Below are 72,089 nucleotides of genomic sequence, written 5' to 3'. Positions count from 1 at the left end.
AAATAGAAAGGAAAAGGTTTCTTCAGAAGCTAGCTAAGCTAAGAATAGACAAGAATGAATAACAAAGATCTGTGTCTCAGACAGAGAGCAAGAGCCAGCTCTGCCATGAGTGGTCAGGAAATCCAAACACCCACAGGAGACCAATCACGGGTCTACCTGTTGCATTCCACAGCAGCAGATAACCATTGTTTACTTTTGGTTGCTGAAACTGCAGCTTCTCACAAGGAAAAATCCTAAGAAAGGATTTTTCATGAAAGATGTCTGCGACACCCTCCCCCTCTCTTCACAGCCCTGCTGTCAATGGTGTTCTTCACCCTTCCCCCGGTGCTGCCACTTCGCTGCAGGGCCGGAGCAGGGGAGAACAGCTATGGGCATGAGGACCCTGGGGGCATGCCTTGGGTCTCTTTTGCCCTCTCTCTCTCTCTTCTTCTCTCTCTTTCTCTTTCCTTCTCTCGGCCCACTTACTGGGGCCGACGCTGCCATCCTCGACTCGGGACCCCAACAGTCTGGGAGCCACACTGGCAGTTCTGCCACGGAGCTAGCCCGCTCCTGCCTGGCAAACCTGTGTCCTCTGCTGCCAGCACTGCCGCCGGGTCACCTCCATGGATCAGTCCCTGCCGCAGTCCCCAAGACCCCGCCGCTCGTAGGGAGCGGTCAGACACCTCCCAACCTTGACAACCTCAAACTTGGCGTCCTCAGGTGGTCCTGACATTCTTTTTCTTTCTCTAGTCAACTTATCCTCTTTTCTCTTCAAGGAGGGCCCGTTCTGCTAAACCCTTTCTGGACCCCAGTTCGGCATTGAATAACCTCCTAACAACCATGTGTTAAGACACTTCCCTGCCTTTCATGCAAAAAACCCACATTCACACTTCTGCTCTCTTCTAGCACCAAGATGTCATCACTCCACATTCTAACATCTCAGAGTTTGCTAACCACCTCCCTACTTCAACTTCTCTCTTTCTTTCCTTCTTATCTGGTTGTTTTTTTTTTTTTGATTCAACACACCTCAGACAATACGAGGTGAACTTAACTAATTTACTTCTAAAAGTAAGCTTAGAACTTTCTTTTACTAGGATTGCAGTAGCTATTATAACTTAAATACATACTGGCTAGCTGTGGCTTACTGGGTCTAACATCTTTTGATATATAAGCTACTAGATATTTTTCTACTCTTCTTCACTCCTGAATTAAAATTTTATGAGCTACTCCATTTTCTGTATTTATGTATAAATGATAAAGGATTTTTCAAACAAGGGTAAGCTTAAAGCTGGTACTTAGGCTAGTTTTAACTTAACTCTTTTAATTTAACAGTATCTTCCTTGGTCTGTTTTATATAATCTCCTTCTGTCAATTTTTTTCATACACAAATTTTGCTACCTGTGTGTACCCCTCAATCTATAATCTATAATATTTCAATAATCTAGGTAATTTCCTGATCTCCGTCTTTGAAGAGGGAGGGAGAAGGAATAAAATTCTTGCAATTTTCTCATGGTTGGGTTTCCAGCTACTTTTATTTATTAAGTGTCTAAGATATTTTACCACTGGGTAGTGAGTCTGAGTTCTTTTATTAACCTCCCTTAAATCTTGTACTAGTCTATAACTCCCCTCAGACTTTACTGGGGGAATAGGGATGTTATGAGGAGACATACAAGGTTCTAATGCCCCATCCTTTATTAGTCCTTCTATTACTGGCTTCAAACCTTCCTGTCCTTCTAAAGATACAGGATACTGACATACACGTATTGGACAATCTTCTCTCTCAATTGTAACCCTTATGGGGTTGATATTTAATCCTCTCCTATTTCCTTCTCCAGCCCAAACTTCTTTGTTGATTTTTTTTTCCTTCATCTTCTTGGCCTAATTTTAAAACTCTAGCTGTCATTTTCCCATTTTCTGATATAACTCCTATTCTTAATTGCACTTGTAAGACACTTCCCAATAAATTGCTACCTGCCCCTGGGACCAATAAGACATCTCCCATCCAAATTCTAGTTTCTTCTCTCAATTACCACATCTTTAATGACCAGAAATGTAAAAATTTCTCTTTTTGCCTCTGTTACTTTCACTATATGTTTGCTCACACTATAACTTTTTGGAACATATAACAGGCAGGTTCTCTCTGCCCCTGTGTCTATTACAAATTCTAATTCTTCTTCTTGGGGACCCACTTTTAAAGTTATCACTGGCTCCAGATGGTATTTGTCCCCCCCAAAAAAATTAGAGCTTATGACCTCCCTATTCCTCCTATGTGCCCATCTCTTTTAAGATTTTCAGATCTTCCACTTACTTAGGACCATTTTCTTATTTCTCTTAAGTTTGTTTATCGATTTAGTTGGAGTTTCTTCTTTCTCCTCTAAAAGCTGTCCCTCAAAAACCTTTTGTTTTTGCATTTCGCCTTTGATATGCTGTCTCATTTATTCCCTTGGTTATGTAATTACGATAATTATTCATGTGTTTTCTCCCCTCCTCAATATTTTAACTTTATTTAGGAGGTACAGTTGGCATTTTGTCTTCTCTGGGGGTCCCCGTGGATTATCTTTTTCCTAAGCTTTTATTTCAGTTGCTCTGATTAATTACCTTTCTTCTTGAGAAAAATATTATTTTCATTACAGACTGCATCTCTTCTCAAGTATAAATGTTTGGACCTAAAAATTGGTCTAATTGTTCAGCTATGCCTATGGAATCCTCTAAATATCTCTTTTATTTATTTCTTAAAATTTCAGACCTCAGACGAAGTCAAAGGAGCATTTACAAACCCTGGTCCGTCCCCTTCTATGAGAACCTCTCTTAATGGAAATAGACCAATCCCTTTATCCCATTCTTTTTGGATTTTTATCCTCTATAGCCTTTCTCCCGTATTTTTAGGAAGAATCAGGAGAGGGCTTTCTTTTAACTGAACTTTTAGTGTTTCGATAAGGTGATTCCTTTAGAGAGTTCCCCTGAGCAGCCGGAGCTGTGGTTACCAAGGGAACGGAGCTCAGGGCAGGACGGAGGACTCGGCACAGCTCAGGGTCTGGGTCCTCCAAAGGTGGGGTCTGCAGCCGGGATCGCCCGAGGGGCTGTTTCGGTGCAGACCGAGCTGGAGCGTGGATAGCCCCCACATGGCTGATCTGGCCGAGACAAAGCAGGCGACTGACCCCGGCTGCAGCGGCGGTAGCCGACCAGAGTCAGGGCAGCCGGGGATGGGACAGACGGGACCCCCCCTCGGTGCGGTCAGCGCGGTAATCACGGTCCACACGACAGGACAGACCCCCACCCCCCCGGCACGGCCAGCGGAGCGGCCGCGGGCCAGGCAGCCGGACTGGGACAGACGGACTGGGACAGACGGACTGTGCCGGAGCCGGCACAGGGGCTGGGGGCTGGTGCAGCTGCGAACGAGTGAGGGAACAGACGGGAATGGATGAGGTAATACTTTGTTCCCAGCTTTATACTTTCCCTGTTTTTCTTTTTTTGCTTTTCAAAAATGTTATTTTCTTACAACCTCTCCCCTCCTCAGCATGTGGTATACTCTTTTTCTTCTGGATTAAACGGTTTTTACAAATAAATCCAGAGCTTTACAAATCCAAACTTCTGCTTGGTTACTTTGAAATGGTCGACGAACTAACTTACGACCTTCTCATATTGTTTTTCTCATCACTTTTTTATTTATCTTTTGGCAAATTATACATCTTTCAGTTACTTGCTTTTCTACTCCAAAAATCTCAATGCACCTATAGTTCCTTAAAAAAAACGATCACACAAAGCCCGAGTATCCCACTGGGCTTTTTGATACATGTCCTCTGCTATTCCCTAGGTAAGCATTTTATTATCTAATTGTCTTTCATCAAGAGGTTTCTATTTCCCCGATTTATCTTGTTCACCACCTGTCATGTCTTAGTTCCCCTTTTTTGCTTCCCTAAACTTTGGAATTTCCAATTTTTCCTCATTTGGAGTTATTATTAACTCTTTCAGCTCCATTTTCTGCTGCGTCTTTAGCTTCTTGATCTGCCAAATTATTTCCCCTTATTTCTGGGGTCTTTACCTTTTGGTGTCCCTTAATATGTACTATAGCTATCTCTCTTAGGTAATTTTAATGCCTCTAAAACCTCTAAGATAAGTTTCTCATGTACTAATCCTTTTCCTCTTGAATTAAGTAATCTCCCTTTTAAAATTTTTCTTAAGGTATGTGCTACTCTAAAGGCATACCTTGAATCAATATATAACTCCTTTCTTTTGTGTTAAATATTCTAATGCTCTTTTTAGAGTATGTAATTCACAAGTTTGTATGTTTTTTCTCATCAACATCTACATACCCTGTATTTTGCAAGGAGTTGTATTTCTGTTTGCTAACATAATTCCCAAAGGGCTATCTTGGGGTATTTCTGTTGGTAATTTTTTCCCTCTTTTCTTTCTTGTATCTACCTTACTGGATTTCTGCCCCATTTCTCAATATTCTATCTATTCGTCCCCTGCTTCTGTTTTCCACTTTTTACTAACAACTTAAATACCACTTTTCTTTCAACTACTTACACTCAAAAAAAAACCCCACCTTTTTCTCACACTGCTTTTCAATACAATACACCTCCCTCCAAGGAGATATGGTAAGGCTTAAAATGCACAATCCACATTACCTATACTTTCATTCGTCTACATTCACTCACTTTTATTTCTCATTCACTTTCACACATTCCTTCACACCCTCAAGACACAAAGTGGATCGCTGTCACCAGAAAATCACGGGTCCCTGTGGCCCCCCTCGCCTTGGGGTTGGCCTCTAGGTCTCAGTATCTCCGGGCCTCCTGGAAGGGCCCTGACTCTGGCTGCCTCCAGTGCCCGTTCACCTGTGAGGCTGCCTACGTGTCACTCACGCTCTTCAGCTACGGCCCCCTCACACACCCGGGGAACACTAGCTTGGTTTGCAGGTCACTCACTGTCTTTGGCCCAAAAGTTCCCACCTACCCGGGAACAATTGCCTGGTGTGCGGGTCACTCACTCCTCTTTCCACTGCCTCCCCCTTCCCACCCGCCCGGGAAGTTGAGGCTGACTTTGTGTGTGTCTCACTCTCACACACCACAAAACAACAATAAGGTACCTTTTACTTTCACATCACCTATTACAAGTTTAGGTGTTACTGGCCAGTCCCGGTGCTATTGGATATCCCTCAACCCAGCTGTGTTGTCCAACCCCAGATGCTCTTGGGCATTTTCTGTCCCTCAACCCAGCGGTGTGATACAACTACAGATGCTCTTGGGCATTTAATTTGTTTTGCTGTGTTGTCCAACCCTGGATATTCTTGGGCATTTTTTTATCCCTCAATCTGGCTGTGTTGTTCAACCCTGGATCCTGTTGGGCAAAAATTTTTCCCTCAATCTAGCTGTGTTGTCCAACCCCAGATACTGTTGGGCAAAATTTTCATCCCTCAATCTAGCTGTGTTGTCCCACCCTGAGTGTTCTCGGGCATATCCTCACTCCGACAGAATTCTGCTCAACCCTGCTCTTGGATGCTCTTGGAATATAAATCCCTCAACCCAGCAGGTTTTTAGGGGCCCCTCCTGTCCTGTTTCCTAGTGGATTGGGCTAGGAAACTTTGCTCCCTACCTCCGAGGGGTCCAACCCCTCCCTGAGACCCAGTCCCAGTTACCCCGGGGGATTCTTTCACTCTCTTATTACTCGCTTCGTCTCTTTACTGGCCATTTTTCTCGCGAAAAGACAGAAACGCAGCATGGGAGACACCTCACTCACTTGGCAGGTCTGGGACAACCAGCCCGCCTCTCATTCACACACATTCATCCCCCCGTACCTGCCCCCCCGAGAAATACTTACCAATCCTTTTTCCTTCCCGGGTTCTTCGTGCGCACTACTAGTTTTAGGGGGCCAATTACCGCGGTTGTAGGGAGCCTTTTTCCCTTCTGTTTGTTTTATTGCCTCCTTTTGTCCACAGATCGTAACCTGCGTCTGTCGGTCACTTCAGGGGAGACAGAGCGAGGCTGCCAAAGAGGGCAGGGCGTGCCTTCCCCACTCTGACTCTCCTAAAGCACTGGCAGCGAGGTGTTAACTATCCTCTGCTACCAAATTGTAAAAAACGCCAATCACTTGTTTTCAAAATTTTAAAAGTTTAATAGTACTAAAACGGTTATAAAAATAGTAATACAATTGGAGTAATAATAATTTGGACAATTTGAATTAGGACAATATGAGACAATAAAGACAAAGAGTTATGGATGTCCAGGTACCTTTTTCTGGGCAGCACGAGCCCGAAAAAGGACCCCCGAAAAAGGACCCCCGTTAACAAAGGATTAACCCTTACAAATAATAGCCTGTTGCATATTCATACACCTCATACATGATGCATAAATTCCATTCAAATACAGGATTCTGTCTGGTCATCCTCAACTTCTTCCTCTTGATCCTAACAGCGCCTTCGAGGCGGGAAGAAGTTCGTTTCTTCTGATAAGAGGGCCATAAGTTCTTCTTCTCTGAAAGATTTAGGTGTCCTGTGGCTGCTATCTCGCTGCGAGTCCTTTCTTTAAAAAAAGTATCCTACATAGCATCGTTTCCATTTTAACAATTTTTATAACCTAAAACTATATTTAACACAGTACTTAAGAAAACTAATACAGCATTACTTTCTAACACAACACATATAATATTCATTTTAATATTTGCGAAAAGCCAATCGTAAAATACATGCATTTTTCACAGAAAGCTTATGAATATGCATGAATATGATCAATAAATGCCAGCAAGCCCAGCAATCAGTGTGCAGTTGGAGGGAAAAACCCCCACCACTGTACCCAGCGCTGGTTTTGCTCATATGTTAGCATATTAAATAATAAATTTAATTACTGCTTGATATAATGGCTGAGTCGTTTCTCATTTCTAACAGTGAGGGAAGGGTCCAGGTTCCTCTAGGTGGAGCGGCAACACAGAGCTCTGAGCAGCTCGCAAGACTTTCGAAAGTCCTGAGAGGAGCCTAAGGCCGCCATCAGCCGAAGGGAGGTAGGGAAACGGCACAGGACGGCTCCAGCCCTGCCCCTACAGAGTTCCTCCAACTGCAGCAGACACGGCCCCCACCGTCTGGGCGCAGCTCTCCTCGCCCCGCCTTGCACAGCCTCCGAAAGGGCAGCAAGGGCGGGGGGGGGGGCTGCTGGGGGGGTCGAGGGGGGCCTCGAACAGTCACGTCCCTCCCCCACAGTCGCAGCACTCCATCCTGGGTGCCGGCAGCCTCTCGGCGCAGGGTGGGGAGGGGGAAGGGCAGAGGCTCCTCCAGGAGATCTTATCACCGGCTTTTCCGGCGACGAAGAATACAGAGTTAATTAATCCATCCGTCTGTTCGGGAGAGAGTGGAGGGACAGACGACTCGCGGGGGAGTGGGGGGACAAACAACACCGCTTGTTCTTCAATTTGTCTCTTCTATGAATGCATTTTGGCAGAAGTAACATATTTTAACTTAGCATTCAGTTCGATTAATTGCTGTGCTAAATGTGAAAAACACCAATCACTTGTTTTTAAAATTTTAAAAGTTTAATAGTAATAAAATGGTTATAAAAATAGAAATACAATTGGAGTAATAATAATTTGGACAAATTGAATTAGGATAATATGAGACAATAAAGACAAAGAGTTACAGACGCCAGGGTACCTTTTTCTGGGCAGCATAAGCCTGAAAAAGGACACACGTTAACAGAGGATTAATCCTTACAAACAATAACCTGTTGCATATTCATACACCTCATACATGATGCATAAATTCCATTCAAACACAGGATTCTGTCTGGTCATCCTCAACTTCTTCCTCTTGATCCTGACGGCATCTTCAGGGCTGAGCAAGGTGGGAAGAGTTCGTTTCTTCTGATAAGAGAGCAATAAATTCTTTTTCTCTGAAAGATTTAGGTGTCCTGTGGCTGCTATCTCGCTGCGAGTCCTTTCTTTAAAAAAAGTATCCTACATAGCATCGTTTCCATTTTAACATTATGTTATAACCTAAAACTATATTTAACACACTACTTATGAAAATTAATACAGCATAACTTTCTAACATAACACATATAAAATTCATTTTAATATTTGTGAAAAGCCAATCATAAAATACGCATTTTTCACACCAAAGAAAGGCACATAGGCTTTCTTTCTGTGAAAAACAGAATTCACTGCTTAGAGTTTTTAAAAGTTTAATAATAATAATAGTAATAGCAGTAGTAATAGGATAAAAAAGGACAATATTTCCAGTGCTGGGGTGCTCCTGGCCAACAGCCAAAAAACACACTGGGGGTATACAGACAATGTTATCATTCTTCTGTTACATAGCTGAGATACATACATTATTCAAACATTCCTGTGAACTTTTTGATGCTTTGTTTGAGTTCATCACACTCTGGCTTATCTGCATGACATCCTGGGTGTCAGGCTGAAATAGAGATTTTTGGAGTTCACTCGAGTTAGCAATATGTATTAAGCATTTAAAGTTTAGCCTGTAGAACTATGTGTTGAATTTTAACCTTTTTACTTTAGAAACCTCTGCCATGGTACAAAGGGCATAGGAAAATGCAAATTTCTGAAGCTTTTTGCATAAAAGAACAATACCAGAGGAGACCAAGGGATGCAAAGAAACCAGATAAAGGGACTCCGTCTCCAAGGCTGACAGACGTACTGAGATAAGCACCAAGGGACCAGAAGCGCATGCGCAAAGGAGAAAAGTTCAAAAGTTCAGTCATGAGGAAGACTACAATCTTCAGCCTCAGAGACCACCGAGAGATCCCCGTGCGACCACCACAGCAAACAAGACACGCCCAGAAGGGCGTGGATCTGATTACCATGCGAGGCAAGAACAGGCAGGGCCAGGGGTTGAATATGCATGGAAAAGTTGTGCAATGTATTGCATATGGAATACCTTTGTGAATGAAGATGTAGGACAGCCCGAGGCTCGGGGCACAAGTTTTCACGAGAGCTATCTCGCTTGTGCCGGGCCTGACATACATACCCACTTCATAACTATATCTGGTTGTGGAGTTTATTTATTCCGCGTATCACTTCAAGGCAATATATTTTATTTCTTCTTGTGTCTCCATCCTGCTGTTTCACATCCTCTGATAAGGATTCAGTATGTCCTCCTTAAATTTAATATGGTATTCTCTAATTGTCCTCAGGTGCTCTGGTTTGTGTCACAGTTATCACTTGGACAGGTTGGTCAGTGGATGGCCTTACACTGTTTTTTAGTTACACAAAAGCCTTTTTTTTAATGTTTTGCTAAGGTCCCTATTACAATACATTCATCACACTATTATTTCCATAAGTGATACATAGATATTATATTTATTACACTACTATTTCTATGAGTAACACAGTGCATACTTAAGCTAAAAGATTATATTAACAAGCAGCTAAAAAGAGTTATAGTTGATGCTCTTTCTAAATACTTATAATCACTAGTAACGTGCATAAGCTAATATATAAATGTGAAAGCCAATATTATCTGGTCATTTTTCACAGCAGTTATATATTAAACCTCCTGAAGAAGCTTTTGCTGATGGGATGCTGTTGTAGTGTGTTTTTATATTTTGTAATACTTTGAAGTAGTTTTGTTTTGTATTCCCATATTCTTCCCAAATGGTTTATCCCAGACTGTACCCCCCTCCCTTTACCTGTGTAATTCCTCTCCCAGGATGAGATCATCCCCAAACCCCCACCCTGGCTCTCTGTCAATCACTCAGCATCCCATCCCCCCCATCCAGAAGTTTCGGTCCAAGTCATCGTGTGATTAGCCAGAGGCCAGGGGTCAGCCCCCCAAGCCCTGCCCCATACGCTGTTCTATATGTCTATCCCCCAGCACCCATCCCCCAGAGATACCTATTGGTTGGTAAAATGTTATCTACTTTTGGTTTCCACCTCCCTTTAAATGTGACCTTGGGACATCTCCCGGGGCTCTCGGCAGGAGGCCCCCTGAGGTGCAGGAGCTCCTTCGGGACTCCTAATAAAACCTTGGATTAACCCTTGCTAAGAGTCGGCCCTTTCTCTTCTACCGATGTCTCTGCTGTCTCTGCTGCAGCGAAGGCAACCAGCCTAAGTGCCCTCAGTACCCTCGGGGCACAGAGAGTGTCTCCCTGCTGTCGGCCGTGTCGGGGCTACCCCCCCCCCCCCCCCCCCCCCCCCCCGGTGTCTGCCGACTCGGGACTGGCCCAGGGCTTTGAGAGGCTTGAAGAGAGACCGAGACAGGATGCAAATCCCACAAACATCTTTATGTTAAAAAATTGACAGAGCTTCCATTTAACTTTGTGAAAAATGCATGTATTTTATGACTGGCTTTTCACAAATATTAAAATGAATATTATATGGGTTGTGTTAGAAAGTAATGCTGTATTAGTTTTCTTAAGTGCTGTGTTAAATATAGTTTTAAGTTATAAAAATTGTTAAAATGGAAACGATGCTATGTAGGATACTTTTTTTAAAGAAAGGACTTGCAGCGAGATAGCAGCCACAGGACACCTAAAATCTTTCAGAGAAGAAGAACTTATGGCCCTCTTATCAGAAGAAACTAACTTCTTCCCGCCTCGAAGGCGCTGTTAGGATCAAGAGGAAGAAGTTGAGGATGACCAGACAGAATCCTGTATTTGAATGGAATTTATGCATCATGTATGAGGTGTATGAATATGCAACAGGCTATTATTTGTAAGGGTTAATCCTTTGTTAACGGGGGTCCTCTTTTTCGTGCTGCCCAGAATAAAGGTACCCTGGCGTCTGTAACTCTTTGTCTTTATTGTCTCATATTATCCTAATTCAATTTGTCCAAATTATTATTACTCCAATTGTATTTCTATTTTTATAACCATTTTATTACTATTAAACTTTTAAAATTTTAAAAACAAGTGATTGGCGTTTTTCACAACTTTTAAAGGTAAATATGCATTTATAGCATTTAAGTACTTCTTTGTCTAATTTACACACATGCAACAAAACATATCTCTAGTTCATTAATATAAAATTCCACAAGATCTATTAGGGACCCCTTAATTTTGTTCATGTCTAATGTTGCTAGTTATGCTTTCACACTGAAACACGGCATTTGTGGCCAAATCTCCCTAATGTTCAGAAGTCTCTAAAATTTATAATGAATTAACAAAATTTAAAGCTGCAAAAACTACATAATTTTTTCTGACTACCTACATAAGTCCTAAATAACATTTTATGAAATAATTACTGCACCAAGTCTACTGTGAGAAATGATGTTCACTTTTAACATTTCAAAGGTTTATTAAATGTGAAAAGTGCATATTATATGGCTCTACACAGATATTTACTATATGTATTATGTTGTATTGATTAGTAGTGCTGTATTAAAATTTTAATAGTATTGTAAATGCAGTTTTGTAGTTAAAACGTAACTTTTGTAGTTAAAATAGAAACTATGTATGTGGGATATTTTTTAAAGAAAGGAATGAGGTACTCGCACCAGATAGCAGCCACAGGACACCTAAATCTTTCAGAGAAAGAGAATTTATTGCTCCCTTATCAGAAGAAACTCACTTATCTTGCCTTGCTCAGGCATGCAGATGCCGTTAGGATTAAGAGGAAGAAGCTGACACTGACCAGACAGAATCCTTTGTTTGAATGGAATTTATGCATCATGTATGAGATGTATGAATATGCAACAGGCTATTGCTTTTAAGGGTTAATCTTTTGTTAACAGGGGTCCTTTTTTGGGCTTATGCTGCCCAGAAAGAGGTACCCGGACTGTCCGTAACTCTTTGTTATTGTCTCGTATTGTCCCAATCCCAATTGTTCAAATTTTTATTACTCTAATTATATTACTATTTTTATAACCATTTTATTACGATTAAACTTTTAAAATTTTAAAAACAAGTGATTGGTGTTTTTCACATTAAGCCTTAACAAAAATACAACAAAGGACAGAATAAGTAAAAATTACAGCTCTGGAAGTCTCCATGACCAGCAGCTACATGCTCATTTACAAAATGGATGCTCTGCCTTTTATACCCTTAGTCCCTCCCAAAGTTTTGTCTGTCAACTCCTTCTCTGCTATCCATTGGTGGAGATCACTTTCTTACATCTTGATTGGACGTCAGGTGTCATCATGCCGCGCCTCCTAGTAACAAGCTGGCCCTCCCCAAATGCCCTGACTACCAAGGCTATTACAAGGGAGAGGGGAAAGAGGACCGTGGGAGGACATATTACAATAACATCACTATACATCTACAAAACTTCTCTTAATATACACATAATATCCATCTCTTAATTGTGAGAGCCAACCATCACATTACTCATCTATAACACTACTAATCTGAGAGTAGAATGGTAGCATCAGTTTTAGAAATACATCCTATCATAGTAGGGAAGGAGAGGTGGTGTGGGAGAAATTAAAAAAAATTACCTCTATCTTTACTCTTACATCCCAAGTTTAAGTCAGAATTCAAACAAAGCGAGTTTTTCCTGGAATAAATACAGAAATAATTTCTTTAATCCAATTAGCAAAACAACCATTAGAAGACTTAATTTCTCTCCACCTGTTAAATAACTATTAAAGTATATAAGATATTTTCCAAAACCTTCAAGAATGAACAGTCAAATACTAATTCTGCTCTTTGCAGTGGGCAGATATTTTTAAATAGTTTTGTTTGCCCTCACCAGTGAGATTCCTGCTGCTTGCAGGACAGCTGTACTGGAACTGTAAAATTAGAAGAACAAATTGAATTTTAAATAAGAATCTCAGGGGAATGTGGACCTTAAAAAAAAGACTAATCAAAATTATGCACAACCCATACTGAGACCTGACTTTACAGCTTAAGAATATACTGCATATCAGTACAACTACTACTGGTTTAACCATATCTTCTTCCAGTAGCCAAAGAGACTTTTATCACAACAAATACAGAAATGGTTTTCAAAACCATCATTTTACACCAGCTACCTGATAATATATGATGGATGATATAGTGCTGGAGATTCTGTTTGATATGAAAATGTTTTATGATTATTAATTTGTCCCTCACCTAAAAACAATTCATAGTAACTGATTCAGTTTCTACCACAATTGGGCAGCTGAGCTGGATGTGACACAAGTCATGCTAAACCTAGCACAATTTTATAATCTAAGTAGCTACTACCTTGGTAAAAATAATGCTTTATGGAAGGGGTGTTAAGATTACTATTACACATAAAGATTTTCTTCCTATTTCACTCTCAAACATAAATAAAAGCTGTCCAATTGCCAATGTGATGTTTCAAAAAGAAAAATTCATCTGCCTTTTAAGCCTCAAACAAATGCTTACATGTTAATTAGAAGGTCTGAATTTCTTTGTATACTGGTATATTTTGTTCTATTTCAAAGATTATACAATTATTTTGGCATCTGTACTCTTCCACAATTGGTCATTATGCATATTTTTACAACAGAGCTACCTACCTCTGCTTTAAATGTTTCCCACAGCTAGAAATCTATGTACAGCATTAAAAATACATATTGCACAGAAGGCAAAATCTGTTTTCCATGTACACCTAATTTTATATTCTACTATATATCATGATTTATATTGCCTATCTTCAAGATCTATTGCAAATGAAATTATACTTGCCAAAGTGTGCAATAGGCTTTCCACTCTAGAGAATACACTTTGAAGAAATATCATTATCATCTTTAACCATCCACTTGGACAACAGTTCATTGGCCAGGAAACAGAATTTCTTCCTTTGAATACCTTCAGTCAGTCATCAGCATGTTAAAAACATCCTGATATCCTCCATTAATCTGGTAAAATCACTGTAAATACCAGAGCCACTCAAGTTTAGTAATAATTTGCTATACTTTTCTACTAAATTTAGCAGAAAATATTAAGTATTAGAAGCTGTGCTAGTAAAGCATCAGCACAGGACTGGAGGAGAAGGAGCTGATGGTTCCTTCAGCCAGGTGAGAGTGCTGAGCAGGGCCCATTATTCCTCAGGCTGTCCATAGGCTTTTCCTGATGCAGCAGCAATGTAAAGAGAGAAAACAGTCCAAGGAGAGAACAGAAGGGGGCCTTTCCAAGATCCTGGCAATTTAAGGAGCAATAACAATTTTTCAGCCACCCCAAATGGAGCAACTTCAACATTTTTTTACTTGAGAATTGACAGTACAAAAGAACAAACAAACAACAGTGCTTGGCATGAAAGTATACAAGATAATACAAAGCCTAATAACTAAGATACAAATTCTCATTTAAACTATTTACCAGTTTTGTTAAATATTAGCTTTCAGAAGTATGAAAACAAACTAGCAAGAGTGAACAGGAACCAAAATGAGCCTGAACAGACCTGTTGTACTGCAGCAGTAACCACTGAGAACTAGAAAATCTTGTTTCACAAAAGCAGAACGGAAATTATGTCATTTTATAGTCTTTTCATTAATAATAAATGCTACTAAGAAAACAAAATGAGAAATACAGGTATGAACCCCTCTCATTCTGTATTTGAGCACATACAAAGGGACAGCAAGCACAACCTTCGAACCCTGAAAGATTCCTGGAGTCCCTGGCAGGGAGCACCCAGGTGGGGGCACAGTATGTGCCAGTGCCCCTTAAAATAGAAACTTTCTCTTCCCCTGGAGTTGCTGGATAGAGCTTAAAGACTAGTTAGCAAAAATGATAAAAGAATGTAAAGGTGTGCACACAGGATGATAAACGTTGCTGAAATTAGTGGAGAAACAGATGAGGACTATAGTGGGTTTTTTTGGCAAGTTATGTAACAAGAAGCAACAGCGCATGGCCAAAGAAAAAGTTCAAGGAAAGGTCGTCTATAATATCGAAGGATTCAGTGATTACGACGATCAGAGACCCCTTTAGATGACCCTCTAGGACCATAAAAGGACTTCCAGTAGGAGGCGGATACATGCAAATTAGTTCTAGGAAAAGTGATGTTTATGTATTAGCTAGAAGGTACATTATAATTAATACGTATGATTATGACGGAATAAATACCCCGTTCTCAAGTTTCCCCACACACATCAGATTAAAGGAGATACCCAGCGCTGATAAAGAATACCTGCTTTCTAATGCTTCAAATTGTGTTAGAAAGTTTATTGTCTGGCCGATATCAGTATCATCCCGGGAGTGGACACCCTGTAGAGCTGGCGGCACCGGAAACTCTCTGCAGCAATGGTGCTACAGCACAAGTGCAAGCCTCTGTCGTGATATGGTGCCGAGCCACGAGGTAACGGTGGCCACCAGGACAATCAGGATATTGCAGGGAGTGTAGCAACTCCCTGCACTCCCGCCCCTTTCGGAGCCGGCACTGAAGGTCAGGAACGGAGAAGAATCCCGGCGGTCCACCCGCCCACGCACCTCGGCCGCCCAGACAATCCCTGCGCTGGGGCGGACCCAGAGGTATTGCCAATACCCCGCTTACCCCGTCTGCGGCAACCGTCCGCTCGTCCTGTCGCATCTCAACGCTGAGGCGGCCAGTACCACGGCCCTAGTACCTCAGCGGGCCTGGCTAGCCGCCAAGACGGCTTCCACGGGTGCGGTTAGCCACGCCCCCGCTACAGAGCCCATTCCCCGCAACGGCCGCCGCCCACAGCCCCCGCACAGCGCAGGCGCGTCCATCCACTGCTACCACCCACTTCCAACTACTACGTCTCCAGCGCGGCCCGCTGCACATGCGCAGATGAGGCACGGAGGGTGAGGCAGCACCACCACGAGGCATGCCGGGAAGTGTGGTCTGGGGTGGGCAGGCCCAGCTGCCGCCGCTCCGCATCTCTCCGGGCATTACCTTTCCCCGGGGAGATCGTCGTCCTCCAGATGAACCCTTCTGAGGGCAGGAGGCTTTCCTCGATAACCCTGGGAAGCTCGGGGACATGGGCTTGCGGTCATAGCCATTGGTGCTGCACCTGGGTCAGGGCAATTCCAGACATGAGTACAGACTGGGAGAAAAAGTCATTGAGAGCAGCCTTGAGGAGGACTCGGGGTGTTGGTTGAGGAGAAGCTCAACATGAACTGGCAACGCCCACTCACAGCTCAGAAAGCAAATCGCGTCCTGGGCTGCATCAAAAGCAAGGTGGCCAGGAGGTCAAGGGAGGTGATTCTCCAGCTCTACTCTGCTCTGGTAAGACCCTGTCACCGAAAACTTCAGCTAGCTTTTTATCTTGGGCTTGCTATTCTGGGGTTACATTTGAAATGTTCACACATTTTGAAGGAACAACTATTAGGATGCTTTTCTCTGCTACCTCTTTAGCAATTTTATCTGCTAATCAATTTCTTACATTAGTTGGCATATTTCCAAACTGATGAGCTACACAATGCGTGAGAGCCACTTTAGTTGGTAATTGAACACTTTCTGGTAATTGTCTAATAATGTCTCCATATTTGACAGGAGATCCTTGTGCTGGAAAGGAGCCCTCTTTCTTTTCCATGGGCATGTACTACTCCAAATGCATAGTTAGAATCAGTCCATATGTTGACCTTCTTACCTTCAGACAATTCTAGGGATCACCACAGAGTGATTAACTCAGCTTTTTGTGCAGAGGTGGTAACAGATTGACTTCAGTTACCTCGGTTTGGATCATTACTGCATACCCACATTTCCACTTTCCTTCACACACAAAACTTCTCCCATCTGTGAACAGTTCCCAGTCTGAATCTTCTACTGGAGTATCCCTTAAACCTTCTCTGCTGGAGTAAACCTGCTCAATAGTTAGAAGACAGTAATGTTGTAAGGCTTCTTGGCATTGTGGTACAGATTCAAGGAACATAGCTGGATTCAAGACAGTAGTAATTTTCAGTTCCACATCATCCTGTTCTAACAGGAAAACTTGATATTTAAGCATTCGACTTGAGGATAACCAGTGACCCCCTTTTGTTCTAAAACATATAACTATGTGTGGAACATAAACAATTATTTTCTGACCCATGGTCAATGTCTGGGCTTCTTCTATTAAAAGGATAGTTGCTGCTACAGCTGTAAGGCAGGTGGGCCATCCCTTACATTGTCCAGTTGTTTGGAAAAATATCTCACAGCTCTTTTCCACGTCCCCAACCTCTGATGTAGCACACCTAATGCAAGGTATAAGCATTAATGCACAAACAGCTCAAAAGTGTGGAGAGGGCTGACAGCTGGTCTGTGAGCCAAAAGACTGAGTTAGCAGAAGAAGTGGATAAAATTTGTGTTTACCCCAGAAAGGAAGAAGACAAGGTCATTTTCATGGGAACCAAGAGAACAGAGATAAAAAAGGGATATTTGCAGTTAGAGAAACAGAACGAATATGTGCCTTAAAGATTTTTGTAAATGCTTGCCAAATATGTTCACACAAATTGCTTTGTACCAATGAACACAATGAGCAGTTTTATTGTGACCAATGATTTAATTACACGCTTTGTTAAGAAACGTGCTTTGTTAATAAATGTATAAAAAGAGAACATGCAGCAATAAAAGAGGCCTTTAATATGTTGCTCAGTGTATGTCATGTCCGTCTCTACAACAACACAAAAGGTTTTGTCAAGTCAGGTAATACCAACACAGGGACTCATATTAGAGGTCTCTTTAAGTCTCTGAAAGCTATATGGCATTCTGAGTCCACTGTAATACCTCCTTAGGGTTTCTCAGGGACTCATATAAAGGTCTTACTAACAGTCCATAATTAAGAATCCATAGCTGACACCAACCAGCCATTCCTAAAATTGTTCTTTACTCAGATAGTCTCAGGAAATGGTAAATCCTGGATATGTAACATGCTTTTTTGCAATTTAGCCCTTCTTGGATACCCTGTAAGCAGCTTGTCACAAAAAGTTTAGTAAACTTACAGTAATTTCAATGCATTCAGTGTGAGTTCCTGTAGCAATTAAAATATCATCTACATACTGCAGCAAGTGATTTCTTTGTTCTCCTTTTTCCCTATCTCCAATTCTTTTGCCAATTGGTTTCCAAGGAAAGTGGGGCTATTTTTGAATCCTCAAGGGAGAACAGTCCATGTTAATTGGGTTTTATGTCCCATTCAAAGGTAAACAAGGGTTGACTCTCAGTGTCAAGGGATATGCAGAAGAAAGCATCCTTAAGATCCAAAAGTGAACCATTTATCAGATTCCTTAATTGTAGTTAAAAGTGTATAAAGATTTGCTACCACAGGGTGTATGTCTTGCACTATTTTATTAATAGCACTGAGATCTTGCACTGGCCTGTATTCATTAGTATGTGGCTTCTTTACCGGTAGGATAGGAGTATTATATTCTGACTCACATTCCCCTAGTAATCCATGTTGCACAAATGTAGCAATTAATTCCTCTAACCCTTTTCTAGCTTCTAATTTCAAAGGATATATTTTCTGCCTTACTAGTCTGGTGTTAGGTTTAAACTGTATTCTTACTGGTTCTGCTGCTTTTGATTTCCCTAGAACTCCAGCAGCCCACACCAATGGAGTGACAGTATTTTCTACCTCCTCTGAGATTCCTTGTTGCTTTTGGTTGCTGTAGGAACATAAAAAACCTGGGCCTCCAGGGCTTTACTTACTGGAATACATACTTGTATTTGTCCATTTTCAAATATTTGTGCATTTAATCTACTTAAAATATGTCTCCCTAACAAAGGCATTGGGCATTCAGGCATATATAGAAATGGATGTGTTAACCACTGTCTACCTACCTCGAATTTTAAAGGCTGGAAAACCAGCAGATTTTTATTCTCCCCAGTGGCACCAATGGCATTTACAGTATCTTGGCTAAAAGCTCCTTTACATGTATTTAGAACAGAGTAAATTGCTCCTGTATCCACCAGAAAATCCACCAGTTCATTCCCCAGCATCAGGGTAACCAGGGATTCAGCTGGAGATTACTGCCCCAGTTCCCTTCATGCTTCATCTACTGTTAAAAGCCTTGCAGCCTGATCAAGGTTGTGCCGTTTTCTTCATAGGTAGTCACACTTCAAATTACCTTCTTTTTTACATCTTGCACACCGATTTCTACCTAGAGGCTGACTATGAGAGCCACCCCTCTCTGGGTTCCCTTGATCCCTTATTTCATATCCTCCCCCCTGGGCTTTCAGGCTCATTAAAGCTGCTATGAATTTCCTATCCCTGCTTTCCTTGACATTCTCTCAGTTATTATATACTTTGCAGGTGGTTTCCAATAATCTGTTTATGTTTCTAGAATCTTCCCCCTCCAGTCTCTGAAGTTTCTTTTTAATATCTGGAGCCAATTGTCCCATGAATAAAGCTGCTAACTGTAACGCATCTCCCTCCCTTTCTGGCTCCAAGTTAGTGTACTTTCTGGCCACATCCATTAATCACTGGTGAAAATCAGAAGAGGATTAATCTTTTCTTTGGACCACTTGATATGACTGACATATTTATAGCTTTTGGAATAGCGTGTTTCATCCCAAATATAACTAGTCTTTGATATTGAATCAATAATTCCCTTTGACTCAGGTTTTTAGGATCCCACCAGGGATCTGCAAGAGGGAAATGCCAATCCACCATTCCCTGCTGAATATTCTGAGCATGCATTCTCTCAATCTCTTCCCTTGCTTTTGCTATTACTATAATTCTTTCACCCGGAGTTAGCAGTGTACCTAAAACTACCTGTATGTCATTCCCATCCAGATCCTGAGTCTTGATGATGGTTTCAAAGATTTTAGCCACCTTCTCAGGATTTTCCCCAAATGTTCCTGCCAATTCTTTTCAAGATCTTAAATCTGTCATTGAGAAAGGTACCTTAACTGTAATCAGTCCTTCTGTCCCCATTGCCTGCTGGAGAGGGGCTTGGATCACTGCCTTTTCCTCATTCCTTCTCTTTCCTCCTTCATGTGTTCTCCCTGCCACCTGACTAAAACCTTCATTGTTTTCCAAACCCTAAATCCTTTCTTCCACTCCTCTGTCAGCTTGACCACTTGTGCTTCCTTCACCTGCAGCTGGAGGAACCTCCTCAGCTGCAGCCTCAGCTCCTCTCTACCTCCTTCCAGGGCCTACCAACAGTTCCATTTCTTTCCCTGCACAACCATGCTTCATACATCACTTCCCAGTATTACATGACAACCATGTTCAGGAGATTTCTGCCCATTGTCCTTCTCCAAAACTAACACCATAGAATCAGTCAGTTCCCTTGGTATCAAACCACACATCCTTCTCAAATCTTGACTGTTTCTCAATTCAAAGAACAGATCTACATAAGGCACTTTGTTCCACCTCTCTTTTCTCTGGCAATATTACATTAACTGTAAAACCATATAATAATCCACACTACCATTAACAGGCCACTTCTCTTGATCATCTAATGGATACTCTGGCCATCAACAATTACAGCATTCTATTAACTGTTTCCAAGTTAAAGGGCTGCCTTTAAACTTTTTTCAATGTTGTAAAATACAACTTTAAGGTGAACATCTTGGTATTCCCCCTTCCCGGGTTTGTGAAGACAAGCTTAATCCCATTATGATACCAAATCTCTAATTCCCTGACAACCACTTTAGTGTCAGAGCCACAATTAATGCAAATCCAGACCCTGCATTTACTAAAAAATAACTGAAGATTAAACACACTCTCAATAATTAACACTAAAGCAGTAAGTCTCGCTGTGCCAACATTTGAGAGCACTCTGAACACACAAGCCTAGCTTAGGAGATGCTTTGACAATTTATGTTCTAACATTCACAATAAACAAACATTTAATACACATCAAATACCTTAAAACTTACACAATAAACAAACACTTGCATTTAACACTCTTACAGCGAATGAATTTTTCTTTTTTAAATATATATACACTACGGGCATCCCCAAGTCAGGCAGGCTCAATAATACTGTAACACACATTTACAAAATAATTTACATTTCAGGCATTAACGCTTATCATAGGATTTTAATAGGTGCAGAACACCTGGCAAACCTCTCTACAAGGTGGCTCATGTGCATGCAGCACTGTGTCCGACTAATGCAAAGGCAAGTAGGACTTGAACCCATGCGTGCACCTTCTGATTCTTGCTCATATAGTTTTCCAACTAGACAGTAGGACTCAAACCCACACCCTTTGACACTCACAGTTTTACAATTATATTTAATAGAAAATAGCCAATTATATCATCACTAGTGATTCCTTTTTATAACCCAAATATCGCACTCATTTTTTACTGTTGTATCACCACTTTTATAACCCAATTGTATTATAGAGCTCAATTTCTGCGGCGATTTTCAACTGCAGCTTATGGTTAGGTATACCTTTTATGCCTTCAGTAATGCTACAATAAAAGCCATGGGGCCTTGCCCTGAACTCACAAGATCAGGAGATTAGAGGACCTCCCTGAAAAACCTTTGGTGCATGCTAAAGCCTCTCTCAATCCCATGAATCCGTGGCACGTCAGAAGCAGTTGTCCTGTCTGGGTCACCAAAAATTCTCACCAAAAACATTGGGATAAATTAAACTCTCTAACATTCTTTTTTAATATTAGGGAGTAGGCATTACTTTATTCTGGCCAGGGTGCATAGGGATGGCTCCACCTACATGCACACGACTTTCAAAACTTTTCATTTATTTATACATTTTTAGCAAACAAATAAATTAATGTTCAGTGGTTCTAAATTACATAATTCTCTTCATTAATTAGTATTCTGTCTTCTATAGGTTATTGATTTCTCACTTCTCGTGCTAATTAGTCCACATTTTTCGCTCTTTTTATTATCTTTTTCCCAGACAGGGAGGCTCCAGCAGATAATGAATTGTCTTTGTTAGTCTCTTCTTTATCTTCTGGTTACTTCAACATATCCTTGGAGGGCTATATATTCTGGATTCCAGGTGTTCAGACTTTAGCTCTCCCAGGCTTTGTTCACTGAAGCTTGTCAGGGTTAGTTTAGCAAAACCTAAAGTTTCAGTAATCTAATAACCACACTCTAGCACTCTGTGGGAAAAGCTTAGCTACGTGCTGGCTAAAGTGGAAAATTACACTGCTTAAGACTAATACACTGATAGTGATTAAAACAATTAATTTAAAAGTTAATTAAACAATTAATTAGAAAAATTAATTAGGACGGTTATATAATTTCAAACAACCTCACCTGGAAGCATAGAGGCATTTAAGTTGGGCCCCCAACGAAACTAGCTGATTTTCAGTTGGGAGTGGCTGGAAGAATGAGAAAACTGCACAAGGAAGATGATCCCTACTTTCATGTCTTAGGTAGATTAATGCAACAGAATTACTTCTCACTGAATGCAGATTTAGTTAATCTAAGTGTAAATTAATTTTTTCTTAATTTCCTTTACCTGCAGCCTCTGAAACAACTGTTCTTTCAGCAATAAAATTCTGCATTGTACAGAGATCAAGAAGGAATGACTCCAAGGACTGAACCGTAGCGGCATGCCCAAAAGCTCCCAGAAGGCTGGGGTGTGATTGCTATATTTCAGTAATAACAACAAATTGTACTACTGTCTGTCCTGGATTGCCAAGCAAATTGTATTCTATTTGCCATCTGTATGGCAGTTGTCTTCTTTTAAGTGGGCAGATTTCCTTATTTCTTCCACAACTAATCCTCCCTCGGGAGAGACATCTGCTAATAGGCTATTGAATGTCACTGCATGACTGATAAGAACTATAGCATCCCATTGTGAGATGCTCCACCCAGAGGGAGGAGCCAAGCATTCCTACCCAGATATAATCTTGAGATTCTGGAACACCAGAACAGCTTCTCCAATGGATTTCTCAGTGGAACAGCTGCCTCTTCCACTGGATCTTCAGAGGAAGTCTACACCCTTTCTACAGGATCCCTGCTCCAACAGAACCACATCTGACACTCCAGGAGGACTGCAGCCACCATTTCAATTGGACTGCTACCAACACCCTGACCAACAGGGTGTCAGGTTGTGTTCTGACTCTCTCAGTGTTGTTTTGGCTTACTGCATTGTTTATTTTATCTTTTTTATTTTCTCCCCTAATAAAGAACTGTTATTGCTGCTCCCATATTTTTTGCCTGAGAGCCTCCTAATTTAAAATTTATAGCAATTCTGAGGGAGGGGGCTTATATTTTCCATTTCAGGGGAGGCTCCTGCCTTCCTTAGCAGACACCTGTCTTTCTAAACTAAGATATTGTCATTAGATCAGCTTTGTGGGGAGAATTTAAATGTGTTCTATGAACACATCTGAATAAAGATAATTTTGTGCAGAATTCATTATTAGTTTAGACATCCTTAGGGGCTGATCATATTCAATTCCTTGCTTTCAGAATCAGGCCTATGACAATAATCAGCAACATAAAACTTTCTCAACTTTTAAGATTTTTTTGCATATACTTGCAGTTTCTAAAACATGTATTTAAATTAGGTCCTTGGCATCCAGCTACCTTTGCAAACCAACACATGGAAGGTACCATGACATTTAGACCTGCCCATAAAAATATATTCAAAATTAGTTGATTTGAATTATTTTTCAACTATTTTCAAGTACTGATTTTTTTGATCCTTCCTCAATAGTATTTAAACAAAACCAGACAGCTTTAGTGCTGAAGATCTTAGGACTAGATTTGCAGAAGTACTTTGAGCCCTAAAGATGCCTACTCTGCAATTTTCTAAAAGTCTTTGGTATAAATGAAGCTGCTACATCATTATGTGCCTAAGCCCTTTTGTAAATCTTGGTTTTAGTGAGTAACAAAAATATGGGAATTTTCTCAGTTAAATTCAATTTATTTGATATATATTATTTGTCCTGGTTTAGGGCAAATTTGGGAGAAAACCTCCAAAAGGCCCCCCCCCAGAAAGCAAACCCACACGGCCCCTCCCCCCAACTGGTTCGGGAAAAAATTTCCTTGGGGAGAAGTGGAAAATTGTCACCCTAGGACAATTATTCTCTCATGTAATTATTTCTTTAATTTCTGTCTACTTATTTTTCTTAAACAAGGCTTTGACCACTTCTTTGCATCCCAGCAGATGATCAGGCTCAGGCAGTTCCTTTGCTTTCACCTGATTGTTTTACTATTCACAACACAATAGGATTATTGAGCTATTTTTGGAAAATAATAGGAACAGAAGAGTTGCAACACCAATCTGCCGGAACTTCCAATTATCTTATTCAAGAAAGTTGCATGATGCAGAATACTCAAGGTAGAATTTAACTGCAGCTGATAAAAGTACTGAAACCTCATTCCAGAAAGCACAAAATGGTATAATTTTACTCACATTATCTGCCTGGTTTGTTTTGCAGTCTTTTTAGTAGGCCTGGTGTTTACAGTGCTGGCTGGCACACTGCTAGAAGCCTAGTTCACCCTACAGTCTAATTTACTATACACTTCATTTTCCCATGTTAGTCTGTTGTACTTCCTTGTATAATAATATCCTAAATAACTCAATGAATTATGTACACTTTCTAAATTGACTGCATACATTTACAAATTGAAGGAGCCCTGGTACAGCTCTTGCTCTACTTTTTGTTGTGCTCACATCTGTTAGGGGTGAACATACTCTAAAATTTTGGCCTGTTTATGAGATGCCCAACATTTTAAAACAGTGGCTGAGGTTACCTGCCCAGAGACAGGAAGCACAGCAGAAGGGACAATCTTTTCAGATATCCTCACAATGTCAGAACACGTATTTCTGTCCAGCTGCACACTTGCCATCAATCTCGATTTCTACAGCCATTTGAAATACATGGGAGTGACTTTCTCAGGCAGTTTACTCCTTTCTCATTGCAAGGTGATTCCAGACCCTTAGAAAGTTCCCAGTTTTCAGATTTAGAGCATGAACTGTGAGAGTAGTGGTAGCAGAGGAACTTATTGTTTAGGGTGAGATGGGGGTTGATTGGTTTAGAAAACCCAATCCACCCCAGCAAAGATTACACCTACCTTTTACCAGGTGAAGTTCTCATTGGTAAAGGTACAATTTGTTGCAACAATGTGGGCAAAATATCCAACAATACAGAGATCAAAAACAATGGGAAAATAGCATAGCCTTTTAAGACATATCTTAGGTAGGATTTTAGGGAAAATAAATCTTAAATAACAATCCAAAACTGCTGAAATTGTTTTGGTTTTGAATCTTTTAAAGAGTACTCTGTTTTGGCAGAGAGGACAAAGCAGGAATTAATTTTTATTCCTTACTAAACACAGGGACATCTAAAACGTTTCACAATTGTAATGTAGGTCAGTAGCAGAATGCATCTTCTCAGGAGGAGGCAAAGCTGGTCTTTATTATTAGGAAGTCAGTAGTTTTATGGTCTCCTTCTGCCTGGGGCCTGTCTCCAGGTTTTCAAAAACTTTGTTACCACTTTATATATTTATAGCTCAGAAGCCTAAGGACAATTTTATGAAGCAACTTATTTTTAAATAAAATCCTGGTTTATTATAATTCAAATTCCTCAAGCATGTTTAAGAGATTTTAGTTGGAGGGTGGGGTTTTTATGAAAGACAGGTCTGCAACATTCTAAACCACTGCAACACAATATAAAGCAACAATTCTCTTCCATCATGCCTCTGCTGCTTTGCTTCAGGAAAGAAAGGCACAATATTTCCAGGAAAATTATTAATGGAAGTATGATATCAAGACTTTCTGCTTTTAGTAAGTTAATTTTACATATAGCGTAACTCCTTTAGCTCATCTCCAGATTTGACATGAAAAATCTAAACTCTTCATAATTTAAATGTGACACTTCTGTCACCACAATGCAATCCATAATTCTTAAGCAAGGTCAAGAACTGCCATAGCTTTTAAGGTGAAAGCCTGAAAGATTACACTAGCAGTTAATTAAATTAAGATGCTAAGATACATTTACCTTTTCAAAGCTAGATTTATTCATAAGTTATTAAACATAAACTCCAATCACGCCAAATAGATCATAGATGAAAAGCAGTTCCAGTGAGGAAAATAGAAGAACTTGATTTTTCAAACATTTTAAATTAATGTGCTAGCCGCCGTTTTTGTGGCAAAAGAAACTCTCTCCTGTAAGTGATAAGGGGTTTTATTCAGCTAAAACACACAAAGAAGAAAAGTCTCAGCATGAGAGGAGAAATACCACCAGTTCATATTGGACACAAGGGAATAAAATCCTTCGGACTGAATTCCTTTAATCCATTTTCTTGTCACAAACTTTTGTGTACCTCTTTGTGGCAATTCCAATTGCAACACCATTGCTTTCAAACTGCAAATAAAAGACAGCATGATAAATGGGATGTTAAAAAAGGACTTCACACCCAGAACAGTAACAGCTGGTGATGAAAATGACTTTTAGAAGCAGGGCCAGTGATCTATGAAATCTGCAGCAAAAACCAAAGTGTTGGTGTCCCTTTAGCTTTACAAATAGTTATTACTTCAGGAGGGGAACAAGGGCAGAGTCAAGATATATAAATCTCTGCATTTTGATAGAAGAGATAAATAATAAATGCACGATTTAGATGCACTAAACATTTTCCTCCATTACAAGAGGCAGAAGTGGCTAAAGAGTGTATTTTGGGTTTTTTTTAATTCTGCTTTATGTATCTGGTGTAATGTACCAATTATTAAACTTTTTTCTTCTCTTTTTTATTCTCTGAAAGAATGGCCAGTCATTAAAAAAAATTAACTAAGCTGTTTCAGAAAACAGGTGCAATTCCTATCTTTCCAAGACCTACCAGAAGCAGTCTTGAAGTAAATATTTCTAGTTGGCTCAGTACCAGCAATTCCCTTTCATAATAGCCACAAAAATGTCTAAAAACATGCAATGATTTACTCTTTTGCTGTGCTCCCACTTAACTATGGCTGGGTACTTTATCTGTAGTTTCCCTGGTTAGCTAAATGCATTAATCTTACTTTATAAATTCCAGATTCATCTTCCTGATCTCTTTTCATGGCTGAAGGTGCCTGTGGATTTCCATTGCTGCCTCCTTGACCTTGTTTTGTGGCTATTGTTTCTTGCACAGCTTTCTTGGGCCACACATGCTTAATTAAAGGTGCGATAATGGGATAGATATAGGGTTCCAGGAATTTCTTGTAGAGCCAGAGGAGGACCGGAATGACAATGCAAGGAATGCACACCATAGCTTCCTCTTGTTCTGTGACAAAGCTGGTGAGGAAAAAAACCAAAATAACTTAGGATGACTGTTTGTATGCCATGAGCTAAAAAAAGTGTCTTTAAATAATGAAGAAAGATTTTAGTTGATATTCAAACATAAAAGATTCTTAAATTATAGACTAGCTGTTAATGTTTCAAAAATGCTGTGTGTTTCAATTTTATAAAGTTCTCAACAAGGAAAACATTCTTGATATTTTAACAAAAAAAGCTTGCTATTAATTCATCAGTTCTACAGCTGCAACTCTGAAAAACAAATTCAGAAAATAAAGGTTTTTGCTTAAACCACACAAAAACAGTTTAAGCAGCAAGCTGCAGATATTAGCCCAGTTCTTACTATATTATAACAGTGGGTCCAAAAGGTTTGCTTTTCATATTCCCTTTTTATTTAAGGTGAAATTAGACAGCAGGACTCCAATCTACCCAATGGCTGGCTATCACTGAAGGGCAAGTCAGTGGGAGGGGAAGAGAATCCCAGTCAAGATTTGAGAGAAGCAAAATATGGGTTACTTCCTCCTGTGCAAGAGGAATCACTTGATCCCACACCAATCCCATACAACTGGCCAAACGATTAGAAAATTAATCCTTCCCTCTCTCCCCAAACCAGGAGGAACTCTTCAAAAACAGGAGCCTGAAGTCTGTGATGAAAAAAAGGGGAAAACCAAAGCACAGGAGCAGAAAAGTTCAACTGGGAGAGAAAGCAGTTAAGTAGGATTAGAGCTGTCCCTCTCAGTGCTGATGAGCAATATATATTGTATTATATTATATATATCACTGCTGAGCAATATATACACTCTGCTGCACAGCAGCAACTTGGCCCTTTACATTCCACCTTTCTAGGCTGCTATCTGAATTCTTACATTAAGAAGCAAAACAAAAGCTTTCCAAGATGGAGAATGAAGACAGATGTGCACACTTCATCTGGGATCAGTTTAACTTTTTTTGAGCTTTCCTAAAGATTTTTAGCCCTGTAGAAGAACAAAATATCAATTTTCAGATGATTACTTCAGAGCGTAGCTTTGGCTGCTTCAAATATAGTTTTACAGGATCTACTTTATGAAGTCAGAGAGAAATCTTCAGTCAAAAGAACACAAATGAGTTAATCCTTTAAAACCATTCAAAAAGATAATTCAGATACTTTCTCTGCCAGAACTTCCTACATACAAAATTTACAGCAATATCTTGTGAATTCATCCACCAGCTAAAGAACGTGGCTGGAGGGAACACCCCAGGCTGGCCTTCTGAGCCAACTGTACGTGTCTCTGCAGCCAGTTTCTGTGAAGATTTCAGACCAAAAAATAAGTCGTACCTCTGCCAGATGTAAAAGCAAGCCATTGGAAGTATAACACCTGTCCTATTGGAGTGAAATACCGTTTACAAGTTTCTTCTGTGATTCGGTGATGCTCTGTTCCTTGGTCAGCAAGGAAAAAAAACAAAAACGCACCAACAAAAAAACCCCAAAAAACCAAACAAACAAAACAAACAAACAAACAAACCCCCTGCGGTGGCGTTTCCCTCTCCCGCTGAATTAAAGCCGGGAGCACAAATATTTTTCCGAATCGGTGAAGTTCCAGTCAAACACGAGTTGAAACCTAAGGGCTCCACACCTTAACATAGGCTGACACATTTCGGGGTTCGTCAGCTCCCGGTTAACGGAGCCGCTCTGGGCCCATAGAAGGGCAGCCCCCAGCCGAGATAGAGAAGCGGCAGATCATGAAAGGATCCTGGGGGAGGTCGCCCCACACTCACCTCCGTCGGCACCTATCCAGCGCTTCTACCAACAGTCGCAGCTTCCTCTACCACACCGGAAGTAATCCCACGCTTCCGACTCGCTCGCGGCCAATAGGAGAAGGCGACGTCGCGTCATGTGGCCGACGCCCCGCCCCCAGGAGCCGCATTAGCGCCCGGCGGTGGCCGCCAGCCACCGCGTTCCGGCCGCAGCCACCATCAGGCGCCCCGAACGGGCCAGGACAGTGGGGCAAGGAAAGTGAATGCCTGCGTGTGTTCCAAATTATCTCGCTTTATATATGAATAATAGTGGTAAGTCAACAACATCCCCAGCGTTGCAACAACAAGCATCCCGGCTACTGTGCTCACTTGCCTGTGGCTGTCCCACAGCAGCACCCTGCTGAAGCCAAAGCAGAGAAACACACAGGATAAATCTCAACTTTCTCATTTTATTTATGTACATCTGGCAGAGCAGATTTAATCCCGGGCCATTAGCTTTTGCTTCTTCAGCTTCTTCTGGGATATCTGAAAAACAAACACAGAAATGAGAAAATGGCAAAATGAGAAAACACTTTCTCAAAACATGTTACAAATAAATTTAGTTATCTTTTGAAGGTACTGAGAACTGTTAGAAATTTGTTTACATGTTTACAAAATTATTCACTGATCATATTTGTATGCACATAAGTGTCCCTACAAGTACTACATTGCTTACAGGCTTGCAATTTAAATTTTATTGCAGCACATCCCAGTTTCACACACATGGACTGAGGAAGGGAAGAACAAACTCCCTGTACTATATAAACCCCTGAAAATCATTTTCTGCAGTTATCTATGTGGTGTTCACAATAAATATTGAGGTTGCTCAGAAAGAACTTATTAGGTTTTTTCATAGGTATTCCAAAAGTGTTCTAAGATAGTCATCACAGCAACCCTTCTGCCTGAAAAATGCCAAGTATGAACACTCAGCTCTCCTGCTGCTGACATTAAAGAGGACTTAAGGGTATGATGCTCTGCCTTTTTCTTTTGAGCAACTTCCTCCTCTGGCTTGGGAACGATCTGCTCCTTCTCAGTGAGGATCATCTCGATGTGGCAGGGGGAGCTCATGTAGGGGTTGATCCTACCATGTGCTCTGTAGGTGCGTCGGCGCATTTTGGGAGCCTTGTTGACCTGGATGTGCTCAATGACCAGAGAATCCACATCAAGACCCTAGCAGGGAGAGGAATAAAACTTGTGACTTGTTTTTTGTCTTCAAATAAATAGTCTCCACAGCAAAATTCTGAATAATCACGCCCCCTCCCCAGACACATACCACTGCTGGCAAATAAAACACCTGAATTTTACAGTGTCACAGAACTGAGCAAGCTCCAAAGTCAGAAAAACAGAGACCTCCCATCACAATTTATTTAAAATTATGCCAATGGCTCAGAAAGAGACAATTATTTCACAGTTACTCCAAAGGACACCTTTGGAGTAACTGTGAACAGTCACCACTGCCATCAAAATTACTAAATTAAGCACTAAGTATATTACAAAGATACAAACTGACCAAGAATTCACGTTTTGCTTTGTTTTGTAGTTTTTAGGAGACCTAAACACCACTTAAACAGTTGATAACCACATGCAAACTATCTCCCAGTGAAAAATTATTACTCCCATTTTAACTTGAAAAACACACACAGCCTAATTCAAACAAAGAGTATATCAACACCTTGATACAATTCAGTTTCATTGACAAAGCAGGCATTACCTGGCTTTCCATGTCAGAGACACCCAGTTCAGGAGTGCTGACACACAGCACAACATGAACACTTTGCATTCACTAATACTGACACAGCCTACCTTGAGCTCAGCATTGCTCTCTGCATTTTTGAGCATGTGCAGCAAGAACTCTGCACTCTTCTTGGGCCAGCGTCCCTGCGTCCAGCCCCACTGCTTGGCCTGGAAGAAGACAACAATTAATCCATTTTTGTCCCAGTACAATACAATTTACCCTTCAGGCACCATTAACTTGCCATTACATCCCCTTCTATAAAGATTGCATACCAAAACAATTAAATTTGATCAATTACTTGACACTGCAAGTAGATGCAATGCTGTACTGGAATTAAAAGCAACTCTTTTCTCCCTCTTGAGCAACCTGGTCTAGTGGAAGGTGCTCCTGCCCATGGCAGGGGGGCTGGAATTAGATGATCTTTAAGGTCCCTTCCAACCCAAAACATCCTATGATTCTATATTTTAATACAAAGTTATAATCAACAGTGACACACTATTCTCCATACCATCTCAAATTCATCTTTTCCTCTTAACCAGACACAGCATCCTTCTCACATTTTTATCTTGAGCCTCACCTGGGCGCATCTACCGACTCCCCCGTTGTAGCGCTGGAAGGGAACACATTGCTTCTTCAATGTGATGTCCTTTAAGTACTTGGTGGCCTTGCGGATGTGCATGCCCTTGATGGCCTGGGCAGTTTCTCGAGTGTTCTAGCAATATAGAGTACAGTGAAGTTGTTAACACATCTGTACAAGTTACAATGTGAGCAAAACCACTCCTCTGTCCTGGATCCTATTATTTTTGCTACAAACTCAATTTAAAGGAAGCACTCACACATATAAAAAAGCTCCACGCCTAAATTAAGAATGAAGAATAATTAAGAACACTTTTTTTTTTTGCTACCTACTTTTCTAACCCTTGGTGTGACTGCCATTACTGAATTTGCAGCTCTAACACATCTTGATTGTTTTTTACCTAATGCCTAGATCTTTCCAACCAACAAAAAAATTTGAGTAGTTATACTTTTCATAGCTCCTCCTTGGTCACTAATCCAAAGAAGCAGGAGTCTGAAGGATAAATTCCTACTAAAATGTCAGATATGGCACCTCAGAGGAAGTGATGAGAACACAAGATAGAAACAATCTAAATATCTCTGTAAGTGAATTATAAAGGGGAGAAAAGAAAGAAAAAAATAAAGGTAAAGTATTAGTGCTTAAGACATTAAATGCAGGTCAGAGAGTAACTATAATCCTACCTGATCATAGTAAAAAAGCAAATCAAGACAACTGAAATATCTTTTCACATGAATTATGTACCACTACGGAGCAGAAAAGCATCTGCTCAGGCTTGGTTTCATGGTTAACTCAAACGTGTCCTGGATTTACTGCCACACCTAAACTTTTTCCAGAGGGACCTATGCCCTCATGCCAAACATCGCATGCCTCCCCTGCCATACTTCTTGAGCAGCAGCATAAGCAGGTGAACCCAATGTTCCTTCCAAACAACCAGAAAGGCAGAGTAAGACAAATGAAACAAATGTCACATCTCACTCTAGCCCCATTCCTCCTGGTAAATTCACTGTAACTGTTTTCCTAGTGTATTTTATTATTTGTATTGGAGGGAAAACGCTTTAGGACATGTTATCTTATTTTTGATCCTGTGGATGAAAACCATTACAAGCAGCTAAAGCAAACATAGGCCATAACCTACACTACCACCCTTAAGTAACCATGTAATGACACAGAATAAGAGACACTTCCTCCAAAAAATGCCCAACAAAATATAACAAAACCAAACCAAAACCAAATGAAATTGCATTTCTTACTATGCACACACTGCCTACCTTGAAATGCACTCGCAGGTTGGATCCCCGTGATTTGCATGCTGCAGGAGAAAAAAAAGATGAACTTCTAGATTTAAAACCTCAATTACTTTGGTCAAGTTCTACTCGAATATTCACGAAAACAACTCACATTTCGTGGGATTGTCTGGATCCAGAGAGTAGCGCACCATTTTTGGATCTCAGCTGCAAAAAAAAGCAATTAACCCCCCCCCCCCCCATAATAAAGCTTCTAACACTGATAAGCAGAACCTGGTTTGTTTACCTTACTGCCGATAACTAACTACAGGAACTGCTCAGGAATTACACTGTCGTGTCACAATTTAATCCAAAGGTGTCCTAAAAAAGTCATCACCATTGCCATAGCCTCTCCCTAGGGCCTGCTTCCACTTCACACCAGACAGCTACCCCCAAGCTCGCTATCTCCAACCCCTACCCGTCCTCCCCCGCGCCAGCCCTGCAAATAACAAGGGGCAAATATATTGAGGCAGACCGAGACTTCAAGCCCTCGCCCCCTCATCGCCTCTCCAGGGCACCCTGAGCAGGATGGAGGCGGATTGAGACGGCTCACTGACGGCCGTAAGTCCTCACCTCCAGACAGCGCCAGGGAAGAGGAAATGTAGGAGGCGTCGGGAGCATCTAGAGCCGCCTGCTCTCGCGAGAATCCTGGCGAAATTTCGGCCAGGGAGCGCCGCGGAGGTGCCGCGCTGCGCCGCGCAGAGCGAAGAGAGTCGGAGAGACCGTTGGTAAAGGCGCGGCGACGGGAGGGGTGAGGGACCGGTCAGGACGGCATACGCCCATGTGCGAGCCCGAGGTGTGGAAGTAAAACATGCGTGCGCATCAGCCAGCGTCCTCGTGTCTGTGCGCGGTTCACACGGTCTGTTCACTCTCAGCTCAAGGTCACTGTTGTTTGCAGACTAGAAATCAGACTCAGGAGCAAGCCCAAGGGCTGCAGCTAGATGGCAGCTTAGGATGAAAATAGAGAAGAACATCGTTTAACAGATTTGCAGGAGACGAAACCGAAGAGATTCATGTTTATAAATCAAAACTGATATTTATTGCACCATTATAAAAAAATTTAAATTACTTGTTAAAGTAAAAAGTTTTGGGGTTTTTTTTTCCCATTTTAGGCAGCGTTTGCAATTAGAACTGCCTGGGAAATCTGACAAAGCAGTGGTTCAATAAAACCACAACGTTTCCTGAAAGTGGAACCCAGCTCCAGCAAAAGGCTCATAAAGAAAAAATTGACAGAGTGGGAAGAAAAAGGGAAATTACTTCCCAAGCAGCCAGTAGTCCAGGCACCTCCCTGGCACGAGAGTCTGGGTTTAACTCTGTGTTTAGAAATATGCCTTACTGTCTGTATAAATGCTTTGAGCAGGAGGCTATTTTTGAATCTCTTGTTTAGGGCCAAAATCTCCCATAGCTCTGAAGCTAGAATTTCACCCAAATGGAAAAAAGAAAATATATGAACTATGGCAAATATTTACATGGCTGGAAACTGTAGAGCTCTAATTGTGGCTGCAGCTCTCTTATTTATCTGCCTTAAAATGTGCCTTTGCTTTCAAGGGAAAGCTTTCTACAAATTATATGTACTGCCAGTGGAGGAAACGGGCCTTTTCATGGGAAGCACCTTCACATGCAGCTTCTTGTTAGCAGCAGATCACAGAAACAACAAAACATTCAGAGAAAGCTGGAATAGAGGTGTGAAACATAAGTAGTTGACAGATGGTGGGAATTATTACCTGGTCATTGTGTTCATCAAATAAGTCCAAAGCAAATGGCACATTTTTGGTTACTTAATTCTGCTTCCCCAACACATGGAACTGTTTACACTCAGCTGCTGAGGGCTTGCAGTGGTGGAAGCATAAAGGTGGGAGCTTCTGCTGATGGTATCAGGAAATAAGATGCATGTTTTCAGCTTTGTTGGGAGGTTAACAACTGCTCTCAGAGGCAGCCTAGCACATATCTGGTGCTGAGATGAGGATTGAGGCAGCTGAGCATTCGCCCTTCTTGAGATTTACCCAGATTATTCCCCTAGTGCACCAGTTGCCTTGGATATTTAGCTTGTATGAGCCGACTAGAAAAGAACTTTTGTATCCTAAGCAGAAAATATAGGCATGTAAGTCCAAAATCATGTTCCTGAAAACTGTGTAGGAGGCAGCCACCTCCTAATTCCACTGGAATTTCAATTCCACAGGCTGTGCTGTGCATGCCCAGGAAGACCTCAGTCTTTTAGCAGGCATTGAATGCAAAGATCCAACGCTGTTCAGACCTGAACTGTTCCTCTACTTTGTGTTCTTGAAGCTTCTGCCTGTAGCACCCTTCTGTGAAGGGCTCATCACAAGGGTGGTGCCGTCTTGAGTTTTGCCTTTTTTTTTCTTTCTATATTCTCTGTATTCTTTACACATATATTTCTCTCTCTGTAGCCTATTATTGTAACTTAGTTTCAGTATTTTCCTAGGCAGAAAGACAAAACTAATTCCAGGATCCCTATGCTATTTGATTTCTCATTAGAAACCAAGGTTGAGAGCAGCTCTTCAGACATATTTTTTAATAAACAGAGTTTAGTCCTCATCTGAGGGGGGAGGATTTAGAAGGTGCTAGAGCTGGGGGGCATGACTTCACCGAGTGTGCTTCTAATTGGAGATTCTTTTCAGATGCTAATTTGCAAAATCTATAAAAATTGTACATGTATCATGCGGGGTATGCATCTTCAGCATTTTCCACCTGACAAATTGTGCACCTAAGGATCCTTATATAAAGCTAACCCCTTTTTATCACCCTGTGTCTGGCTCATATTTCTAGAACCAGAGAAAAAGGCATCAAGGGCAGTAAAGGTTTCTACCATCTCCTCATGGTAAAAAGGGACAGTGCTGATCTTAACCCAACAGCATGGTAGCCACAGCACACTACCAAGACACAGGAGACCCATTTTCAATTTTCTTCCCTTGAGAGGTTTCAAAGCTTCTCCTTAACCACAAGGCTGGAAACTATTCTATGGCAAAGATGTTCCCACCCTGCCTGCTGCAGGTTTTCTACAAAGCAGCCCGCAATGTGTCTGCTTCAAATCTCTTCTCTGGATGTGCTCCTGGGGCTAGAAGGGGGCTGCATCCCTTAACCTGCCCTGGAAGAGCCCAGCAGGCAGCAGGGAATATACAGATACAGGATTGTTGTCTCATATTAAGTCTTTTTGTGGCTTTAGTTGTAAATAAACAAGTGGCCTTATCAGTCCTATTGGAATTGCCGAGCCCAATGTCATCCTAAGTGACAATCAACCACCATCCCTCCTGTCCAGAGTGAGAAGTGAGCTCCTAGACTGACCAGGGTTATGTTTTCATGGCAGGTCTGGAACCAAAAAGAAAACTCAGTTCCAGCCTGTTTTGGTTTGAAAGACAGCTGTCTGCTAAGGTAGGCCGGAACCTCCCTTGGAATAGAAAATATAACCCCCTTGCCTCCAAATTATTATAGCTTTTAAATTACGGGCTTTCAGTCAAATATATGGGAAAAGGAATAACAGTTCTTGAGTAGAATGTGTATGTATAACAAGGCAAACAAACAACAGCAACAACAAACAGAAAAAAACAGAAACCAAATAACAGCCTTCTGTTGGCTGTCAAGCACTTTCCCCTTTGGTGTAGTTATGGCCACAGCTGGCAGGGATGCTGTTGGCTCACAGCCAGGCAGGGAAGGTATGAGAGACTGAGGCACAGATTCAGACTGGCAGGGAATCTGAATCATTTATTCAAAGAAACAAGCTGGTTTTATACACTTTTTCAGTGCACAGTATTTCCTTACATGGTAATTCTCACTATGTGACCTATCCCATTTTACCACATCAGCAACACATGTTCTAATTGTCCTTCTATGGGGTGATCATGTGCTGTTCACCTGTCAGTCACCTTCCAGCAGGCTTCTCTCTGTAGGGGTCTGCCGCGTGACACCTCCTTCCCCCTCAATGTCAGACGGAGACAAGCCTCTCTGTGTCGCCATGTGCTTCTGCAGATGCATCCCACAGCCTTCAGCTCAATTCCATCCCACCTCTTCCTACAACTCCCTCTTTTATGTTTTATACAAACAGGAATCATAAAACTAAACAATTCTAACATTAGAATATGTTTGGCCCACTGTCTAAACCAAACAAGCTCCATTCCTCACAAAAGCAGTATCTTTCCTATGAATAAGGGGATAAATGAAAACACCCAATAACTGGTAACCACACAGATCTCCTTCCCATGAATGGAGACAGCGATTAAACAGATAGAACCTTGAGAAACAACTTAAAATTGTCTAAAAACTTTACCATCACCCAGACTCTGCAATTGCTGGAGAGTCCCATTTCACAGCGAAGACTCAGAGAGCCTTTCCCAGGGAGAACTTCCAAGTTTACCTTGAAAGGGGGTCTGTGGGAACTCAGCACATCACTTCGGATGTCCAGAGTTACCGAGAGAACTGTTGGGGGGCTCAGAAATCCTGGAATGTTGCCAGGAGTGTCTGGTGGCTTGACTTCGATCCCTCTAGGGATGTGCCACCTGTTTGAGGACATGAGAGTCACTTGGGAGTGAATGGTGCAGGAATGATGTATTTACAGGGTGAAATATAGATTTTAGGGTTTTGGTACAGGGGGGTTATGGAGACAAGATGGAGGGATCAGGGCGTGTCTTGTCCTTCTTCTTTCTTCTTCTTGTCATCCATTTTCTGTGGTGATGTTGGCACTTGGGGATTGGTCCATGGTGAAGGTGCACTTGCTAATATGGGTGAAAGATATTGGGAAATAAAGGTAAATATGATGTACGTAGTTTTTAGTATAAAAAGACACAACCGCCCCGTGGGTGGTCAGAGTGCCCTTGGCTGCCTTGCAGGTCAGACCTCTGCTGGGCAGAAAGAAAATTCTGTAGATAAGAAATAATAAACAATCTGAAGACCCAAAAACTGAAGAGTCCAGACTCATCCTTTGAAGCGCGGGCTGCCCCAGAACCATCCTACGCATGTCTGGGCAGAGACAGACAGCCGACCGGACAGGGGTCCAGCTTTTATAAGATCAGATTAGCAAGTCAAAGTGACTTGATTACACTTTTAGGGCAGAAACACCTGGGTCTGATGGTATAATCCCCAGTCAGCCAGGGCTAGGGCTTGGCCAGAGCCTCAAGCCTTCACTGAGACGGTTTCCCTAAAATACCTACAAAATTGCCTAAAAACTTTATTATCAGTTAGAAACATGACTTCAGAAGATTTTATCTTCCCCACAAGATGATTATGAAGCTGGGGTATCCAAGGCTGGTCGGACCACTCTTGCAGGTACCCATCTTGGTCTGGAATGTGTGAAAACACAAGCATATCCTCACCCCAAGGTTATCAGTGGGAAGGGGCCTTCCCATTTTTCACTTTCAAGATTCCTAACAAGTACCTTAGCTTTTTCTAAGTGAGCCTGTGATTCACCAAAACGTCGTTGGATGGGATTTTGGTTGTTCTGAATGCAATTCAAAAAATTGACAACATATAGGGCTTTCTGCAGTCTTTTGTGGGAGGTATATCCCATTCCCACACTCCCTCTTTTTTGTTTTACCATCACGGACTTGAGAGTGCTATGAGCCCATTCCACAATGGCTTGACCTGTAGGGGAATGTGGAATACCCGTGACATGACACATCCTCCACAAATGAAAAAAGTCAGCCATCCATTTGTATGTATAGGCTGGCCCATTGTCGGTCTTTATGGAGACAGGTATTCCAAGGGCTGTAATAGCAGACACAAAATTATGCTGACTGTTGCATTAGCATTAATCAAGTTATAATAAGCAGCCCAGCTCAGCTCCATGAACCAGCCTCTGGGCTGACTGACAGAAGCTCACAGCCAATGGGAGCTCTCCTAGGATGCAGGCATCTTATTGGATCAGGGTCTGGGGGCACGTGGATAGACCAATGACCTGTCTCGACCTGGGAGTTTTGAATGGGCTATAAAAGAAAGCCCTGGACAATAAATCGTGCTGTTTGCTGATGACCAACAGGATTTTGTCGTGTGTCATGTCTCAGACATATGAACATCGCAGGAATTATTAATGTAATACGTGGTGACCCCCTGATGTGAGGACAAGCAGTCCAAGGACCCAAGGAAATTGCGGAGAGAGACGGAGTGAAAAGCTGAAAAATAAAGAGGCCAGAAAGACCCCGGAAATAGGCAGCAAAGGCTGCAGGAGCTAACTCTTGTGACAAAGATTGCAGAAAATCACAGCTTAAGAGCTGTGTGGAAGAGAAACCAGAAAATCTGGAAAAGGAAGAGGCTTGAAAGAGCCCAGAAGCTGCAGCAAAGACTGCAGGAATTAAGCTTTGCAACAGGTTGCAGAAAATCACAGCCAAAGGGCAGCGTGGAAAGGAAACTGGAGAAGTTGAAAATAGAAGAAAAACCCCATGGGAGACATGGAAAATCTCATCTTTAAGCAGGAAACCCCCATTTTGAAGGTATGGAAGGCTTCTTTTATGGCATGGGATATAGATTTTGATGAAAAAGCATTATCGGCATTAATTAACTGGTCGGAATGCTACGGATTTAAATTAACTAAAGACACTGCTTTTGACTTTAATATCTGGAAACATACGGGTAAAATTATCCTGCCAGCAGCATCCAAAGGTGATGAAAATGCAATAAGAGTTATAAAACCGTGGAGGCTCTTGGGATTTAATAAGACTATTAAATACTGAATTATATGGGGAGGAAAACACACCGGATGTGTTTTCAGGGGGAATGCATACTGTGAGAAATAGCTACTCACTTTTCATCGTTTAGGAAGGCTTATTAAACCTTATCAAAAATGCAACAGAAGACTGAATAGAGAAAAAGGTTACGGCACCGGGAGCAAAGGATTTTTCCCGCCATGTGCTCAGCCCCCTCATAATGGAGGTTTTCCCTTTTTAACACTTTAACCCCTCCCAAAGTTCTGTCCATTAACCTGTTATAAATGATCAGCCAGAAATCCAAATTAATAAATGTGAAAGATTTTATTTTCGCGACCAAAATACAGTCCTCAAAAACCACAGTCAAAGAGACAGTGTCGAGCCTGGGATTGGCGCTGGGTGAACCTAGATCCGGCCTCTATCGCACCGTGGAGCAGTGGCCGGTGAAAAGTGAAACGCCCAGGCTAGATAAGTGTCCAGCCAACCTCCAGCCAGTAAGGCACTTCCCCAACCCGGAGTCAGGGGCTTGTGCCTAAGGTGATGTCAAGCCTTGCGGACGTGTGGCCGCAGTAGAGAGCTCCGAAGTCGCAGGATGAAATGAAGAGGCGACCCTCAGTTTCTTCGGGGGGCGGTTTTATTGGTAGGGAAACGTGGAGTTTTTCAGTGGAAGAAGCTGAGAGCCCCGAGGCAGGGAAAAGCCTCGGTTTTACAGAGGGTGGGAGGGGTGAAAGATAGCAAATCAGAGAGGGATACATTAAGGATTGGCATGATCAGAGAACCCATCAAACACAGTTGCAGGAGGGACCCTGGCCCCTAACCCAATCACTCGACACCCTGGCCCGAACTCTCTAGAAAAAGAGGCAGGGGTGTTGAGTGACAGGCAGGCTGCCAGGGGTGGGGAACAAGAAGGATACATTTGGTAACCAAGACAACTGGAGAGGGGTTTGGGGATTGACACAAACTGGTAACAGGGCAGGACTTTCTGAGAGAACAATGGAGGGAAAACTGAACAAGCATAAAACACACCACAACAGCACCGGATCTCCCTCTGTTCATGAATGCTGTTTCCAGCAGGGCTGTTTTATACAGTTTTTTATGCCTGAGGCAGAGATGCCCCAATTTCTTTTGTAACCCTGCATATGTATGAAGGTTTCTTTCACTGTGCAGGGCTGGACAATTGCTGTTTCCTGAGTAGTGGCAGGTGCTTATCATGTCGGGGAAGTAGTGTATTCAGATGTATGTTCCTTGGTGACTTCGGTTATCTTGATTGATGATATCTACCGAGCGATGATCACCCTTGGGTATTCCCTGATGGCTCCTGAGGAAGCCCATCTCCGTGCCAGCCATGTCTTTTATTAGTAAACGAGGCATTGTTCTCCTGCTGCCAGCAGGAGTTTCATAATTCCAATGTAGTAATCTGTCTCCAGGTTGCTCATGGTCAGAGGCTTATTGGATATTAGAGTCTTTTTACAATTTTTATTTTATACATTCTTCCCTTAAGCATGAATTACTTTATAACATATATTAGAGTCCCTCTCCTTCTATATAAACACATTAATTAATGCTTCCCACTACAACCCTTATATCTATTATCTACATTTTAGCTCTCCCCTTCTACATAAACACATTAATTAATGCTTCCCACTACAACCCTTATATCTATTATCTACATTTTAGCTAAATCTACCCTTCACCTCTTGGGGCTTCCTACAAGAAGAGGGGGGACTTTTCAGACTCTTTCTGTGTCCTGTTCTCCTTGTGGGTCCCCTTGGTATAATTTGTAAATGTTTCCATCACCTTTGATTTTTTTTTTCAAATTTCGCTAAGACTTCAGTGGCCTTACTTTCCTGTTCACCTTCCCCCATGTTGATGATTTTGGATATCTTGCTATTTTCGGAAGCCAGCTCTGGGTCCATTGGCATAGCCGCTATTTGCATGCCCTGTACCATGGAGTGTATCAGCCTAATAAAGCAAGGTATTAGGCACGGTAGGAATTTGACCCCGGTTACCGAACACATCACAAAGAATATTATCTTTTTCCACCAGGCCCCATCGAATAGTCGGTCCCACCAAGTTGCCTGCAAGATGGAATTCCATATTTGGACTGGGATATGAGCCACCTTTTTGATCTCTGCTGCTAAACCTCTGATGGTTTCTCCATAATCCTCAATCTCAATGCAGCACTCGGACTCATTAAATTTTCCACACACTCCCCCTTCTTTGGCCAACAAATAGTCTAATGCTAATCTGTTTTGGTACACGAAAGCCCGCACTTGAGAATGCTGCTGGCTTAACAACTCAAGGGCTACTGAGGTGTGGTTTGAGACTATTTCTACCACTGCCTGTAGCCTAATTAGTCTGTTCAGTAGGTAATTTGGGGTCCTATATCCCCAGCTCTCATCTTGTGTCCATGTGGCCGGCCCATAATATTCTATTATCCTCTCAGCCAGCCATTCTTCCTCTCCCCATGTCTGACTGCCTCCTACGGCAGGGAATTTCTTTTTCAAACTTCTCTTCTCCCTGTTCAGAGTCTCATACAAGGGAGCCCCTAACAGGTCGCTTTTTGATCGGGGGAGAGTGAAGAACACAGGTTGTATCATACCTAAAGTGCACAACCCTCTGCACTTTGGGAGTAATTCACTATACTCTTTCTTCCCACAGATCCAGTAAATTCCGTCAGGGACTTTCCACCTGATATTTGTTCTTCCTGGTTCCTTCCAATATTCTCTTAATTCCTCCAAGGATTGGTAAGGGTTAACTCCGGAGCCTTTGACCCAACAAAGTCCAATCTTATTGTTCCATTCACAATTTGCTTCTCTTTTCTGACTCCAATATCCCATAGGAGGCTCTGGTTGCCAGATTTTGCTCCTACTACTTGAATTTACCGCCAACATGGATATACACAGGGTATACCCAACCACCTCGGTATATTCTTTTCCTTCCCTGCTGATACAAATCATTCCAATCACTCTCTGATCCAGCACCCAACCCTCAGGTCTCTGTGTCATCCTAGAGACCCAGGTGTTATCCCATTTCAACAGCTCTTCTGGGGTTAAACTCTCACCTTTCCAAGGCCACTTCTCAGCAGATTTCAGCCCCCCACAAATCCAACAATTTGACAATCCTAGTTCCATGGCAATTTCCTGGACAAGGTCAATGAATAAGTTTCGATCTGGGGCAGGTAGTCCCCAGTCAGCATATTGTCTCTCAAGTTGCTCATATTGCTCACTCAGAGTTTTCAGCCTTTCTTGCTCCACCCTCCTTTTCCTCAACTCTGACTCCTGTCTCTTCAACTCCTGAGCTATCTGCTTCATTTTGTTTTCAGGATCTATCCCTTCCTTGTTTTTTGAGAAGCAGAAAGCCCTATCATATTGCAGACAGACCCTGTCATCATTTGCCTCAAGGAGGTCCAAGATGACAGGCTCACTGTTCAGAGAGAGCTTATTTTCATATTTCAAATTCTTTCCAACGCAGTACATTTTCCCATTCATTAAACACATTTCAAGTCAGGTATTATCATAATACAATGTGTTAACTTGATAATACGCTACAAAAACCAGTTCAGTTTTTCACCCGACCGACACAGTCCGATTGCATTGGTTACAAACAGGGACTGATGTCTTTCCCGCACCCCTCTTTTGTATTTTGTGATTGAACCCTTCTGACAGCCCGCCCTTAACTCTTGCCTTTTGATTGAAACATAATGTTTCTTCGCCCAATCTGCATAATTTCGATTGAGTGCCATTCATGATGCAGTACCTGCCTTGCTCCATGATGCAATCTTCCAGGGCCTGGTATGCTGAGACTCTCTCTCCTTCTTGTCCCTCTTGGACAATCCGAGTGCATTGTCTGCACTCTTCAACAGGATTCTGCCCTCCTGTCTGAGACAGGATCTCAGTGTGCAAACTGGCTGTTCTGCACACGACTAGACTCAGGCCCATTAGGATTCCCCATAGGCATACTCCTCTGCCTTTGCCTGCGCCCCCTGGGGTGCCACCAGCGGTGAGGAAGACCATCTTCTCGGCAGCAAGAGTATTCTTCCAGGATCTCACTCTCGGACTGAGCCGCATACCTCCTCTTAAAGGCGCCCCACCTTGATACCTTGACTGCATCTGTGCTGCAAGGAACTCTGATCAATTTTCGGCACTCGACCTCTACGATCTCAGCCTTAGAATCTAGTTTCCCTCTTATACCGTTCTTGAATATGTGATACCACTCTTGAGAATCCAATTCTATTATTCCTAAATTTGTGGCGAGAGTTAAAATGCGGTCAGTCAGTTCAAGTTCTTCCTCCAAACACCAGGTACACAACCCCTTCAGCCACTGTCCCCTTCTACAATGTATAACAAAGACTTCCAGACAGTACTTGCACTTGAAGTACATGAAGAGATAACATACACAATTTGGCAGTATACAACTTATCCGCTCTCCGTCAGTCATTTACTTGGACGGCGTAGCTTTATCTTTAGGTCTCCAGGGGAAGAGGCGATCCTCCACTCAGGAGCTTCCTCCTGATGCTTGACCTTTTTCACCCACGATGTGTGTGTCCAGCCTTTTTCCGACGTCCGAATGGCCGTGTCTGTTATCAGAAGGACAAGAAAGGGACCTTTCCAGTGAGGGGAGAGGGGAACTTCTTTCCAAAGTTTCACAAGCACTTTGTCTCCCGGTCATATTTTGTGGATAGCAAACCCCAGAGGAGCACTCTGGGATACTATCCCATGTTTCATTAGTTCCTGTAAATTCTTATTTATCACTATCAAGTAAGGTTGAATTTGACTATTCTCCAACCTGGGGTGTCCCACTGGCATTCCATGTTCATATGGCATTCCATATAACATTTCAGACGGTGAGAGCCCCATCTCTGAGTGAGGCATAGTCCTGATACTAAGCAAGGCAAGGGGGAGGTGCTTCAGCCAGGACATCCGGGTTTCTAACATTAATTTTGATAATTGCGCTTTCAATGTCTGATTCATTTTCTACCTGTCCCAAACTCTGGGGATGCCACAGATTGGGGGGTTCCCACCGGATGCCTAGAGGCTCAGCCAACTGCTTAATAATCTTTGAAGTGAAATGAGTTCCCTGGTCCAAATCTATGTAGTTCACTACCCCATATCAGGGTACAATTTCCTCCAAAAGTATCTTGGATACTGTTTGAGCTGTTGCCCTTGAGCTCGGAAAGGCTTCCACCCAATGAGTCAGTTTATCTACTATTACTAACAAGAATTTGTACCTTCCCACCTTGGGCAGTTCAGTGAAATCAACTTGAATTCTTTCAAACGGTTGGTACGCTATGGGTCTGCTTCCCAGCATTGCCTGTCGTGCCTTAGCCCGGTTAATTTTCTGTCAGATCAAGCATCCTTGTACCTCCTGCTTGGCCGATTCCTAAAGTCCTCTGCACCCGAAAAATTTGAAGAACTGTTCTGCAAGGGCCTGTGCCCCCCAGTGAGTTTGTTGGTGCAACCTCCTTAAGATTCTTCTGGTATAACCCTTTGACACTAATTCTCTCCCGTCCGGTAATTTCCACTTACCTTCCTCCAATCTTCCCCCAATTTTCTCGTAACCTTCAATTTCTTTTTGGGAGGGCTGTGGAAGATATTCTGGGGCCTCGGTTCCTTCGATCTCCGGGGTACTTACCATCAGTAACGCTGCGTTTTTGGCCTCTTTGTCTGCCAGGTTGTTTCCCCGGATTCAAAACTGCATTCCTGCCTGATTCCCTTTTACGTGTACTATTGAAATTTCCTCTGGATCCCTTACTGCCACCAAAATTTGCCTTATTAATTCTCCATGCACCAGTCCCCATCCTCGAGTGTCGATCAGCCCTCTCTCTTCCCAGATCTTCCTGAATGTGTGGACCACCCCAAAAGCATATTTGGAGTCTGTAAAAATGGTCTCCTTTCTCCCTTTCAGCCTTTTCAAAGCTCTCAAGATTGCGTACAGTTCACATGCTTGAGCCAACCATCCCGCATTCAGAGGACCTGCTGCTATCACTTCTCCTGTCCTGCCATCCATGACTGCATATCCTGATTTCCTTTTTCCTTCTATCACTCTCACTGATCCATCCACAAACCATTTTTCTCCCTCTTCTAATTCCTCCTCCTCCAAATCCAGTCTAATCTTGGTCTGCAGCTCCACCACTTCCATGCAGTTATGTATGAACTTCTCTGAGACCTCCCCGAACAAAAATTGGGCTGGATTTTGTGCAGTCATTGTTCGTAGCTCCAAGTCAGGTGAGTGAATCGAAATGGCTTCATACTTTAGCAACCTAGCGTCTGTGAGCCATTTGTCTGCCTTTTGTTGCAGTATACTCCACACATTATGTGGTGCGTATACTACCAACGGAGCCCCAAAGGCTACCTTCTTAGCTTCTTCCACCAACAATGCCACAGTTACAATTGCCTGCAAACAAGTGGGCCAACCCCTGCTTACAGGGTCCAGAAGCTTAGATACGTAACCTACCGGTTTCCTGGCCCCTGCCCAGTCCTGCGTCAACACACCATGGGTGGTATGACTGCTGACATCCACGAACAACTGGAATGGCCGTTTCACGTTGGGGAGGCTCAGCACTGGTGCTGCCACGAGTGCTTCTTTTAATTCCTTAAATCTCTCCTCGTCATTTTCTGCCCATTTTAATTTGTTAGTGGTTAGCTTTTCATATAAAAACTTTACCTTCTCACTGTCCCCTTCAATCCATTGCCGGCAATATCCCAAAAGTCCCAATAATTGTCTCATTTCTCTCTTTTTCTGTGGAGGAGGCAGGGCAATGATCCCTGCCACCCTCTCGGAGTCTAATTTCTTCTTACCTTTTGTTAACCAATGTCCCAAATACCTGATTTCGGGCTCTGTGAACTGCAGTTTCAACTTAGACACTTTCAATCCTTTGTCCCCTAAGAAATTCAAGAGCGCTATAGTGCTCATTCTTACATCCTCTTCCCTTGGACCAGCAATCAGTAAATCGTCCACATACTGTAATAATTTTGTTCCTTCCACTGGTACAAAGTGACTCAGCACTTGCTCGAGTGCTTGCCAAAACAAATTTGGCGAGTCCACAAACCCCTGAGGCAAAGATGTCCACCTGAATTGCTGTTTTCGGTTGGTTTATGGGTCTTCCCATTGAAACGCAAAATAGTCTCTGCTGTTCTTAGCTAAAGGACAGGTCCAAAAGGCATCTTTCAGATCAATCACGCTGTACCACGTGTCCTCGGAAGAGACATTATTCAACAAAGTGTAAGGATTTGAAACCGTGGGGAACTGTTGCAGTGTGTCGCCATTTCCTGTCTCACCTATCCCATCCCCCTCAGGTACGCCAACCTTTCCCCCTCCCCCTTTGCCCTCCTGCCTGGGACCTGTCCATTAATCTTCACCTTCCAGCAAGGCGCCGTGTGATTGGCAGATGCCCCCCAGGCCTGGGCTCATTGGTTTGTCCTAGTGTCCACATCCCTTGCCCCCTCCCCTCCTCACTCCTCGTTGGCCCTCACCTGTCCCTCCCCTCCCCCTGTCCCCGGGGCTTAAAAAGGACACGAGACCATGCGGCCGCTGTCTGTCTGGGAGCTGTTACCACATTTGGAGGTCTATCATGCTACAATAAAACTCTGGATCTAAGCTCTACGGTAGAACCCGCTTCTTTTCTCTTCACCGTTGCCTGAACCTTTTCCACCAAAGGTAAACTGAGTTCCTATTTTGCCTGGATTTGTTCTGGGTGCCCAGCTGCAGCACCCAGCCAACCAAAGGTATCTCTGCGGTGAAAACACCACAGCTGCAGCCTTTGGTCCAGCAGCGAGGCCAGACGAAGCCAGGCAGGACACACCCGGAAACATTCAGGGCTTAATATTTAATATAGTGGCGCCCAACGTCAGGCAGCTCGGACCTGCAGCCTCAGAAAGAATCTCAGAACCTTGGAAAAGCATTACAGCAGCTTTGCTTCCACTGGAAAGAGCTGTAGCTGCACAGCTCTCCAGAGAGACTTGGGACTGAACCCACAAAAAGCCTCGAGGAACGCATTGCACCTCTGGAAAGTGAAGCTCCTTTCTGGTGAGCGAATTTTCCAGGGGAGAATAGGGGAACCCCTTCCTGCCCAAGGGGTCCTATTCAGTGAAGAGACCAGCCTGCCTGACCTTGCCAGCAACAGCTTCGATTTCGGTGAGTATTTCTGCTCCTTCGGGGGGTAGTAGCTCAAAAATCCATCTTTGCTGTGAGACGAGTTCCTTTTTGCTCTTTGCATTTTAGGTTGCGCAGCCCTGCGAAGCTAAGGTGGTTCCCTGTGTAAAGCTTTAACTCTGCGGCGTGTTCTCGCCGCTTTTGGAATTGGCGCCAGCTCGGAGGAGCAGGACGGCCCTGCCTGCCCCTCCCCCCAGCTCGGCAGCGCCGCGTGCTCTCTCTCGGTTCAGGGGGGCTGCGTTCCCAGGCAGGAGAGGCTTTGTCTGTCTCCATGCGGCGCGGGGCGGCCCCGGTTTCTGCTCGCCACGTGGCGCGGGGGTGGGGGGCTCTCTCTCTCGGTGCGGGAGGGGCCGCATTCTCCCGCGGGGGAGGCTTTGTCTGTCTCCACACGGCCAGGGTGGGTCCCGACTCCCTGCTGCTACTGCCGCGGCAATTTTAAAATCGTATCGTTATCGCCTTTTAACCGTGTTTTTTTTTTTTTTTTTTGAAATCGGTAGCTGATTTTGGTTTTGTATTCAGTCGGCGGGACTTGTTCTGTGCCATTTACATCTAAGATGGGCTCGAAATTAAGCACAGCAGAAAAAGGAGCGTATTATCATATTACTGGAATTTTAGTTAATGCAAACGTAAAGTTCTCTAAAGGAAAATTGAAACAGTTTACAAGGTGGCTTTTTCTGCACTTCCCACAAACTTCTCCTGAGGAAGTCCACAATATTCAATTTTGGGATAAAGTAGGGCATGAATTGATAACCTTGGGACAGTCTGGGAATACATCCTCAGCTAAATTTGTGTTCTGGAGCTTTCAAATTCGGACCGCTTTACTCAAACAAAGGGAATTGGAGAAAAAGCCAAATGTTAAGCCATGTACCTCTGCTCTCCCTGTGTCCCCCCCTTCCAGCCCTGAACCTCTTACCCCAAAACTTGGTATTTTAAAGAGAGCAAATCCTGCTCATGCACTGGGAAGTCGACTCCCAGTGCAGGTTAAAATGCCTGAGTCCCCTTGTCCACAAGGCCCTGGCCAGGTCTCGTGGAAAACTCCCCAAAACCCTGTTTCCCCCGCTCTAAATCCCAGAGCACGTGTTAGCTTTTCAGAGAGCAGTGATTCCCAAAATGGCCCCCAGTGCCTAGGGGGTACCCAAGATGGAGCATGCCACATGGCACCCTCCCAGACCTGGTCATCTTCTTCCCAAGATCCCCCTGAGGATCCCAAAATTCCTTTCCCATCCCCCTCTCCTGCTGTTTATCATAACACCTTCCCTCCCCCTCCCTCACCTGCTGTACCCTCAGCTCCGCCCCTCTACTCCTCCCAGGGGGCGTCTGCCAAAGTGACGTCACCAAGTGCCCCCGCCCCCTGTTCCCACGGTATCCCCGCCCCCTGCCTTCCCCCTGTCTCCGCCCCCTGTTCCCATTGCGTCCCCGCCCCCTCCCCGGGTTCCCTCTGTGGGGGCACAGCCACTGCATGTCCCCAAACCTGCTTCTGTGATCCCGTTGCTTCTAATGCAAGGGATACAGGGCAGGAAGCTGCAGACCCAATACAGGGTCCCACTTTGTCATTTGCCCCTGTTTCGTATCAGCCTGCAGCCCAAGGAGGAGTAGCCCAAACTGCTAATTGGAGCTCTTTTGGACAACAATTGATTAAAGAGATCTGTAAATTTCACAAGGAGTATGGTCCACACAGTCCATACTTCAATGGTCTTTTAAATGCTGAATTGAGTAGGACTGTAGTCGTCCTGCATGATTTAAAACAGCTTTTCTCATGCCTCATGACCTCTACAGAATTCAAATTATGGGAATTAGCATGGAAACAACTGTTAAAAGAGGCTCTCCCAGGCTTGCATGCTGATCCAAACACAGCAAAAGATGCTAATGGCATGCCAATTACCATTGAGCATCTCTTCAGTGAAGGGCAGTGGTCTTCACACTCAATCCAAGCAACTGTAATTCCTGCAGTAGCACTCGAGAAGGTAAAAGAAGCAGCTGAAAAAGCATTTTTTTCCCTCCAACCTGAGGGGCCTTTTGAGCCCTACAGTAAGATCAAGCAGCTGCAATCTGAGCCTTTTCTGAAATTTGTAGAAAGGTTGACCAGAGCCATTGAAATCCAAGTTAAAAAAGAGAATGCAAGGGAAGAGGTTTTAGAGGAAATGGCATTTACAAATGCAAATGAACAGTGTCGAGCGGCAATTTTGAGCCTTCCTCTAGAACCCCCCCTACACTAAAAGATATGCTTCTAGTCTGTAACAGAAAAGTGCCTCTGATGAGTGTTGCTGAAGACACCAGACCAAGGCTGCTGCCAAGACCACCTCAGCGTGTTGCCGTTGCCAGCCCTGCGCCCATTCCCTCAGCACAGCAGTACCCTGGGCAGCAGCGACGACCAGCAAGGGTTGACCCCACAAAGCCATGCCTGCTTTGCCATAACCTTGGGCATTGGAGTAACCAGTGCCCCCTGAAAGGGCAATTTGATGAATTTAGAAATAGCACAGGAGGGGAATTACAAACACTCCCAGGGGGTCAACAACAGCAAAAAAACTGAATGGGGAGCACCGGCCTGCTAGGCGTGCAGACATAAAAAGAGCAGGCCAAGGGAATAAGAGAACCAAAACAAACCAAACGCAAGGTAATATTACTATTTCTGTAAGTGAAGCAGATGCTTCAAAGACCACGTCTGCTGGTCCACTGTTAAAAATGCAACAAAATAACCTTTGTTATGGTTTAAATGAACCTATGTTAACCATGTCTTCTGTCAATGAGCCTTACAGGTTGCAGCTGACAGAATCACTCCACCTGAAAGACACTGACTGGCATTTTGTCTCCGTCAACCCAGAACAGAAGGGTACTTGGCACCGTATTCGCTGTAAGTACACCGTCATTGGGGACACCAAACACACACCACATGAGATCGAAATTGCTCCAGGAATGACAACATCAGATCCTGAGCAATTCGTTCTTGGGCTGCACTGTTTCCACCCACCCCTGTTTCTTCCCAAAGGTCAAATTGTTGCACAAGCTATCCCTGTGCCGTTTTTGCCTGAAGGCACCGAAAAACAAGGGCCCACAGTCGCCTGGGTCCAAGTTATTGGGAGAGATAAACCCAAATTATGGTGTAATGTCAGTGGGGGTGGGGAGTCAAAACGCATTGAGATGCTTGTAGACACGGGTGCAGACTGCACAGTGATCCCAGTACAAGACTGGCCTGCACATTGGCCTTTGCAAAATGTGGCTGGTCACGTTCAAGGTGTAGGAGGCCTTCAATTGGCAAGACAATCCAAAAGCATCATCAAAATAGAGGGACCAAATGGACAGTTGGCAAATATCCGTCCATTTGTGTTAGATTATTCGGAACCTTTGTTAGGGAGAGATTTAATGGCCCAGTGGGGTGTCACAATTGATATTCCAGACTCCCCACAGGATTTTTGTACAGCGGTCATTGAACAACAGCGCCTCACCCAAAAACTAAAGTGGAAAACAGACAAACCAGTTCAGGTGAAACAGTGGCGGCTCAGTAAACAAAAAATAAAGGCGCTTGAGGAGCTAGTGGAAGAGCAACTGAAAAAGGGTCACATTGTGGAGACCACGTCCCCGTGGAACTCTCCAGTGTTTGTCATTCAGAAAGCTGACAAAAAGAGATGGCGACTCCTCCAAGACCTCCGACAAATTAATAATGTCATTGAAGATATGGGCTCTCCCCAACCTGGTATGCCATCCCCAACAATGCTTCCCCAAGATTGGAAATTAGCTGTTATTGATTTAAAAGATTGTTTTTTCCATATTCCCCTACACCCTGATGATTCACCGCGTTTTGCATTCTCGGTCCCCACCATCAACATGGAAGCCCCTATGAAAAGGTACCATTGGACAGTTCTCCCTCAGGGCCTTAAGGTCTCGCCAGCAATATGCCAGTGGTATGTCTCTTCCCTGCTTTCCCCAGTGCGTGCAGCTGCAGAAAAGGCCATCATCTATCATTATATGGATGATATCCTTGTGTGTGCCCCCAATGATTTACTCACACATGTGCTTGACCTAACAATCCATGCATTGATTGTTGCAGGTTTCGAGCTCCAGGAAAAGAAAATTCAAAAGATGCCACCTTGGAAATATTTGGGCCTAGAAATTGGAAATAGGACCATTGTTCCTCAAAAACTAGAAATCAATCCAAAGATCAAGACCCTTGCGGATGTCCACAAGTTGTGTGGGTCTTTGAATTGGGTAAGGCCATGGCTCGGTCTGACTAACGAAGACCTTGCCCCTCTTTTCAATTTATTGAAAGGGGGAGAGGACCCAGGTGCTCCTAGGTCTATTACCTCAGAGGCACAGAAAGCTCTAGAAAAGGTTCAGATTGCAATGTCCACAAGACAGGCCCACCGATGTCGGCCTGACCTGCCATTCAAATTTATCATCTTAGGTAAGTTGCCACACCTCCATGGAATCATTTTCCAGTGGGAGGAAAAACAAACTCCTAAGGTAAAGGGCACATCTAAAAAGGGCTAGGACAAGAGGGACCCTCTCTTGATCATAGAATGGGTTTTCCTCAGTCACAAAAGGTCCAAGAGAATGACAAAGCCTCAGGAGCTGGTAGCAGAACTGATCCGGAAAGCAAGAACCCGGATCAGAGAGTTAGCAGGATGTGACTTTGAGTGCATTCACATTCCCATTGAGTTAAAATCGGGTCAAAATACTATGCAAATATTGGAACAATTGTTTCGAGAAAATGAAGTGTTGCAGTTTGCTCTGGATTCCTACTCAGGACAAATTTCTGTCCACCGGCCTGCCCACAAAATGCTCAAACAAGATGTTCAATTTATTCTGAAATTGAGAAGTGCTCTGAGTAGGAGACCTTTAAAAAAGGCTCTGTCTTTACATATGCGTCCGGGAGGTCGCACAAGTCTGTTATGACTTGGAAGGATCCTCAAACCCAGCAGTGGGAGACGGACATTGCTGAGGTGGAAGGTTCACCTCAAGTTGCTGAATTGGCTGCTGTTGTTAGGGCTTTTGAAAGGTTCTCAGAACCATTCAATCTGATAACGGATTTTGCATATGTGGCAGGAGTAGTGTCCAGGGCAGATCAAGCAATACTGCAAGAAGTGTCTAACATCACACTTTTTGAATTGTTCTCAAAACTTGTAAAGTTAGTCACCCACCAAGAGCAACCATTTTATGTGATGCATGTCAGGTCACACACTGACTTGCCAGGGTTTATCGCTGAAGGCAACAGAAGGGCAGATGCTCTTGCTGCACCTGCAGTGATGGCCACTCTCCCAAATGTTTTTGAACAGGCAAAAATCAGCCACCAGCTTTTCCACCAAAATGCACCTGGCCTGGTTCATCAGTTTCACATCACTCGAGAACAGGCCAAAGCGATTGTGGACACATGCCCAAATTGCCAACAACATGCACTCCCTACAGTGAGTATGGGAGCAAACCATAGGGGGTTGTGTCTCAGTCTCTCTGCAGGCCTCTCAATGTCCCTGGGCCTTACCCGGGTCGGCAGAGAATGGGGGGAGCAGCCCCAACACGGCCGACTGCGGGGAGACACTCTCTGTGCCCCGAGGGTGCTGAGGGCACTCAGGCTGGTTGCCTTTGCTGCAGCAGAGACGACAGAGACATCGGTGGAAGAGAAAGGGGCCGACTCCCAGCAGGGGATATTCCAAGGTTTTTATTAAGGAGTCCCGAGGGAGCTCCTGTACCTCAGGGGGCCTCCTGCCGAGAGCCCCGGGGGATGTCCGGAGTTCACATTTAAAGGGGGGAGGAAACCAACATAGATAACATCCTACTGACCAATAGGTATCTCTGGGGGATGGGTGCTGGGGGGACAGACATACAAAACAGCGTATGGGGCAGGACTTGGGGGGCTGACCCCTAGCCTCTGGATAATCACTCGACAACTTGGACCGAAACTTCTGGATAGGGGGCTGGGATGCCGAGGTGACTGACAGAGAGCCAGGGTGTGGGTTTTGGAGATCTCATCCCAGGAAAGGGATAACACAAGTAGAAGGAAAGGGGGGGGGGGGGGGGTACAGTCTGGGATAAACCATTTGGGAAAAATATGGGAATACAAAACAAACTACTTCAAAGTATTACAAAATATAAGAACGCACTACAACATCTCCCTCTTTTCGTTTAAATAAAAAGGAAGAGGCACCTAAACATTAAATTTCAGCTCGGAGTGATATCAAGCATCAGCAAACCAAGGCTGTTTTGTAAATTCTGCAGAGGTTTCTGTCTCTTCCTCAGAAGAGGTGGGAACAGTCACCTGATTGACCTCTAAAGGGGAAATAGCTTTCGAGATCAGTTTGGTCACAATGCTCTTGATGATCCCAAAACTGATCAAAATAACAAGAAGAACAAACAAAACTAAAAATACAGATTTCAAAATGGATCTGACCCAGCCCGAGAGCCCCCATCCTTGAAAGAGTCCATCCATCCAGTCTGCTGTTTCTTGCTTGATGTCTTGGACCATTTGTTGCATCTTTCCGATGATTTTGTGGACATTTTCAGCCTTGGATGACAGATTCAGGCAACAGAGACCTTCAAACTCCTCACAACGATGATTATGTAGCAAGAGGAGAAAATCAATTGCAGCACGATTTTGTAGGGTGGCTTGCCTTGTTGTTTCATCTTCTGCCAGGAGGTCTGAAAGTGCAGCTGATGTAATATTGGCCTGTTTAGCAACCCAACACTCTAGATGTGATAATTCACCTAGAGCTTTAGCTGCAGACACCCATGGCAAAAACACGGTGATCGCAACTCCTTTTGGTTTGGACCAATGTACAATTTCAGAATCGCAATTTGGGTCCAGATTCCTTAAATCTCTCTTTTTGCGGGCCGAATTGCGGGTGCTGGTTTTGGTTCGCCAATCCATGATTTGGGTTTTGTTGGGTGTAAACAGGCTCAGCTTTCCAATGGTGCATGGACCTCCGATTAGACGAGAGGGGATGCCTGCCCATGCCCTGTCACCACAAATGAGGAAAAACCCCTTAGGAAGGGCACGGGGCTTATTATCAGGGGTAGAAGGTATTCCTACTTGGGAAATTTTCTTACACCAAATTTTTGCTGTATAATTCACTTTAAACTGTTTGACTTTATGGTACAAATCTACTTGATCTTTTGGTGTAAACGTAAACTGAACACAATAGAATGCCTTGGCAGAACCAAGGAGTTCAAATTCTTGGGGTTCTTTTTCTGCTACTGCTTGTCTATCAATTAATTTTGTCCAAGGGGATAACGGATTATATACTGGGGGAAGGGGAGCAGCTAATGTTGGCGGAAATTCATCATATTTAGATGGGATCCCCACAAGGCAAGTGGACATCGGGTCAGACACAGAAGAGGCTGACAGACAAATGTGGTCTTGGTTGAGGACTCTGGCGAGGGTGGTCCACACATTTGCCTGAGGCTGTGGAACGATCCACATCTGACCTGGATGGACAGCTGTCAACAGTAGCAACGGAAGGATGGGGCTCATTCTGATGACACCAGGGCTGAGTTCAGATCAAAGGAAAACACTAAAACTGAAAATAAAAAATGTTAGGGATAAGGTCCAGGTAACAACAATTTAAAGAGTCTGACGGCGCTTCCTCCTCCAGCAGGCACTGGCTACCTGTGTTGCAGCTTTGTCCTTTGACACCTTAGGAATGTATGGTCTCACCCACCTGGAGGGGATCCATCTCAAGCCTGAGGGAGTGGATACGCACGCATATCCCCTACCCCAGACTACGAGTTCATGGGGCCCCTCTATTTTCCAAGTTTCAGGGTCCTTTATGAGGACTGGTGGACGGACTTTTAGTTTGTGCTGACTGTTCTCGTTAAAATGTCTTATAATAGGTGGGTTAAGGTTTTCATAGGTACAGTTCAAAAAATTCAGTGTGAACAGCGCTTTGGACAGCTGGATTTGAGGGGTCTCCGTTTTCATAACTTCACGTTGTTGGTGAAGAACCTTTTTTAGGTTCTGATGGGCTCTCTCCACCACAGCTTGGCCTGTCGGGGAATAGGGGATGCCTGTTTTGTGTTCTATTCCCCATTGCTGCAGGAAGCTCTGAAGGTCTTTGGACTTGTACGCTGGGCCATTGTCTGTTTTGATGACCTTAGGGATTCCTAATGTGGAAAAGGCTTGCATGAAATGCTTCTTTACCTCACTGGCTTTCTCCCTTGTGTGGGCAGAAGCATAGATGGCACCAGAAAAGGTATCCACGGAGACGTGGACATATTTAAATCTGCCAAATGATGGGATGTGGCTTACATCTGTCTGCCACACTTCACAGCTCTGCAAGCCCCTAGGGTTTGCTCCTGCACTTAAGGTAGGTAGTGACTGATTTTGACAAGAAGGGCATGTGGCTACGATGGCTTGGGCTTGTTTGTGCTTCAGGTGGAATTGCCGAACTAAGGCAGGTGCATTCTGATGAAAAAATTGATGACTGATCTTTGCTTGTTGGAATACCTCTGGGAGCGGGGCCATCTTGGCTGTAGCCGCAAGGGCATCAGCTTTCCGGTTTCCCTCTGCAATGAACCCCGGCAGGTCTGTGTGTGACCTAACATGCATCACATAAAATGGGTGTTCTCGGCAAGAAATTATTCTTACTAACTTAGAAAGTAATTCATATAAAGGAATGTTGGAAACTTCTTGCAACACAGCATTCTCTGCCCTAGACACTACACCTGCAACATAAGCTGAATCAGTAACTACATTTAAAGGCTCGGGAAACTTCTCAAAAGCTCTGACTACAGCGGCCAACTCAGCAATTTGGGGTGATCCTTCCACCTTGGCAATATCTGCTTCCCACTGTTGAGTTTGGGGATCTTTCCAAGTTACCACTGACTTGTGAGATGCACCAGACGCGTCAGTGAAAACTGTCAGTGCTTTTAGAGGTGTCCTGCTCTGAATACTTGTCAGTGATAATGAAAACTGAACATCTGAATTGAAAATTTTGTGGGCCGGTCTGTGAATCGAAATTTGGCCTGTGTAGCTATCTAGCGCTAATTGCAAGGCTTCATTCTCTTGATAAAATTGCTCTAGCATTGCTTGAGACAGATGGCCTGATTTCAGGTTTAAGGAAATGTAAATGCAGTCAAAGTCACACCCTGCCAATTCTCTGATCCGAATCCTTGCTTTCCGGATCAATTCTGCCATCAGCTCTTGTGGCATTGTCATCCTTTTTGACCTGTTGTGACTGAGAAAGACCCATTCTATAATTAAGAGGGGATCTTTCTTGACCTGGTCACCTTTCCTTGCCTGGACAGTTTCCCACTGAAAAATCATCCCATGGAGGTGTGGCAACTTGCCTAAGATGATAAATTTGAAGGGGAGACCCTGCTGGCACCTGTGGGCCTGTCTAGTAGACATGATTTCCTGAACTTTCTCCAGTGCGGTTCTCGCTTCCTGGGTGAGGGTCCTAGGAGCACTAAGGTCATCTCCCCCTTTTAACAAATTGAAAAGGGGGGCTAGGTCTTCGGTGGAAATGCCTAGCCAAGGTCTCACCCAATTTAAGGATCCACAGAGTTGATGGAGATCCGCTAAGGTTTTGATATCATGTTTGATAGTCAATTTTTGCGGCACAATGGTCCGCTTTCCAATTTCGAGGCCCAGGTACTTCCAAGGTGGCATCTTTTGAATCTTTTCTTCTTGGAGCTCGAACCCTGCAGCAACCAATGCATTGATTGTCAGGTCAAGTGTGTGAGTAAGCATGTCATCACTTGGGGCACACACCAGGATGTCATCCATGTAGTGCAGGATGATGGAATCTCCTGCAGCTTCACGGACTGGAGACAACAAGGAAGAAACATACCTCTGGCAAATCACAGGACTGACTTTAAGACCCTGTGGGAGGACTGTCCAGTGGTATCTCTTCATTGGGGCCTCCAGGTTAATGGTGGGAACCGAAAAGGCAAAACGCGGAGCATCGTCAGGATGTAGGGGAATGTGAAAAAAACAATCTTTGATGTCAATTACAGCTAAAGACCAATTTTATGGAAGCATGCTTGGTGAGGGCATCCCTGGTTGTAGGAAGCCCATGTCCTCAATAACGTTGTTGATTTGACGGAGATCATGGAGAAGCCGCCACTTGTCTTTGTTGGGTTTTTTAATGACAAAGACAGGCGAATTCCACGGCGACGTGGTCTCCACAATGTGACCTTTTTCTAACTGCTCTTGTACAAGCTCTTCAAGCGCCTTTAATTTGGTTTTATTGAGCGGCCACTGAACTACCCTTATTGGAGTATCAGTTTTCCAAATCAATTTTTGGGCATGGCGCACTTCAGCGACCGCTCCCCGAAAAACCTGCGGGTTTTCTGGGATGTCAATTGTGGTTCCCCATTGAACCATTAAATCTCTGCCCCAGAGGGGCTCTGTGTAGTCTAAAACAAACGGGCGAATGGAAGCTATTTTGCCATTGGGTCCTTCAATTTGAACAACGTTTTTTGACTGTCTTGCCAATTGAATTCCCCCTACACCTTGCACATGTCCTGCTACGTTTTGCAATTCCCAGTGTGATGGCCACTCTTTAGATGGAATGATCGTGACATCTGCTCCGGTATCTAAAAGTCCTTGTATAGATTTGTACTCACCACCGCGGTGCAACCCACATGATAGCTTGGGTTTTTCTATTCCCAATACCTGAGTCCAGCAGACATTGGGATGGGGTTTACCTCTGAGGGTGTCTGCTTGCTCCTGGTCCCATGGAGGCTCAGGCACTGGGATGGCTTGGGCTATGATTTGGCCTTTGGGCAAGTACACGGGTGGGTGAGTACAGTGGAGCCAAATGACAAATTGTTTCGGGTCTGATGATATGAGACCCGGGGGAATATTAATTTCTTGGGGTGTGTGTTTTGTGTCCCCAAGGACGACATACTTACTGTGACGTTTCTGGCAACGCTGTGTCCAAGTACCTGGCTGTTCAGGGTTAACAGATATGAAATGCCAGTTAGTGTCTTTGAGATGGAGAGCCTCTGTCAACGCCAACCTGTAAGGGTTATGGGGAGAGTCGGTAGTTAGAATTGGTCTGGGATTGTTCCAATGAAATTAATGTTCTGTTTTGTTCAAAGCCAGTGCCTCGCTTGGCACAAATACATCTTTTACACTAGATTTCTTTTCCCTCCCCTGTACTTGAATTGAGCCCACCCTATTTTTGTCATAGCGCTGGGGAAAGGAGCGCTCTTTACTCAGTTTTTTGAGAGGTGGTCCTTTGGGGAATTTTGGTTTTTAAGCTTATTGTATTTAAAATCTAAAAACTGCTTTTTCAGAGGGCAGTCAGGCATCCAATGCCCTAACTTCCCACAAAGATGACACGGTCGATTAGAGTTGGAGATTCTCTCTTGTGGCATCGTGACGTGCTGGAGCTGGCTGGTAAATGGTGGCTCAGGGGCTTCCACTGCAGCAATCCTTCTCTGTGGTTTTGGTCTCTCGTCCTGGTCAGCGAGGGTGATGGTAACTTTCTTCTCACACACTTCAAGCATTGCCTGGAGCGTAGGCGTTGGGTCAAGAGGCAGGCTGAGAATAGCAGCTTTGCACTTCTCATTGGCATTTTCTTTAGCAATCTCGGTGAGGATTTCCATCCTGGCTCCTTCATTCTGAACTTGCAATTCAACAGCTTTTCTCAACCTTTCCACAAAACTCAAAAAGGACTCGGAGATTGTGTTATTTTCAAATAATTCTCAATTGGAATACCAGGACGGAGCCCAAAGAAAGCTTTCTCAGCTGCTCTAGCACATTCTCTGAAAGCCCTTGTGGGAATGCCCTCTGCCTGACTCGCTCCATCTTCCCAACCCCCCTGTCCACAGAGATGGTCGAGAGATAGCATGTTACCATAAACATCACGGGCAGTAGCTTCATCAGCCCACAGAGCTGGTAAAATTGCTCTCAATCCTTTTTTCCATGCTGCATCCCACAAGAGATATTCAGAAGAGGATAATAGGCAGGAAAAAAGGTGTTTGATGTCAGCAGGGGTTAAAATATGAGCGAATAATGTAGCTTTAAGGAGTCCTCTAAAATATTCACTTGATCTCCCAAAATCTTTTTGGGCTTTGGCCAGTTCTTTAACAGAATCAACAGAAAGGGGGCTATAATTTGGCTGGAACGCCCCGTTTAAATCAGGGATAAATGACACAGGGGCAGCAGAAAGGAACTGTGCTGTTTCCGGCTTCTGGCTGCCAGCGTCAGCGTCTCTGGTTACACTGCCCTGGGAGCCGGAGGGCGGGCCGTGGGAGGGGCGGAGGGAGCCCGCGGCGGGCGGGCAGAGCTCTGAGGGGGCGGGGGGGGCCGGGGCCGGAGCAGGAGGGGCGGCCGGGGCCGGAGCGGGAGGGACCGGAGGAGGGGCCGGGGGAAGGGCACAGGGAGGGCGGGTTTCGGGGGCGGGGTGTTCCGAGCAGAATGGGTTGTTGGGAGAGCGAAAAGGGTTATGGGAAGGAGAAAGAACCGACATGGCCACGTGGTGTCCACCATTATGGTCCGGAGAAATTACCTGACGCGTCTCGGGGGTACAAAGGCGGGCACTAAGGTTGTGAGACACGGTATTATAACTTGGGGAAGCAGGGGAAGGGGTAGGGTTCCAGGAAGTCAGGCCAGAAGTGTCCGGGTTGGAGACAGGGAGCTTCTGGGGGGGCTAGGGACTTGTGCCGGAGCTGGGGGTGGGGAAAAGGGGTTTGGAGAGGGACAACAGAACTTGGAGGGGGGTAGATCGGGTTTTTGGGAAACAGAGGTGTTGAAACTGTTGCCGGATGGCTTTTCATGCATCTTTAAATTAAATTTTACAACATTTCTTATCTGCAGGGCTAAAAAAGCAAATTTTGTCGGAGTGGTGTCTCCTGATTTCCCTGCCTTCAATAACTCACTACCAATTTTGTCCCAAAAAGCCAAATCACTAATATTTTCAGTTGATACATCGGGAAAATGAAGAAAAAGCCATCTAACAAATTGTTTAACATCTGTTTTTGAAAATCGGGTTTTTTCACTCTTAAGAATGTTCAAAAGATAATAATAGACACCCTTGTGAGATACAGAAAGCCTAGCACCCATTTTTGGCTATGATTTTAAATTTTGTATCTCAAATTTCACCAACCCAGGTGGGGGGGGGAGGAAAAAAAAGCCTACAGCTGGCAGCCTGCCAACAATAGAGAAAAAAAAAACTTCGGCCCTCCGCGGCGGGCCTGAGAACAAAAGTCAGGGAAACACCCCCCTCCCAAAGAGGGGAGAAACAAGAGAAAGGTAAAACTTACCAATCCAGCTGCAGGACAGGGAAACGGAAAATCCTGGGATGGTGTGTTCCACCTGAAACTGACTTCTGAGGGTACTTCAGAAGCTCCCAGCTTCGTCCACAGGAGAGCAACTCACTAAAACGGAGTGTGTTCTTCTGAGGTAGCTTGTCGGCCAGAGGCTTTATGAACAGACTGGAAGAAAGTCCGAGCCCCTTTCCGTGGGCTCCGGGAGTGGTCTCAGAGCCCCACGGCTGGGCGCCAAGCTGTCTCAGTCTCTCTGCAGGCCTCTCAATGTCCCTGGGCCTTACCCGGGTCGGCAGAGAATGGGGGGAGCAGCCCCAACACGGCCGACTGCGGGGAGACACTCTCTGTGCCCCGAGGGTGCTGAGGGCACTCAGGCTGGTTGCCTTTGCTGCAGCAGAGACGACAGAGACATCGGTGGAAGAGAAAGGGGCCGACTCCCAGCAGGGGATATTCCAAGGTTTTTATTAAGGAGTCCCGAGGGAGCTCCTGTACCTCAGGGGGCCTCCTGCCGAGAGCCCCGGGGGATGTCCGGAGTTCACATTTAAAGGGGGGAGGAAACCAACATAGATAACATCCTACTGACCAATAGGTATCTCTGGGGGATGGGTGCTGGGGGGACAGACATACAAAACAGCGTATGGGGCAGGACTTGGGGGGCTGACCCCTAGCCTCTGGATAATCACTCGACAACTTGGACCGAAACTTCTGGATAGGGGGCTGGGATGCCGAGGTGACTGACAGAGAGCCAGGGTGTGGGTTTTGGAGATCTCATCCCAGGAAAGGGATAACACAAGTAGAAGGAAAGGGGGGGGGGGGGGGTACAGTCTGGGATAAACCATTTGGGAAAAATATGGGAATACAAAACAAACTACTTCAAAGTATTACAAAATATAAGAACGCACTACAACAGGGTTGAACTGTACTGTTGTGAACTGTGGCAAACAGATGTTACACACATACAGTCATTTGGACGGCAGAAATACATTCATGTTAGTGTAGGTACCTTTTCTGGAGCAGTCTTTGCCTCTGCCCACACAGGAGAGTCATCTAATGATGCCATTAAGCACCTCTTACAGGCTTTTTCTTTCATGGGCATCCCCAAGGAGTTGAAAACTGATAATGGGCCTGCCTATAAATCTAAGGATTTCGGGAGCTTCCTGCAGCAATGGGGAGTAGGGCACAAAACTGGCATCCCCTACTCCCCTACAGGTCAAGCCATTGTAGAAAGGACTCACTGTGATATTAAAAGAGTCCTGGACCAGCAGCAACAGGTTCTGAAGGTGGAACCCCCCCACATCCGGTTGTCCAGGGCGCTGTTCACAATAAATTTTCTGAATTGTTCCTTTGACAGCCTGAACCCGCCCATCCTGTGCCACTTTGGGGGGAGCAGTCATACGATGTTGAGAGAAAAGCCTCTGGTTTTAGTAAAGGACCCTGAGACTTGGAAAACGGTGGGACCTTACAAATTGGTTACTTGGGGACGTGGATACACCTGTGTGTCCACCCCCTCTGGGTTAAAGTGGGTTCCTTCCAAATGGGTAAGGCCCTATGTTCCCAAGGTCTCAGAGAAATTGACAGAAGCGCCCCAGGTTGCCAATGCTGCCTGGAGAAGGAAATGCCGCATGCGTTCTCTGGAGGAAATTCTATTTAAGCCTCCTTTCTGGAACAGTTTGTAATATGTTTTTCTTAAGTTTCCTTGTACCAGTTTAGATCCCACAGTTCGTGTGTAGCCTCAAGATGCCATGAGACCAAGCCTGCTCCCCGTCCTACTCATGATCTTCCCACCAGCGATCTCCTGGATAGTCCCTCAGCCCAAAGCACGTATGGACCACCTTGGCAAAAGACTTTGGACATCAAGAGAGAAACTGACGACTGGCTGAGTGGACTGTTCAAAGGCTGGGGAATCTCGGGCTGGTTGGGATCTATTCTGAAAACTGTAATTTTAGTACTGTTTATATTAGTTTTTGTTGTTGTAGTTGTTAGCATTGTTTTTGGACTAGTCGACCGCATGGTTCTCAAGTTGATTTCAAGCTCATCTCCCCCTCCTGAAGTTTACCATTTGGAAGCCCTTAGTGCTCCAATGAATAACATGGAACCCTCAGTGGAAAGCACTGAACCTCCTGTAGAGGGGGAACCGATTTACCAACCATGGATTGGCAAGCACTCTGCACCACAAACCCAGTCCTCTTCTTTTTAAACAAAACTAGGGGGAGATGTTGCAGTGTGTCACCATTTCCTGTCTCACCTATCCCATCCCCCTCAGGTACGCCAACCTTTCCCCCTCCCCCTTTGCCCTCCTGCCTGGGACCTGTCCATTAATCTTCACCTTCCAGCAAGGCGCCGTGTGATTGGCAGATGCCCCCCAGGCCTGGGCTCATTGGTTTGTCCTAGTGTCCACATCCCTTGCCCCCTCCCCTCCTCACTCCTCGTTGGCCCTCACCTGTCCCTCCCCTCCCCCTGTCCCCGGGGCTTAAAAAGGACACGAGACCATGCGGCCGCTGTCTGTCTGGGAGCTGTAACCACATTCAGAAGTCTACCATGCTACAATAAAACTCTGGATCTAAGCTCTACGGTAGAACCCACTTCTTTTCACCGTCGTCTGAACCTTTTCCACCAAAGGTAAACTGAGTTCCTATTTTGCCTGGATTTGTTCTGAGCGCCCAGCTGCAGCACCCAGCCGGCCAAAGGTATCTCTGCGGTGAAAACACCACAGCTGCAGCCTTTGGTCCAGCAGCGAGGCCAGACGAAGCCAGGCAGGACACACCCCGAAACATTCGGGGCTTAATATTTAATAGGGAACAGTGTCTTAGTCCTTTGATTCACAGCCCTTAAATCTTGCACTAACCTATACCTACCATCTGTTTTCTGCACTGCCAATATTGGGGTATTATGTCTGGACATGCACGGCTCCAACGTTCCTTTCTTCACTAATTCTTCGATCACTGGTTTCAGCCCCCTCCTCCCTTCCATGGGAATGGGGTACTGCTTTACCCTAATAGGGTCTTCTGGCCTCTCAATTTCAATGTGAATTGGTTCGATGTCCAGCCTCCCAGCCTCCCCTTGAGTGTACCAAACTCCCTTCATCCTCAGCAGTGAGTTGGTACAACCTCATCTTGAGCTGGGAATTCTGCACCACTGGGCTGATTTCTAGTGTCACAATCAGATTCCTTCCCAGCAGATTGTATTCTGCTTCCTTGACCAGTAACATATTTCCAATGTAACACTTATTCTCTGATTCTATTTCCACGTTTTTAATAATTGGAACCTTAAAGGGTTCCCCTTTTGCCCTGATTACCATCATAGTATCATGGCTTATAGAGCATCCGAGTGGTAATCGCTGTACAGTGGTCCGCTCAGCTCCAGAATCAACTAAAAACACTACCTCCTGCTTGTGGGGTCCCAGTCTCAACTTTATCAACGGCTCCTTGGATGTCTCGGACCCCAAATTAAAAAGCCCCTGACACCTTGTCCTGGTTTAGGGCAAATTTGGAGGAGAATTTCCAAAGGAGGGCCCCTCCAGTAAGCAAACCCCCATGGCCCCTCCCCCCAACCGGTTCGGGAAGGATTCCTCGGAGAGAAGTGGAAAGAACCTGTTTATTTAATAGGCACAGCACCCCCCAGCACACAAAATGAACAATACCGGATGACACCGCTCTGAAAAAAGATGACAAATTCAGAAAGTCTCTCTTGGGGGTGGTCACTCTGTTCTCAGTCCCTCCAGCGCTAGGGCAGCTGCTGCAGGCCACAAGGTGCAAACTCTCGGTGTTCCCAGGTCCCAGTCCGGAGCAGGTTCGAAATGGTCAGAAAAAGGAAAGGAGAAACAGTCCAGGAAGAAATTTGGACAGTTTAGCTAAACTAGCTAATGATCAAAAGCAAGCAGAAGCGAAGCAAGCAAGAGTGAGAGAGAGCAAACCAAAAAACAAAAGCAGAAAAAGCAAAAGCTGCAGTCTCTGTGTCCCACCAGGCTGATAAGAAAACCAAAACAAAACTTTCCCTCTTCAGAGCCAGTCTTAAAGGTACAGAACATAATATCCAACATTAACAGAACACATGAATGGGGATACAAGCATAATAACCTCACCCTAGGACACACCTCTAGTCTTCCTGAAACATTTTCTTGTTCTTAACTTTCTTCGGACAATTCCTTCAAATGTGGCCCTTTTGTTTGCAGTAAAAGCTCTCAATATCCTTTTTCTGGCTGAGTCCTTACCTTGGGAAGAGTTCTGCTTCCTCGGGGGCGCTGACTTTGCCAAACCCCGGACTTGTTCTTGTTTCTGTGTTTCCCTTACTGCAGTCACTAGTACTTTTGCCTGGATTTTCTGTTTCTCCTCATCCCTTCTCATGTAGACTTTCTGGGCCTCCCGAAGCAAATCCTGTAATTCTCTATCTTGCCATCCCTCTATCTTTTCTAGTTTCTTCCTTATATCTTCCCACGATTTCGCCACAAATTGAGTTTTCAACAGGACCGCCCCGATTGGGGACTCAGGGTCCGTTCCTGAATACATTCGGAGGCTCTTTCTCAGCCTTTCCAGCCATTCAGTGGGTGTCTCATCCTTTCCCTGGCGCTCTCTGAGTACTTTGCTCATGTTTTGTCCTTTCAGCACCACCTCCCGTATACCTTGTATTACCATGTTTCTGAGATTTATCATCCTCTGTCTACCTTCCTCTGTCTGGGTGCTCCAAGACGGTTTCTGGTCCGGCCATCTCTGGTCCCCTCGTTCCCCTTGTGGGTTCCTGTGTTCCCAGTCCCTGACTGAGGCTTGCCTGATCATTTCTCTTTCCTTGTTGTTAAACAACGACCTTAATATTGCATTAAGGTCATAATAGGTGTAAATGCTGGTTCCGAGGAACTTATCCAGTCTTTCTGCAACCCCCAACGGATCATCCATCAATTTCCTCATCTCCTATTTGAAAGCCCTGATGTCCCCTGGATTGATCGGCACATTCATGAAGCCGATAATTCCCGGAGCGGTCAGCACTTCCCATAAAGGGAAGAGGTTGGGCTTTTCTTCCTCGTCTTCGCTACTGTCATGTTTACCTTCCTAGTTCTTCGTCTTGTTCGACAGGCTGGGGGAGAGCTGGCTCCTCCCAGGAGGAGGACTTGCTTCTCTTCCGATTTGGGTGGTGGCGGGGGCTGGGGCCGCTCCTGTGGGAGTGAAGGCGTCGAAGCCTGTTCTTGTGGGAGCAGAGGCACTGAAGCCTGCTCCTGTGGGAGTGAGGCTTCTGGAGGTGACATGTGCACCGGAGGTACCTGGACTTGCAAAGGTCCTGCAACTGCGGGCACGGGGACTTAGGCTTGTACAGGCTGGGGCAGAGGGACCAGATAGGGAGGTGGGAGGTTATCCAGCGGCTCCCATTCCCTGCCCCGAGTTGCCGTGCGCCTGTGGGCCCGTATCAGGAATAATCCCGAACAAGCATTTTTCCACATTCCAGCATATTCTAATTCTTCCAAGTCTTGTGGGTACTGGTCGGCCACATGATCATATAAAGTTTGGCATGTCCACATTTCGAACGTGCCGAAAACAGGCCAGACCACGTACCTCCTGATCTCTTTTCCTCCCCATTTCTCGATGCAAAAATGGATCATTCTCTCCTTGGATTTTCCCTCCCTCCTAGGGTTGTCTTCTCAATGTTCTAACATCCATCCCAACGGACTATCTCTTGGGATTTCAGGTAGAACCTTTTCTGGGGCTTTTGAAGGCTTTTCCTGGGGTTTTCTCTGAGCCTTGCTTTTTCTCTGTCCCATCTTTGAAAACGACTTCCCCCGACCTTTCTTACCTTGAGTTTTTTCCGGCTAGGATTCTCAAAGAGAATCCCGGGTCTCTACCTGGTACCGGTTTTTGACATCTGCTGAAAAAAATCTACCAGTTTAGCCTCACGGAGAACCATTCCGTGGGCTTTTCGGCTGGTAACGAGCTCTCTTACCTGAATTTCCAGACCAGAAGGTTTATCAGCTCCCAAACACTTCTATGCCGCCTCACATGGCCGAGCTGCACTGAATAACCCCCCACATCGGCATTGTTCCTGGGAGAACCGTCCCCCGCAGCCCCCCTGCACAGAGAGACACCACCGCACAGCGAGATGGAGGGGAGCGGCGGGGTCCTGACCGGCAGCGGGGATGCGCCCATACCAAAGTGCCATGCGGAGCTGGCGTGTCCGATACCAGCATCCCGAAAATGCCACCCAGTGTCTGCCCTGCGCAGCTGCTGCAGGGGCTCGGACAGTACCGCCATTTCGGCTGGGCAGCCAGTGAGCATGACGCAGCTCCAGCTCCGTGCTGGCCCTGGGACCGCACCCCTGCCACCGGGGCCGACCATGCCCCTCATCCCCTCACCCGGACCGCCCCTGCCCGGAGCTGGTTGGCTCAGCCCACAAACTGCGCCCACAGCCCCGCTTCCGCAAACCACGCCTGTCTGCCACTGCAACACAGGGGTGGAACCTGAGACGACATCGCTACAAATGCCCGGATGTTACCACGTCGTCACACACGGAAGCACACCAGAACCAGGAAGCTCCAACACCATGATACAGAGCCTCTTTCCCAGCACCAGCCCCGGACATGCAGCTGTCACTGCCGCAGCACCATGGCAGCTACAGTCAAGGTCTCAACAAGGCGAGGAAGCCCCTACAACGCTGCTGACGCCAGCTCTAGCCCCTTTGATGTTCCGAGCAGGAAACATTCCCACCCGAGACCCGGTAATCTTCTGGACAGAGGTAAAACAAAAGGCTATAGACTGTGGAGATATAGAAGAGGCTGAACTAATTTCTGTACCCATGAGCTCACCATCATCCAAGAACTGGCAACAGGGTGAGGGAACAGTTACAGCATTCCCAGTAGTGCAAGGTAATGGGACAACACCTGTCAAATACATACCCTTTAATTGGCAAATCCGCTCAGAGCTATGCCAGCTAGCTGCTAAACATGGGTTAGGATCACCTGCTGTTGCAAATATGCTTTGATTTATAACACCTAGTGAATTAACTCCCTATGATATGAAGCAGCTTGCAAAACTGCTTGGTAGTCCAGTGCAATATATGTTTGAATTGAGCTGGCAAGCATAGACAAGATCAGGGACTAAAAAGCTCAAGAGCTTTGCAGCAGAACCCATGTTTTGTGGCAGGGATCTCTCAGCTTATAGGACTGTCTCCCATGGAAGACCCACAAAGCAAAGCACGTTTAAACCCCTTTATTCTAGCCCAAGCAGAGGATTTAGCAATGAAGAAGCAAACAAAAAAATCCTAACAGCTCCAGCCCAGACAGGAAGCTTCTACCAATCAAACCCCAACAAAACTTCACAGACACCCTGCCTTCTGGTATTTTGACAAATGGAAAGGTTCCATATTCCAAAAACGATAATAAAGTGATAACATATGGTGAAAGTAAAAATATTGAAAAGGTACCACAAAAGAATTACAAAATTGTACAACCGTTTGTTAAATATTCCTTAGAGTTCATAGTACAATATCTGTCATTACTGTTTACATTTATTAAAATCAAAATCATTAAGCCTATGGTAGCTGATTTTACTAAAGTTATTAAGAAAGCATTACATTCCTATCTCGGGCATGGGCTGCTGTGTATCAAAGAGATCATAGGATATATATTAATAATTAGTCTCTTAGAATTCCTAATAGCCCTGCTTGCATTATTTCTAGATCAAACCTGAAGATTCAAAGAATGTAATCATCTTAACATTCTAGGTCCATTGACACATACACAGAATATTAATTTACTAACATCATAGGCAAATTTCAGCTACAAAGTCTCTAACCAAGAATTTACCACCTATCATCATTTTAAAACCTAGTCACCTGTTAAAGTCAATAACAAAATTTCTAACTCCTAAAAAAGGGGAAAAAGTAGATTGCTTGCACTGTTTTCATATTAACAAAATTTTCTTACACTAGAATAGTGTTCAAAACCAATATTTTGTTCCTATTCTTATTTAGTATACAAAGAAAAAAGGGGAAAAAAGGTTGGGGTGAATACATACTCCCTTTTTAGTCTTAAGTAATATCATGTTCTCATGTTTTACAATGAATCATGTAACAGTACAATGATCCTATGATAATTCAGCTGCCTAAAAAACCAAGGTAAATGCATTACAATGAACACTGAAAACCACAGACACCAGCCCGATGTCCCTCCAACAGACATTACAGAGCCATGTAACCAAAACAACTGATAACTGCCTCATAGAAATCTGTGACTTTTGAAATAACAGTTCATGTAAGGACTCTATTCATTTACGAATTGCCTTATCTGTTAAGCTTGTTTTTGTTACAGTACTAAAGTTGAATGTTTTGAGGTTTTCTAAATTCAGTTCAGAGTTAAGATATAACTTACAGCTTTGTTTACAAACTAGTTTTCATGTTTACAGACTGTTTTCTGTTTACAAATTGTTTTGCTAGGTTTCTGTTTCCAAATTGTTTTCTCTAGTAGTTAGACTTTCTTCAACAGTTTTAGGAGTTAAGTAGCTTGTTGCTGTTAAAATAAGCTATGATTTGTAACCTAAACACTAAGAAATTCTTACCTACAGACTCTAAACCAATATAATGCATCTTCACTAATACATAAGTCATGCAAATTAAAACCATGCTGTTTGTGTCACCCTGTTTGCTAGGGACTCCTACAAATAGATGACAGAGCACAGATCACAATTTTTAGTAAAGACAAACGGTGAGATGTTGTATTAGCATTAATCAAGTTATAATAAGCAGCCCAGCTCAGCTCCATGAACCAGCCTCTGGGCTGACTGACAGAAGCTCACAGCCAATGGGAGCTCTCCTAGGATGCAGGCATCTTATTGGTTCAGGGTCTGGGGGCACATGGATAGACCAATGACCTGTCTCAATCTGGGAGTTTTGAATGGGCTATAAAAGAAAGCCCTGGACAATAAATCGTGCTGTTTGCTGATGACCAACGGGATTTTGTCGTGTGTCATGTCTCAGACATATGAACATCACGGGAATTATTAATGTAATACTGGACATCTTTTGCGTGTTCACCTGTATGTGCGGAGGCAAAAATACATGTCGAAAAGGTATCAATGTAACATGAATGTGTTTCAACTTAGCAAACGCAGGGATATGTGTAACATCAGTCTGCCAGATTTCTAGAGCTTGGAGTACCCGGGGATTAACTCTGAGGGCAGGTAAGGGTGCCACCTATTGACAGTTGGCAAAGGCTTGCACAATTTGCCGTGCTTATTCGTGTGTAAGCTGAAATTGTTTTTGAAGAGCTGCTGCACTCTGGTGAAAAAAAACCCATGTGACAGACATGCCTGAGAAAAAGCATCTGGCACAACAACGGCCCCTGCTAACTTGTCTGCACGGGCATTACCTTCAGAGATGAGACCAGGAAGACCAGTATGGGAACATATGTGGAGGATATAATACCTCTTAGTATGTAACTGCACTGCAAAACACAAACACAGTAATAAAGAAAAGAGCAATGGGTTAGTTACTTCCTTGATAGAAGCTTCTTCTATTCTTGTCACTCTACCTGTAACATAAGCAGAGTCAGTAACAATATTAAGTTCATCTTGAAATTTTTCAAAAGCCCTAACCACAGCTGCTAATTCTACCAGTTGAGAAGAACCATGAACTACTTTTATATCTTGTAGCCACTGCCTGTTACTTTGCCACACTATCACAGACTGCCCGGTCTTTCCAGAGCCATCTGTAAACACTGTGTAGGCATTGGCAATAGGAATTGGGGAACAGTAAGATTTTTCAATAAAATTTAGATAAAAAATGACAGGCATACCATCAAATTTTCTGCGAACCCATCAAGCACTTAACACCTGTGTGATCTGTTCTAAGGCTCCTGTTGCTCTGGGTGTCAGGGTGTGAGGGGAAGTAAGTTCAGGGTTCCCTTTCAATAACTGGAAAAGGGGGCAGAACTGTTCAGTTGTAATACCCAATTAATTGTTCTCAAGAGCTTTTGCAAATCATTGTGCATGGACACTTGAGATAATGGAAGGCACAGAAAATGTAAATCAGGGGTATTGTGTTCACAAAGTAGTACAGTAAAAAAATCAATATTTTAAATTAATAACTATGAGGGTCCAGAATTGCAGCAACATTTCAGGAGACAGTAGCTCTGGCTGTAGGGCTCCCATAGGTAAAATAGCATTACTGATTTTTTCAGGATCGTGCAGCAATTGCCATGTTCCCTCTTTTTCTGAATAACAAAAACAGGAGAGTTGCACGGGCTAGTTGTGGGAACGATATGGCCAGCATGGAGCTGCTCTTGTATAAGCTGGTGTAAATGTTGCATCTTTTCCTGAGATAAGGGCCACTGGTCCACCCACACAGGACGATCTGTCGTCCAGGTGAGGACTGGGACATGCTGCTCAGAGGTGGCCCCTATGATAAATTTGTTCCCAGCACGAGACCCCATTGGCTAAGGCATTCTTGTGCTCCCAAAGTAACAGGGAGTGATAGTACATAAGGTTTCATGGTGGCACTGTGACTTTCAGAGCCCTCTATTGTGACAAAATTGACACTCTGCTTTGGAATAGAGAGGCCTCCAACCTCAGCTAGACCTTTAGCAGCTTGAGTCAGGGGCCAATGAGTGGGCCACGCTGAGAAAGCTATAACAGTACAATCAGCACCACTATCAAGTATACCAGCAATTTGTAGCTTCTCGTTTTGATGCCAAAGAGTACATTTGAGAGTGGGTCTATGACTGGAAAGTGATTGTGCCCAGAAGATTTTGTGGCTGCCTAGTGAAATCGAAGCCACTGTTACCTCTAACTTGTGAAAAACTACCGGGGGGGTTAACATGGAAATAAACAAGTTGAGCAATTTGTGCCCCTTCAGAAATTCGATATTATGTTAGAGGTCATTGGTTGGAGACAGAAATGACATGAACTTACAGAGGGTCCTCAACAAACAGCGCCGAGTTTATTATGGCTGCCTCTTTTATAGGGGGTTTGAATTTCCTGGGTTTAGATAGCCGATTGGTTGGGATTTCTTACTGCCCAGATCTCTGACCAGTGATGTGTCTGCATCTAGGCTTAAACAGGGTTGGCCAAGGTCTCTGAGTTTGAATCCAACCTATCACCGCCTTATCCGGGGACCTGTTTTTGTTTCTAGGCTGGTCGAGTTTAGGGGGGCAGCTTCAGACTAGCTGCACTGTGACAATTTGACATGGGGGTACAGGGGTCCAAACCATTATCTGAACCTCCCCAGTAAAATCCCTGTCTATAAATCTAGACAGAACAAAAAACCCCTGCTTTGTGGTTGACGCTTGACCAATCACAAGCGCACTGCACCCCCAGTCCAGCGGTCCCCAGACATCTGAAGGCAAACAGTGCACATCACTGTCCTGAAGAGCTACTGTGATGGCAGAGGCCAGGTCCATGCCAGTGCCACCTGCTGTCCATGCTCACAAGGCTTTTGAGGGGATAAGTGTAGCAGGGCTTGATTTGCTATCCATGCGCAGCTCCCCCCTGTTCTCCGCTGGCAGTTTACCAGAGCACCCATTGATGTAGCTGGGAGCAGCACCCCTTCTTTATTAAATCTAGACCAGCATTGTTTTTCATGATGCTGTCCCTTCCGGCAACGTGCGCATACACCTTAGTCCCCAGAACCTCTTTTGTTCTGGGGGCATTTGCATCTCATGTGACCCAGCTTCCCGCACAAAAAACAAACACTCAATTCGGAATGAATGCTCATCGTAGCAAGAGCCTCCAAAAGCAAAGTCACATTATGACTAGCAGCGCCAATTCCCTGACAAGCCTTAAGCC

The 72,089-nt window shown here is 44.1% G+C and overlaps 1 protein-coding gene and 1 non-coding gene across 2 annotated transcripts; both read right to left on the bottom strand.

Annotated features, from left to right (window-relative positions):
- Positions 1–29,121: 29,121 nt before the first annotated feature.
- On the bottom strand, positions 29,122–32,648 carry LOC129132413 (large ribosomal subunit protein uL22-like). The gene is made up of 6 exons (XM_054651477.2): positions 32,442–32,648; positions 32,312–32,352; positions 31,044–31,178; positions 30,535–30,633; positions 29,710–29,901; positions 29,122–29,217 (listed from the first exon to the last, which is right to left on the bottom strand). Exons 1-6 carry the CDS (start codon positions 32,479–32,481, stop codon positions 29,170–29,172), a joined length of 555 nt encoding a protein of 184 aa, XP_054507452.1. The 5' UTR covers positions 32,482–32,648; the 3' UTR covers positions 29,122–29,169.
- On the bottom strand, positions 29,553–29,624 carry LOC129132440 (small nucleolar RNA SNORD58). The gene has a single exon (XR_008535804.1). It is a non-coding gene; the product is annotated as a small nucleolar RNA SNORD58 (small nucleolar RNA).
- Positions 32,649–72,089: the final 39,441 nt, after the last annotated feature.

Source organism: Agelaius phoeniceus, chromosome W (assembly GCF_051311805.1).
Source record: "Agelaius phoeniceus isolate bAgePho1 chromosome W, bAgePho1.hap1, whole genome shotgun sequence".
Taxonomy (NCBI): domain Eukaryota; kingdom Metazoa; phylum Chordata; class Aves; order Passeriformes; family Icteridae; genus Agelaius; species Agelaius phoeniceus.
The sequence above is the reverse complement of the archived record's forward strand: the minus strand, read 5'-3'. Positions and strand labels throughout refer to the sequence as shown.

What these genes read in the sequence shown, in the direction of transcription:
- LOC129132413 (XM_054651477.2), bottom strand. Translation starts at nt 32,481, where the DNA reads ATGGTGCGCTACTCTCTGGATCCAGACAATCCCACGAAAT. An exon ending in GAGTCGGTAGATGCGCCCAG is followed by an intron (nt 30,634 to 31,043) that starts GTGAGGCTCAAG and finishes GTCTTCTTCCAG; the next exon opens with GCCAAGCAGTGGGGCTGGAC. An exon ending in AGAGCAATGCTGAGCTCAAG is followed by an intron (nt 29,902 to 30,534) that starts GTAGGCTGTGTC and finishes TCTCCCTGCTAG; the next exon opens with GGTCTTGATGTGGATTCTCT.